This window comes from Bufo bufo, chromosome 1 (assembly GCF_905171765.1).
Source record: "Bufo bufo chromosome 1, aBufBuf1.1, whole genome shotgun sequence".
In the NCBI taxonomy this organism is placed as follows: Eukaryota; Metazoa; Chordata; class Amphibia; order Anura; family Bufonidae; genus Bufo; species Bufo bufo.
The window spans coordinates 805,262,416-805,323,363 of NC_053389.1; the positions used below are offsets into that span (position 1 = coordinate 805,262,416).

The 60,948-nt window shown below is 44.8% G+C and overlaps 1 protein-coding gene across 3 annotated transcripts; it reads right to left on the reverse strand.

Moving 5' to 3' along the window:
* Positions 1–25,566: 25,566 nt before the first annotated feature.
* LOC120986526 (calpain-5-like) lies at positions 25,567–60,368 on the reverse strand. 3 transcript variants are annotated; one of them, XM_040415154.1, is made up of 17 exons: positions 60,159–60,368; positions 59,163–59,609; positions 57,731–57,865; positions 56,247–56,461; positions 55,964–56,153; positions 54,696–54,889; positions 54,533–54,610; positions 53,949–54,144; positions 53,677–53,799; positions 53,395–53,591; positions 52,982–53,103; positions 52,779–52,912; positions 51,116–51,488; positions 50,690–50,792; positions 49,992–50,327; positions 38,813–38,924; positions 25,567–26,857 (listed from the first exon to the last, which is right to left on the reverse strand). In XM_040415154.1, the coding sequence occupies exons 2-13, from the start codon at positions 59,316–59,318 to the stop codon at positions 51,318–51,320; spliced, it is 1,911 nt and encodes a 636-aa protein (XP_040271088.1). In that variant the 5' UTR covers positions 59,319–59,609; positions 60,159–60,368; the 3' UTR covers positions 25,567–26,857; positions 38,813–38,924; positions 49,992–50,327; positions 50,690–50,792; positions 51,116–51,317. The 3 variants fall into 3 exon arrangements, with proteins under 3 accessions (XP_040271088.1, XP_040271086.1, XP_040271085.1); XM_040415152.1 differs by lacking the exon at positions 50,690–50,792 and having other exon boundaries at positions 60,244–60,368; XM_040415151.1 differs by lacking the exon at positions 50,690–50,792.
* Positions 60,369–60,948: the final 580 nt, after the last annotated feature.

The window sequence follows — 60,948 nt, forward strand, 5'->3', positions numbered from 1 at the left end:
TTTTTTTTTTTTTTTTTCTTACAAAGTCTCATATTCCACTAACTTGTGACAAAAAATAAAAAGTTCTATGAACTCACTATGCCCATCAGCGAATACCTTGGGGTCTCTCTTTCCAAAATGGGGTCACTTGTGGGGTAGTTATACTGCCCTGGCATTCTAGGGGCCCAAATGTGTGGTAAGGAGTTTGAAATCAAAGTCTGTAAAAAATGACCCTTTACATATACCCATGCTGGGTGAGATAAATATCTTGGTCAAATGACAACTTTGTATAAAAAAATGGGAAAAGTTGTCTTTTGCAAGATATTTCTCTCACCCAAGCATGGGTATATATAAAATGACACCCCAAAACACATTCCCCACCTTCTCCTGAGTACGGAGATACCAGATGTGTGACACTTTTTTGCAGCCTAGGTGGGCAAAGGGGCCCATATTCCAAAGAGCACCTTTCGGATTTCACAGGTCATTTTTTACTGAATTTGATTTCAAACTCCTTACCACACATTTGGGCCCCTAGAATGCCAGGGCAGTATAACTACCCCACAAGTGACCCCATTTGGAAGAAGAGACCCCAGGGTATTCGCTGATGGGCATAGTGAGTTCATGGAAATTTTTTTTTTTGTCACAAGTTAGTGGAATAGGAGACTTTGTATGAAAAATCATCATTTTCCACTAACTTGTGACAAAAAATAAAAATTCTAGGAACTTGCCATGCCCCTCACGAATACCTTGGGGTGTCTTCTTTCCAAAATGGGGTCACTTGTGGGGTAGTTATACTGCCCTGGCATTTTCCAGGGGCCCTAATGTCTGGTAAGTAGGTAAATGACCTGTGAAATCTGAAAGGTGCTCTTTGGAATGTGGGCCCCTTTGCCCACCTAGGCTGCAAAAAAGTGTCACACATCTGGTATCTCCGTACTCAGGAGAAGGTGGGGAATGTGTTTTGGGGTGTCATTTTACATATACCCATGCTGGGTGAGAGAAATATCTTGGCAAAAGACAACTTTTCCCATTTTTTTTATACAAAGTTGTCATTTGACCAAGATATTTATCTCACCCAGCATGGGTATATGTAAAATGACACCCAAAACATATTCCCCAACTTCTGCTGAATACGGAGATACCACATGTGTGACACTTTTTTGCAGCCTAGGTGGGCAAAGGGGCCCAAATTCCTTTTAGGAGGGCATTTTTAGACATTTGGATACCAGACTTCTTCTCACGCTTTGGGGGCCCCTAAAATGCCAGGGCAGTATAAATACCCCACATGTGACCCCCATTTTGGAAAGATGACACCCCAAGGTATTCAATGAGGGGCATGGCGAGTTCATTGAAAAAAAAAAAAAATTGGCACAAGTTAGCGGAAATTGATTTTTGGATTTTGTTCTCACAAAGTCTCCCTTTCCGCTAACTTTGGACAAAAAATTTCAATCTTTCATGGACTCAATATGCCTCCTCAGCGAATACCTCTTTCCAAAATGGTGTTATTTGTGGGTGTTGTACTGCCCTGGCATTTGAGGGTCTCCGCAGTCATTACATGTATGGCCAGCATTAGGAGTTTCTGCTATTCTCCTTATATTGAGCATACAGGTAATGAGATTTTTTTTTTCCGTTCAGCCTCTGGGCTGAAAGAAAAAATGAACGGCACAGATTTCTTCATTCGCATCGATCAATGTGGATGAAAAAATCTCTGCCAAAAAAAGAAAAAGGAGGGAAAGGCGTCTGCCAGGACTAGGAGCTCCGCCCAACATCCATACCCACTTAGCTCGTATGCCCTGGCAAAACCAGATTTCTCCATTCACATCAATCGATGTGGATGAATAAATCATTGCCGGGATTTTTTTTTTTATATATACAAAGTGTTTGCCAAAGTATATGAACACCGCCACCTCCTCAGCTCATATGCCTCGGCAAACATATCTTTTACTGCAGAGGAGAAATCTCGTCTTGCAGCGCCGCATACACCGACTTGCGTGTAATCTGACAGCAGCGCAATGCTTCTGTCCGAATGCACATCAGTGCTGCAGCTGGTCGATCGGTTGGTCCACCTGGAAGGTAAAAAAAAAAAAAAAAAAAGAAAAAACCAGGCCGCAAAGCAAAAACTTTATTAACTTTAGAACAGAACATATTAACTTTTTTAAACTTTTTTAACTTTTTTACTTTCCGGTAATTTTTTTTTTGTTTAGTTTTTTTTTACCTTTATAGAACAAACCTCTCCTTCCCCATGGGACAATGTGCAAAGCGCAAATCGCCCAAAGATGTGGCGAAGTACGTTATGCACTTTATCCCAGGTGAAAGGAGAGGTTTGCAGCAGCTGAGAGTAAAAGGGCCCTAATAGCCCTGTGTGCCTGTCCTGTGAGATGCAATCCCTATGCTAGGTGTACCTGTGTGTGGTACTTCTGGAAACACTCTCCATAGCATAGGGCAGGGTGGTCAGCACAGTCAGGACAGAAATAGCGGGTGTCACGCCTTATTCCACTCCTGCTACAGACACAACATCTTTTTCGGGGTGACGGTTGGGTTGAGGTACCAGGAACGACACTGGGGAAATGTCGCTCGTGTAGACGGCTAACTACACTGGGGGATGGGCCACGGAACTCCTGGGTAAAGGAGGTTCTCGATGATCTCTTCCTGGAATTTGAGGAAAGATCGTGTTCTCCAGCCTTACTGTAGAGAACAAAACTATTGTACAGCGCCAATTGAATTAAATATACAGACACCTTCTTATACCAGCGTCTGGTTCTGCGGGGAAACTAAATACGGAGACAACATCTGGTCATTGAAGTCCACCCCTCCCATGAGCGCATTATAGTCGTGGACACAGAGGGGCTTTTCAATGACACGGGTTGCTCGCTCAATTTGGATTGTCGTGTCTGCGTGAATGGAGGAGAGCATGTAAACGTCACGCTTGTCTCTCCATTTCAACCGCGAGCAGTTCTTCGTTACACAAGGCAGCCCTCTCCCCCCTTGCAAGACGGGTGGTTACAAGCCGTTGGGGGAAGCCCACGCGACTAGTTCGCGCGGGTGCCACAGGCGCAAATCCGTTCTAGAAACAAATGCCTAAAGAGGGCCACACTTGTGTAAAAATTGTCCACATAAAGATGGTACCCCTTGCCGAATAAGGGTGACACCAAGTCCCAGACTGTCTTCCCACTGCTCCCCAGGTAGTCAGGGCAACCGACCGGCTCCAGGGTCTGATCTTTTCCCTCATAGACACGAAATTTGTGGGTATAGCCTGTGGCCCTTTCACAGAGCTTATACAATTTGACCCTTACCGGGCACGCTTGCTTGGGATGTACTGTTTGAAGCCAAGGCGCCCGGTAAAATGTATTAGGGACTCGTCTACGCAGATGTTTTGCTCGGGGGATACAAATCTGCAAATTTCTGGTTGAAATGGTCTATGAGGGGCCGAATTTTGTGGAGCCGGTCAAAAGCTGGGTGGCCTCTGGGACGGGGTGGTGTTGTCGCTAAAATGCAGGAAACGGAGGATGGCCTCAAATCGTGCCCTGGACATAGCAGCAGAGAACATGGGCATGTGATGAATCGGGTGCGTTGACCAATAAGACCCGCAATTCATGCTTTTTTGTCAGGCCCATGTTGAGGAGAAGGCCCAAAAAAATTTTAATTTCGGAAACTTGGACTGTTTCCACCGGAAAGGCTGGCATAAAAGCTTCCCGGGTTGGCGGATATAAATTGTGTGGCATACTGGTTGGTCTCTGCCACGACTAAGTCCAAGAGCTCCGCAGTCAAGAACAGCTCAAAAAATCCCAGGGCCGAACCGATTTGAGCCGTCTCAACCCGAACTCCAGACTGGGCGGTGAAAGGGGGGGAACTACAGGTGCGGCTGAAGTTGGTGACTGCCATCAGGGTTTGCCAGCACCTCAGGGATTCTAGGGGGCTCTACGGGCCTGTCTGCGCGGTGGCTGCGACGGGGTAACTAGTGCACGTGCCACCGTACCAGCTTCAACTGCCCTTCTGGTGCTCGCCACGTCACCATGTTGTACGCAGTGCTGGTACTAGGTCCAGGGAGGGCTGCGCTGCTGGTGTATGCCTCACCACGTGATCCGGCAGCGACAGCCCCACTCTGCTGCTCTTGAAGCGGATCCTGCATAACCTGTGGTCTAGCGACACGGGGCCGGGTACGCCTGGTGCTGCCATTGGACCTCCACCTCCTCGTCCGAACTTTGGGTCAGAGAGCCACTGCTTTCCACAGGTTCATATTCTGACCCGCTAGATTCATCAGATGAGGGTTTCCACTCCTCCTCCGACTGGGTCAGAATCCTGTAGGCCTCTCAGAAGAATACCCCTTTTGACATTTTGGACTACTAATTTAGGGGTATTCCCTGAGACTACCCAAGAAAAAAAGCAAGCCTGTCTTACAAAGGGGAGGCTAGCGAAGTACCGGAGGCCGCTGCGGTTGATAAAAAATATCAAAACTGATTTTTTTATCGCCGCAGTGCGTGTAAAATGAATGTGCAGTGATCAAAAAATATATTTTTTTTGTCACTGCGGTGGGGCGGGCGTGGGTGAACGCACGTGTGGGCGACCGATCAGGCCTGATCGGGCAAACACTGCGTTTTGGGTGGAGGGCGAACTAAAGTGACACTAATACTATTATAGATCTGACCGTGATCAGTTTTGATCACTTACAGATACTATAAAAGTACAAATGCTGATTAGCGATACGCTATTCAGCGAATAAAAGTGACTGCGGTGCGGTGGGGTGGGCGCTAACTGACGCTAACTACCTAACCAAGGGGCCTAAACTATCCCTAAAACCTAACAGCCAATACTAGTGAAAAAAAAAAAAGTGACAGTTTACACTGATCACTTTTTTTCCTTTCACTGGTGATTGACAGGGGCGATCAAAGGGGTGATCAAAGGGTTAATTGGGGTGCAGGGGGGGTGATCAGGGGCTACAGTGAAGTGTTTGGTGTACTCACAGTGATGTCTGCTTCTCTGCTGGATCCAACCGACGAAAAGGACCAGCAGAGGAGCAGAGAAGCCATATAACAGATCATATTTACTAATATGATCTGTTATATGGCTTGTGATTGGATTTTTAAAAAATCGCCAGCCTGCCAGCCAATGATCGTTGCTGGCAGGCTGGTGACGAACTTGTTCTTTAACTTTTGCCGGCCCGCGATGCGCATGCGCGGGCCGGCTTGGAGCGAAATCTCGCGTCTCGCGAGATGACGCGTATATGCGTGACTGTGCGCAGCGCTGCCACCTCCGGAACGCGAATCTGCGTACAGCGGTCCGGAGGTGGTTAAAAGGCCAGATATACTGTCACGACCGCTATCCCAGAAGCAGTCGTGTCGCACCAGACGGAGGGGAAGTGGGACCCTTATCTATGGATGGGAAATAGAATGGCCACCCCTGACTAACCCTAAGCTGGCACCTGTCTGCCCTGATACCCTAGACGGGGTGTGAACCCGTGCGGCGAGCAGTATGCCTAAACCCTCAGTCACCCTAACAAGACTAGACTGGGGAAAGGCCGATGGGAGCACTAGTCACCATCACTCACGTCTAGGAGAACAACAGGGGAAGACAGCAACAAACAAACAATCTACAATAGAGATAGACTTATCCAGTCACGAGCAGAGAAGGCGATCCCAAACACGACAGTCCACGCCGGACAAGAGCTCCACAGCAATACCGTCAAACGATCTCCTTCAAAGGTCAGAATAGCACTGGAAGAAAGGACTATATCTGGCAATGACTGCAAGTGAAACTGAAACTAATATAGTAGCTGGGAGTGGCAGACAGGACTCACCTGAGAAGGATGCCTACAAACTCCCAGTCAGGACAAAAAGGTTCACAAGGCAAAACCCGGATGACATACCCTGAACCACGGAGCAAACTCACAAGCTATCGCGAGTAGCAAGTCGCTGCGACCTTCTCCTCCCAGACCTGTCTGGATCAGTCACAGTTGTGACACCAGCCTTACAGGGGGGTGATCAATGACAGGGGGGTGATCAGGGAGTGTATATTGGGTTATCACCCCCCTGTCATTGATCCCCCCCTGTAAGTGTGTCCGTATGTGTTTTGCGGATCCGATCCATGGATCCGCAAAACACAACGGACCTCTGAATGGAGCCAGCCTTACAGGGGGGGTGATCAATGACAGGGGGGTGATCAGGGAGTCTATATGGGCTATATGTCATTGATCACCCCCCTGTAAGGCTCCATTCAGACGTCCGTATGTGTTTTGTAGATCCGCGGATCCATGGATCGGATCCGCAAAACACATACGGACGTCTGAATGGAGCCTTACAGGGGGTGATCAATGACAGGGGGGTGATCAATGACAGGGGGGTGATCAGGGAGTCTAATATGGGGTGATCAGGGGTTAATAAGGGGTTAATAAGTGACAGGGGGGGGGTGTAGTGTAGTCGTGTTTGGTGCTACTTATTACAGAGCTGCCTGTGTCCTCTGGTGGTCGATCCAAGCAAAAGGGACCACCAGAGGACCAGGTAGCAGGTATATTAGACGCTGTTATCAAAACAGAGTCTAATATACCTGTTAGGGGTTAAAAAAAATCGCATCTACAGCCTGCCATCGAACGATCGCCGCTGGCAGGCTGCAGATCAGCTAGTTTACCTCCGGTTCCTGTGAACGCGCGCAGCCTGTGTGTGCGCGTTCACAGGAAATCTCGCGTCTCGCGAGAGGACGCGCCGGCGCGTCCACTCAGAATAACAGGGCCCGCCGCAAAGACCAATCCTGCATACGGCGGTCCTGTAGTGGTTAATAGGGTCCCTTGACAAAAGAAAGCAGTATCTTGGCCTGGCAGGCCTACTCACAGGTGTGTATCAGTTCCACTTTGTACATCAGAGGCACATCCCGGTTCTGCTTGCAAACTGGCCCTGACACGGGGGTCAACATACGGATGGCCCACAAAATGGTATTTGGTGGCAGCTGCAGCATGAAGGGACCCCTTATAGGTATGGGCCCCATAGGCCTAGGGGTATATGCCGCAGGAGGCCTTAATGCAATAAAAGGATCGCCGTCCCTGGGTGCGACCACAGCAGGAGGCCCTGGGGGCTCAGGGGTTACTGATTGAACGCGGCGACTCTTGGCATAGGTGAGTTTTCTTGGGGCCGCAATAGCGGCTGCAGCTACAGTAGAGGGCCGGCTGGTAGGGATAGACACCTTTACCTCTGGCTCAGAGACGTCTGAGTCCTTATTTGCACCCTGTCTTTCCAGCGGCAGAGACGGCATCCTTGAGGCGGCAAGCTGGCGCAGACCTCGCAATTGAAGTTCAAGTCGGATGATCTGGTCGTCCAAACCTTCAAGCTCTGCGTCGCTGCTTGGATCCTCTGTCGTCACCGCAGGTGCAGGTAAGGGATCCGGCTTGGCTTGCGCGGCTGCTGCAGGTCCTGGTGCCGCATCTGCACTCCTTCCTTTTCTGATATTGTCCCATGCTGCAAGGAACCGCTCCAAATTTTCGAGTTCCTTCATAGTCTTTTCCCGGCGGGGAAGCTCAGTCGATGGGTAGGGGCTTACCCACTTCTCCACCACGGTCGGTGTTGCCAGAACACATTAGGACCGATGAAAGAGCCCCGCTCCTGGAAGGTGGTATGGGCCGGCTCTGGGGAACGCTCCGGTTCGCAGCTCAAAGCTGGCAAATTCCTCGTCCTCTTCCCAATCCTCCGATTTCAGCTTGGGACGGGTCGCGGCTGTTGCGTAGGGGCCTCGCAGGCCCTCGGCAGGGGTGAGCTCTACCTCCTCTCCTCGCGGAGGTTATGTAAATGTTCAGGGAGGTAGCTCCGTTTGACGGATCGGCGGTTCACGTATAGATCCCTGCCGGTAGTGTAGTCTCTAATGTCACCACTACCCCAATTCTCCTTTCCAGGCGGGGTTGCGTAGGGCGTGCCAATCATATACGGTTTTTCGCTAACTCTTCAAATAAATTTTCGTGCACGTGGTCCGTTTAATCGCGGCCTCCCGCACCTCCGCCATAAGTGCCGACCATTGCATAGAGGGCCTGAAGAAGTCTTTCCACGAGCCAAAATAGGGCTCAAGTTGTGCCCCTGGCGACAGGCAGGTGGGTCTCTCTCCGGTCCCGGAGAGTAGGCCGGTGGAGCGTCCTCTTGCTCCATATTAGTAGGATCCATTTTTAATCCAGCAGGGTGCTGACATCCCTTCAGAGCAGTCTTTTTACTGGTCAACACTGCCACTGTCCCACAGGAGGTGGAGAACAACGTGGCCCAATTGACCCTTGTGTAGTGCCCACATTTACCTAGTGGGACACTACAGAAGGTAGGTCTTGTAGATTCTGTGGAGCCCGGGCTGGTCGCACAGAAGCCAGGCAGTGGGAGTGACAGTCAGAAACCCAGTGCAAAACCTGGCCCAAGTACCAATAGATTACTGGACCATGTAGACAAAGCCAAGTCTGTCGGAGGAGGAGACTAGCTGAAACAGGCAGGACATCTTTGTACAAGAGTCCCACTTAGTAGGGATACAGTAATGGATAACCAAGGCCTGATGCAGGAAGTTCCCTGCCAAGCCAGATTCAGGAAGGCCTATCTGGTAAACCAAATCTCACCGCATAACAGGGACATGGGAAGTGTCAGCTTCAGAGAAAACTTTACTTTGTCTAGGGTCATCTCCAATCCACCCTAGGTGCTGAAGTTTCCCGCCAGGTTCTCACATAGTGACCTGACTACAATATAAGCACAAATCACTGCTGCATAAGTTTGACTTTGTCCAAGAAAGTCAAGGTGCCAACCTGAGAACTCTCCTCTTACATGCAGACTCCTTGAGATGCTCGTTGATTCGGAGACACAGCAACTTGAGATGACAGTGCAGGAGCAGTAGTCAAAGCATCCAAACAGGCTGAGATGGTTCCTCCTGGTGACCACGCTGACTAGTTTGCTCCTTAAATACTTCTAGTAGTCCCATCTTAGGTGGGTCAGTGGGATCCATGGCCTGAGCAAACTGTTACGAAGTGGATTTGGATCTGCTGTGCCACTTCAACAGATTTGGCTTGGGGCTACTCCTAAGGGAATTATCTAAATGCTTCTCCCCTTCCCCCCTCCCCATGGATCTGGAATTTGCTGCAGAGGAACCACCAGGGCCGTTACCTCTTGGAGTAGTCTCTATTCTGTGATGGCTGACATATGGAAGTCAAGAGACACGGGTGCGGAACACCAAGGTATGAGGCAAATCTGCAGTCAGGGATAGGCCAAGGTCAGAGGCAGTCCAGGGTCTGGGCGTGCAGTCCGAGGTCTGGGCATGCAGAGTACTTGCAATCAGATAAACAGTCCAAGGTCAGGACAGGCAGCTCAGGGTCAGTACGGAGATCAAGCAGAGGTCAAGTCAGGCAATGATGAGTCAGATCCAGGGAAACAGGTGGAAGTCGGTACACAAGTACACCAACGTATAACAGTTTTCAGCCTTATTTATTCAGGGGTGTAACTATAGGGGTGCAGATGGGGCTCCTCAGGGGACCAAAATTACATATGGTATGTGGGATCCTGTTACAAATTGGGACCCTGAAGCTTCAGGTTATACAGCTTCTGAATGATGACTACAGATCATGGGTCTGCACACCCTCCTCCCTGGCACCATTCCTCATCTTCAGGACCTCTCCTTACCCTCATCATCTTTAGCACCCCTCACTTTCCTCAGTACCCTCCTCATCCTCAGCACACCTATTCATCTTCAGCACATCTCCTCATCCTCAACACCCTCTCTTCATCCTTGGTACACTCTTCATCCTTGGCACCCCTCATCGCCACCTGTTCTCCTACCCCTCCTCATTCTCGGCACCCCTCCTCATCCTCGCCACTCTCTTTTCATCCGCGGCACACCTCCTCATCCTCAACACCCTCTCTTCATCCTTGGTACCCTCTTCATCCTTGGCACCCCTCCTCGCCACCTATTCTCCTACCCCTCCTCATCCTGAGGACCCTTCCTCATTCTTGTCACCCCTACACATCATTGCCATCCTTCTTATTCTTACCCTTTCTTATCCTTGTACCCTCCTCATCTTCAGCACTCCTCCTGTTCTCAACACCCATCCTCATCCTCTGCCCCCTCCTCATCCTTGCCACCCTTCCTCGTCCTCAGATCACCTCCTCATCCTCTTCACTTCTTCTTATCCGTGCTACCATCCTCATTCCAACTCTCCTCCCCATCCTTGCCACCCCATCTTATCTTGGTACCCTCTTCATCCTTGGCACCCTTCTCCTCCACATGCTCATAACCCCTCTGCATCCTCAGCACCCCTTCTCATCCTTGTCACCTCTCCTCGTCACCTGTTCTCAGCACCCCTCCTTATTCTCACCACCCCTCTTCATCCTCAGCACTCCTCCTTATCCTGCACCCCTCTTCATCCTCAGCACTCCTCCTTATCCTGCCACCCCTCTTCACCCTCAGCACCCCTCCTCATCCTCATCTTCTATTCTTAGCACCCCTCCTCGTCCTCTGCGCCCCTCCTCATCCTTGCCACCCCTCCTCATCTTCAGAACTCCCCTCGTCCTTACCACTGCTCCTCGTCCTCATCACCCCCCCCCTCGTTCTTGACACCTCTCCTCGTCCTCAGCACCCCCTCGTCCTTGGTACTCCTCCTCATCCTTCCCACCCTTTCTTACCCTTGCACCCTCCTCATCTTCAGCACCCCTCCTCGTCCTCGGCTCCCATTCTTATTCTTGGCACTCCTCCTCATCGCTTGTTCTCAGCACCCCTTCTCATCCTCTGCCCCCCTCCTCATCCTCTGCAACCCTCCCCCTCCACATGCTCATCCCCCCTCCTAATCCTCAGCACCCCTCCGCATCCTTGCCACCCCTCCTCGTCTTCAGCATCCATCCTCATCCTCATGCTTGTCACCTGTTTTTAGCACCCCATCTTATCCTCTGTGACCCCCCCTCAACCTTGCCACCCCTCCTCATCCTCAGCACCCCCTCATCCTTGTCACCCCTCCTCGTCCTCAGCACCCCCTCATCCTTGCCTCAGCACCCCCCCTTTTTCTTCGTCCTTTCTACCCCTCCTTGTCCTCAGCACCCCCTCATCCTTGCCACCCTTTCTTATCCTTGCATCCTCCTCATCTTCAGCACACCTCCTCATCCTCTGCCCCCCTCCTCATCCTCTGCCCCTCCTTATCCTCTACAATCCTCCTTATCCTTGCTACCCTCCTCATTCTCAGCACCCCTCCCCATCCTTTGCCGCCCCTTCTTATCCTTGATTATCCTCCTCATCCTCTGCACCCTCCTCCTCCACATGCTCATCACCCCTCCTTGTCCTCTGCACCCTCCTCCTCCACATGCTCATCACCCCTCCTTGTCCTCTGCACCCTCCTCCTCCACATGCTCATCCCCCTCCTTGTCCTCTGCACCCTCCTCCTCCACATGCTCATCAACCCTCCACGCCTTCAGCACCCCCTTGTCCTTGTCACCCCTCCTCGCCTCAGCACCCCCCTGGTCCTTGTCACCCCTCCTCGTCCTCAGCACCCCCCTGGTCCTTGTCACCCCTCCTCGTCCTCAGCACCCCTCGTTTTTTCCACCCCTCCACGCCTTCAGCACCCTCGTCTTGTCACCCCTCGTCTTGTCTCCTCGTTCTCGGCACCCCCCTCGTCCTTGTCACCCCTCCTCGTCCTCAGCACCCCACTGGTCCTTGTCACCCCTCCTCGTCCTCAGCACCCCCTTGTCCTTGTCACCCCTCCTCGTTCTCGGCACCCCCTCGTCCTTGTCACCCCCTCCTCACCACTCATCCTTATCCTTACTCCCGGTGTCTGGTAATGATATGTTACCACACAGCGTCTATGAGACTAATGATGTGAAATAATGAACTTGATAAAGAGGGAGCAGGAGGGGGAGGGGGGGCGGGTGTGAGAGCAAAGTTAAATAGAGGGAAAGTGATAAAAGAAAGATGCAAAAAATAGCAGAGAGCGTGGTGAGAGCGGCACGGTCACACAGTCATACACTGGCGCTGTATCAGCTCCCATCCACAGATGCACAGCCTATAGAGATTGCGCCGTCAGGCTATACATGGACTGCAGGTGGACACTGCATTATCACACTGCACCCAGAATTAGCAAAATCAGCACTGCTTCATCAGTACAACCGCACACACATGTCACAGATCCTTTCTAACACAAACTGCCTGTCCCATGATGATCTATGAAAGTCAAAGGTGACCCTCTGGGGGCACTGTGGATGTCACTGTTATGGGGCACTGGGGATGTCACTGTTATGGGGACACAGTGGATGTCACTGTTAGTGGGGCACTGTGGATGTCACTGTTATGGGGGCGCTGTGGATGTCACTGTTATGGGGGCACTGTGGCTGTCACTGTTATGGGGGCACTGTGGCTGTCACTGTTATGGGGCACTGTGGCTGTCACTGTTATGGGGACACAGTGGATGTCACTGTTATGGGGCTCTGTGGCTGTCACTGTTATGGGGACACTGTGGATGTCGCTGTTATGGGGCACTGTGGATGTCACTGTTATGGGGGCGCTGTGGATGTCACTGTTATGGGGCACTGTGGTTGTTACTGCTATGGGGGCACTGTGGATGTCACTGTTATCGGGGCACTGTGGCTTTCACTGTTATGGGGCACTGTTGATGTCACTGTTATGGGGCACTGTGGCTGTCACTGTTATGGGGGCACTGTGGATGTCACTGTTATGGGGGAACTGCATGTCACTGTTATGGGGACACTGTGGATATCACTGTTATAGGGGCACTGTGGATGTTACTGTTATGGGGGCACGGTCGATATCACTGTTACGGGGCACTGTAGCTTTCACTGTTATGGGGGCACTGTGGATGTCACTGTTATGGGGGCGCTGTGGATGTTACTGTTATGGGGGCACTGTGGATGTTACTGTTATGGGGGCACTGTAGCTTTCACTGTTATGGGGGCACTGTGACTGTCACTGTTATGGGGCATTATGGCTGTCACTGTTATGGGGGCACTGTGGATGTCACTGTTATGGGGGCGCTGTGGATGTTACTGTTATGGGGGCACTGTGGATGTTACTGTTATGGGGGCACTGTAGCTTTCACTGTTATGGGGGCACTGTGACTGTCACTGTTATGGGGCATTATGGCTGTCACTGTTATGGGGGCACTGTGGATGTCACTGTTATGGGGGCACTGTAGGTGTCACTGTTATGGGGGCACTGTGGATGTCACTGTTAGGGGGGCACTGTGGGTGTTACTGTTATGGGGGCACTGTGGCTGTTACTGTTATGGGGCGCTGTGGCTGTCACTGTTATGGAGGCTCTGTGGATGTCACTGTTATGGGGGCACTGTAGCTTTCACTGTTATGGGGGCACTGTGACTGTCACTGTTATGGTGGCGCTGTGGATGCTACTGTTATGGTAGCACTGTGGCTGTCACTTTTATGGCGGCGCTGTGGCTGTCACTGTTATGGGGGCACTGTGGATGTCACTGTTATGGGGCATTATGGCTGTCACTGTTATGGGGGCACTGTGGGTGTCACTGTTATGGGGGCACTGTGGCTGTCACTGTTATGGGGCACTGTGGATGTCACTGTTATGGGGGCACTGTGGATGTCACTGTTATGGGGGCACTGTGGCTATCACTGTTATGGGGGCACTGTGGCTGTCACTATTATGGGGACACTGTGGATGTTACTGTTATGGGGGCACTGTGGATATAACTGTTATGGGGGAACTGTGGCTATCACTGTTATGGAGGCGCTGTGGATGTCACTGTTATGGGGGCACTGTGGATGTCACTGTTATGGGGGGCGCTGTGGATGTCACTGTTATGGGGCACTGTGGTTGTTACTGTTATGGGGGCACTGTGGATGTCACTGTTATCGGGGCACTGTGGCTTTCACTGTTATGGGGGCACTGTGGCTGTCACTGTTATGGGGGCACTGTGGATGTCACTGTTATGGGGGCACTGTGGCTGTCACTGTTATGGGGGCACTGTGGATGTTACTGTTATGGGGCACTGCATGTCACTGTTATGGGGACACTGTGGATATCACTGTTATAGGGGCACTGTGGATGTTACTGTTATGGGGACACGGTCGATATCACTGTTACGGGGCACTGTAGCTTTCACTGTTATGGGGGCACTGTGGCTGTCACTGTTATGGGGGCGTTGTGGATGTTACTGTTATGGGGGCATTGTGGCTGTCACTGTTATGGGTGCACTGTGGCTGTCACTGTTATGGGGCACTGTGGATGTCACTGTTATGGGGGCACTGTGGCTGTCATTGTTATGGGGGCACTGTGGCTGTCACTATTATGGGGACATCGTGGATGTTACTGTTATGGGGGCACTGTGGATATCACTGTTATGGTAGCACTGTGGATGTCACTGTTATGGGGGCACTGTGGATGTCACTGTTATGGGGGCACTGTGGGTGTCACTGTTATGGGGCACTGTGGGTGTCACTGTTATGGGGGCACTGTGGGTGTCACTGTTATGGGGGCACTGTGGGTGTCACTGTTATGGGGGCACTGTGGCTGTCACTGTTATGGGGCACTGTGGATGTCACTGTTATGGGGCACTGTGGATGTCACTGTTATGGGGGCACTGTGGATGTTACTGTTATGGGGGCGCAGTGGCTGTCACTGTTATGGGGGCGCTGTGGATGTTACTATTATAGGGGCACTGTGGATGTCACTGTTATGGGGGCACTGTAGCTTTCACTGTTATGGGGGCACTGTGACTCTCACTGTTATGGTGGTGCTGTGGATGTTACTGTTATGGGGGCACTGTGGCTGTCACTTTTATGGGGGCGCTGTGGCTGTCACTGTTATGGGGGCGCTGTGGATGTCACTGTTATGGGGGCACTGTGGATATAACTGTTATGGGGGCACTGTGGCTGTCACTGTTATGGGGCATTATGGCTGTCACGGTTATGGGGGCACTGTGGCTGTCACTGTTATGGGGCTATGTGGATGTCACTGTTATGGGGGCACTGTGGATGTCACTGTTATGGGGGCACTGTGGCTGTCACTGTTATGGGGGCACTGTGGCTGTCACTATTATGGGGACACTGTGGATGTTACTGTTATGGGGGCACTGTGGATATAACTGTTATGGGGGCACTGTGGCTGTCACTGTTATGGAGGCACTGTGGATGTCGCTGTTATGGGGGCACTGTGGATGTCACTGTTATGGGGCACTGTGGGTGTCACTGTTATGGGGGCACTGTGGCTGTCACTGTTATGGGGGCATTGTGGCTGTCACTGTTATGGGGGCACTGTGGGTGTCACTGTTATGGGGGCATTGTGGCTGTCACTGTTATGGGTGCACTGTGGCTGTCACTGTTATGGGGCACTGTGGATGTCACTGTTATGGGGGCACTGTGGCTGTCATTGTTATGGGGGCACTGTGGCTGTCACTATTATGGGGACATCGTGGATGTTACTGTTATGGGGGCACTGTGGATGTCACTGTTATGGTAGCACTGTGGCTGTCACTGTTACGGGGCATTATGGCTGTCACTGTTATGGGGGCACTGTGGCTGTCACTGTTATGGGGGCACTGTGGCTGCCACTGTTATGGGGCTATGTGGATGTCACTGTTATGGGGGCACTGTGGATGTCACTGTTATGGGGGCACTGTGGCTGTCACTGTTATGGGGGCACTGTGGCTGTCACTGTTATGGGGGCACTGTGGCTGTCACTATTATGGGGACACTGTGGATGTTACTGTTATGGGGGCACTGTGGATGTCACTGTTATGGGGGCACTGTGGCTGTCACTGTTATGGAGGCACTGTGGATGTCGCTGTTATGGGGGGCACTGTGGATGTCACTGTTATGGGGCACTGTGGGTGTCACTGTTATGGGGGCACTGTGGCTGTCACTGTTATGGGGGCATTGTGGCTGTCACTGTTATGGGGGCACTGTGGGTGTCACTGTTACGGGGCATTATGGCTGTCACTGTTATGGGGGCACTGTGGCTGTCACTGTTATGGGGGCACTGTGGCTGCCACTGTTATGGGGCTATGTGGATGTCACTGTTATAGGGGCACTGTGGATGTCACTGTTATGGGGGCACTGTGGCTGTCACTGTTATGGGGGCACTGTGGCTGTCACTGTTATGGGGGCACTGTGGCTGTCACTGTTATGGGGGCACTGTGGCTGTCACTGTTATGGGGACACTGTGGATGTTACTGTTATGGGGGCACTGTGGATATAACTGTTATGGGGGCACTGTGGCTGTCACTGTTATGGGGGCACTGTGGATGTCGCTGTTATGGGGGCACTGTGGATGTCACTGTTATGGGGCACTGTGGGTGTCACTGTTATGGGGGCACTGTGGCTGTCACTGTTATGGGGCACTGTGGCTGTCACTGTTATGGGGGCATTGTGGCTGTCACTGTTATGGGGCACTGTGGGTGTCACTGTTATGGAGGCATTGTGGCTGTCACTGTTATGGGTGCACTGTGGCTGTCACTGTTATGGGGCACTGTGGATGTCACTGTTATGGGGGCACTGTGGCTGTCATTGTTATGGGGGCACTGTGGCTGTCACTATTATGGGGACATCGTGGATGTTACTGTTATGGGGGCACTGTGGATATCACTGTTATGGTAGCACTGTGGCTGTCACTGTTATGGAGGCACTGTGGATGTCACTGTTATGGGGGCACTGTGGATGTCACTGTTATGGGGGCACTGTGGAAGCCACTGTTATGGGGGCACTGTGGCTTTCACTGTTATGGGGCACTGTGGCTTTCACTGTTATGGGGGCGTTATGGCTGTCACTGTTATGGGGGCACTGTGACTGTCACTGGTATGGGGCACTGTGGATGTCACTGTTATGGGGCACTGTTGAGGTCACTGTTATGATGGCACTGTGGATGTCACTGTTATGGGTGCACTGTGTATGTCACTGTTATGGGTGTGCTGTGGATGTCACTGTTATGGGGGCACTGTGGATGTCACTGTTATGGGGGCACTGTGGCTGTCACTGTTATGGGGGCACTGTCGCTGTCACTGTTATGGGGGCATTGTGGCTGTCACTGTTATGGGGGCACTGTGGCTGTCACTCTTATGGGGGCACTGTGGCTGTCACTGTTATGGGGCACTGTGGATGTCACTGTTATGGGGGCACTGTGGATGTCACTGTTATGCGGGCACTGTGGCTGTCACTGTTATGGGGGCACTGTGGATGTCACTGTTATGAGGACACTGTGGATGTCACTGTTATGGTGGCGCTGTGGATGTTACTGTTATGGGGGCACTGTGGCTGTCACTTTTATGGGGGCGCTGTGGCTGTCACTGTTATGGGGGCGCTGTGGATGTCACTGTTTTGGGGCATTATGGCTGTCACTGTTATGGGGGCACTGTGGATGTCACTGTTATGGTAGCACTGTGGCTGTCACTGTTACGGGGCATTATGGCTGTCACTGTTATGGGGGCACTGTGGCTGTCACTGTTATGGGGGCACTGTGGCTGCCACTGTTATGGGGCTATGTGGATGTCACTGTTATAGGGGCACTGTGGATGTCACTGTTATGGGGGCACTGTGGCTGTCACTGTTATGGGGGCACTGTGGCTGTCACTGTTATGGGGGCACTGTGGCTGTCACTATTATGGGGACACTGTGGATGTTACTGTTATGGGGGCACTGTGGATATAACTGTTATGGGGGCACTGTGGCTGTCACTGTTATGGAGGCACTGTGGATGTCGCTGTTATGGGGGCACTGTGGATGTCACTGTTATGGGGCACTGTGGGTGTCACTGTTATGGGGGCACTGTGGCTGTCACTGTTATGGGGGCACTGTGGCTGTCACTGTTATGGGGGCACTGTGGGTGTCACTGTTACGGGGCATTATGGCTGTCACTGTTATGGGGGCACTGTGGCTGTCACTGTTATGGGGGCACTGTGGCTGCCACTGTTATGGGGCTATGTGGATGTCACTGTTATGGGGGCACTGTGGATGTCACTGTTATGGGGGCACTGTGGCTGTCACTGTTATGGGGGCACTGTGGCTGTCACTATTATGGGGACACTGTGGATGTTACTGTTATGGGGGCACTGTGGATATAACTGTTATGGGGGCACTGTGGCTGTCACTGTTATGGAGGCACTGTGGATGTCGCTGTTATGGGGGCACTGTGGATGTCACTGTTATGGGGCACTGTGGGTGTCACTGTTATGGGGGCACTGTGGCTGTCACTGTTATGGGGGCATTGTGGCTGTCACTGTTATGGGGGCACTGTGGGTGTCACTGTTATGGAGGCATTGTGGCTGTCACTGTTATGGGTGCACTGTGGCTGTCACTGTTATGGAGGCATTGTGGCTGTCATTGTTATGGGGGCACTGTGGCTGTCACTATTATGGGGACATCGTGGATGTTACTGTTATGGGGGCACTGTGGATATCACTGTTATGGTAGCACTGTGGCTGTCACTGTTATGGAGGCACTGTGGATGTCACTGTTATGGGGGCACTGTGGATGTCACTGTTATGGGGGCACTGTGGAAGCCACTGTTATGGGGGCACTGTGGCTTTCACTGTTATGGGGCACTGTGGCTTTCACTGTTATGGGGGCGTTATGGCTGTCACTGTTATGGGGGCACTGTGACTGTCACTGGTATGGGGCACTGTGGATATCACTGTTATGGGGCACTGTGGATGTCACTGTTATGGGGCACAGTGGATGTCACTGTTATGGGGCACTGTTGAGGTCACTGTTATGATGGCACTGTGGATGTCACTGTTATGGGTGCACTGTGTATGTCACTGTTATGGGTGTGCTGTGGATGTCACTGTTATGGGGGCACTGTGGATGTCACTGTTATGGGGGCACTGTGGCTGTCACTGTTATGGGGGCACTGTGGCTGTCACTGTTATGGGGGCATTGTGGCTGTCACTGTTATGGGGGCACTGTGGATGTCACTGTTATGCGGGCACTGTGGCTGTCACTGTTATGGGGGCACTGTGGATGTCACTGTTATGAGGACACTGTGGATGTCACTGTTATGGTGGCGCTGTGGATGTTACTGTTATGGGGGCACTGTGGCTGTCACTTTTATGGGGGCACTGTGGCTGTCACTGTTATGGGGCTATGTGGATGTCACTGTTATGGGGGCACTGTGGATGTCACTGTTATGGGGGCACTGTGGCTGTCACTGTTATGGGGGCACTGTGGCTGTCACTATTATGGGGACACTGTGGATGTTACTGTTATGGGGGCACTGTGGATATAACTGTTATGGGGGCACTGTGGCTGTCACTGTTATGGAGGCACTGTGGATGTTGCTGTTATGGGGGCACTGTGGATGTCACTGTTATGGGGCACTGTGGGTGTCACTGTTATGGGGGCACTGTGGCTGTCACTGTTATGGGGGCATTGTGGCTGTCACTGTTATGGGGGCACTGTGGGTGTCACTGTTATGGGGACATTGTGGCTGTCACTGTTATGGGTGCACTGTGGCTGTCACTGTTATGGGGCACTGTGGATGTCACTGTTATGGGGGCACTGTGGCTGTCATTGTTATGGGGGCACTGTGGCTGTCACTATTATGGGGACATCGTGGATGTTACTGTTATGGGGGCACTGTGGATATAACTGTTATGGGGGCACTGTGGCTGTCACTGTTATGGATGCACTGTGGATGTCACTGTTATGGGGGCACTGTGGAAGCCACTGTTATGGGGGCACTGTGGCTTTCACTGTTATGGAGCACTGTGGATGTCACTGTTATGGGGGCGTTGTGGCTGTCACTGTTATGGGGGCACTGTGGCTGTCACTGCTATGGGGCACTGTGGATGTTACTGTTATGGGGGCACTGTGGATATCACTGTTATGGGGCACTGTGGATGTCACTGCTATGGGGCACTGTGGATGTCACTGCTATGGGGCACTGTTGAGGTCACTGTTATGATGGCACTGTGGATGTCACTGTTATGGGTGCACTGTGTATGTCACTGTTATGGGTGTGCTGTGGATGTCACTGTTATGGGGGCACTGTGGATATCACTGTTATGGTAGCACTGTGGCTGTCACTGTTATGGAGGCACTGTGGATGTCACTGTTATGGGGGCACTGTGGATGTCACTATTATGGGGGCACTGTGGCTTTCACTATTATGGGGGCGTTGTGGCTGTCACTGGTATGGGGCATTGTTGATATCACTGTTATGGGTGCGCTGTGGATGTCACTGTTATGGGGGCACTGTGGAGGTCACTGTTATGGGGGCACTGTGGATGTCACTGTTATGGGGCACTGTGTATGTCACTGTTATGGGGGCACTGTGGCTGTCACTGTTATGGGAGCACTGTGGATATCACTGTTATGGGGCACTGTGGCTATCACTGTTATGGAGGCGCTGTGGATGTTACTGTTATGGGGGCACTGTGGATGTCACTGTTATGGGGGCACTGTAGCTTTCACTGTTATGGGTGCGCTGTGGATGTCACTGTTATGGGGGCACTGTGGATGTCACTGTTATGGGGCACTGTGTATGTCACTGTTATGGGGGCACTGTGGATGTCACTGTTATGGGGCACTGTGGCTATCACTGTTATGGAGGCGCTGTGGATGTTACTGTTATGGAGGCGCTGTGGCTGTCACTTTTATGGGGGCACTGTGGCTGTCACTGTTATGGGGCACAGTGGATGTCACTGTTATGGGGCACTATGGCTGTCACTGTTATGGGGCACTGTGGGTGTCACTGTTATGGGGGCACTGTGGCTGTCACTGTTATGGGGCACTGTGGATGTCACTGTTATGGGGGCACTGTGGATGTCACTGTTATGCGGCCACTGTGGCTGTCACTGTTATGGGGGCACAGTGGCTGTCACTATTATGGGGACACTGTGGATGTTACTGTTATGGGGCACTGAGGATATCACTGTTATTGGGGCACTGTTGCTGTCACTGTTATGGAGGCGCTGTGGATGTCACTGTTATGGGGGCACTGTGGATGTCACTGTTATGGGGGCACTGTGGCTGTCACTGTTATGGGGGCACTGTGGCTGTCACTGTTATGGGGGCACTGTGGCTGTCACTGTTATGGGGCCACTGTGGCTGTGACTGTTATGGGGCACTGTGGCTGTGACTGTTAAGGGGGCACTGTGGGTGTCACTGTTATGGGGCACTGTGGCTGTCACTGTTATGGGGGCGCTGTGGCTGTAACTTATGGAGGTACTGTGGATATCACTGTTATGGGGGCACTGTGGCTGTCACTGTTATGGGGGCGCTGTGGATGTTAATGTTATGGGGGCACTGTGGCTGTCACTTTTAGGGGGGGGGCGCTGTGGCTGTCACTGTTATGGGGGCACTGTGGGTGTCAGTCACTCTTATGGGGGCACTGTAGCTGTCACTGTTATGGGGCACTGTGGATGTCACTGTTATGGGGGCACTGTGGATATCACTGTTATGGGGCACTGTGGATGTCACTAATATGGGGGCACTGTGGATGTCACTGTTATGGGGGCACTGTGGCTGTCACTGTTATGGGGGCACTGTGGCTGTCACTGTTATGAAGGCGCTGTGGATGTTACTGTTATGGGGGCACTGTGGCTGCCATTGTTATGGGGGAATTGTGGATGTCACTTTATGGGGCACTATGGATGTCACTTTTATGGAGCACTGTGGACGTTACTGTTATGGGGGCACTGTGGATGTCACTGTTATGGGGGCACTGTAGCTTTCACTGTTATGGGGGCACTGTGGATGTTACTGTTATGGGGGCACTTTGGCTGTCACTGTTATTGGGGTGCTGTGGCTTTCAGAATTGATCTCCTGGGTGTACGGTGAGCAGAGAGCAGTGTTTTCTGGGTCACTGGAAGGAAACGAGGAGGGGGAGTATATGAGGTTTGTGGTCAGCACAGCTCGTGTCCTGTGTAGGGTCTGCACTGAGCCGGATGTCTGGAGGTGGCTGGTAATGTGCCACACCAGCTGTTCACACCAGCTCCACCAGGTGGCAGACAAGTCAACTAATGCTTCCAGCAGTTGCCAGCCTTCAATTACAGGGAGCATGCTGGGGGGTAATAATAGTGGATATAAAATGGGGGTCCTGTGTATAAGGTGTCACAGGCATGGCGGTGATCTACAGCATCTGTGAACAGTTTTTCATTACTATTTTTTTATTTATTAAGGGCTCTTTCACACTTGCGTTGTTGTCTTCCGGCATAGAGTTCCGTCGTCGGGGCTCTATGCCGGAAGAATCCTGATCAGGATTATCCTAATGCATTCTGAATGGAGAGAAATCCGTTCAGGATGCATCAGGATGTCTTCAGTTCCGGTACGGAACGTTTTTTGGCCGGAGAAAATACCGCAGCATGCTGCGCTTTTTGCTCCGGCCAAAAATCCGGAACACTTGCCGCAAGGCCGGATCCGGAATTAATGCCTATTGGAAGGCATTGATCCGGATCCGGCCTTAAGCTAAACGTCGTTTCGGCGCATTGCCGGAGCCGACATTTAGCTTTTTCAGAGTGGTTACCATGGCTGCCGGGACGCTAAAGTCCTGACAGCCATGGTAAGTGTAGTGGGGAGCGGGGGAGCAGTGTACTTACCGTCCGTGCGGCTCCCCGGGCGCTCCAGAGTGACGTCAGGGCGCCCCAAGCGCATGGATCACGTGATCGCATGGATCACGTCATCCATGCGCATGGGGCGCTCTGACGTCATTCTGGAGCGCCCCGGGAGCCGCACGGACTGTAAGTATACCGCTCCCCCGCTCCCCGCTCCTACTATGGCAACCAGGACTTTAATAGCGTCCTGGGTGCCATAGTAACACTGAAAGCATTTGGAAGACGGTTCCGTCTTCAAATGCTTTCAGTACACTTGCGTTTTTCCGGATCCGGAGTGTAATTCCGGCAAGTGGAGTACACGCCGGATCCGGACAACGCAAGTGTGAAAGAGGCCTTAAGTGTCTAAAACTGGCAGAAAGATGATAATCAAGAAAATGTTTTGCAAATGTAATATTTTACGGCCATTTATGACAAGGAAGGTTTAACCCCTTCAGGACTCCTAGAATTTTTTTGACTTTGCCTCCTGGCATTCTTTAATTGATGTAGTTGTATGAGCTAGAGTGTGTGCAGCCTGTAGCGTGGTTTTAGGCGCCATTTGGCGGTATAATTTATGTGGAAGTACGGTAGAGGGTACAGGTACGGGAAAGCAGAGCGGTAATATGGCCGTGTGCGTGAGGACTATCATTTACCCTGTGAGAATCACAAATGGAACACCATAAGAATTCTCCCCCCGGAGTGCCCCTTTATATGATCACATATTGGGAGCCCATCTGCCACCATAAGGCAACATCAGATCAGTCCTGCGGTGGTGCCCTCTCCTCCGGGCCCTTCATAGATGAGAGCCCGCTGTAGTGTCCGCGGATTACAGAACTGGACATGTGGGGGGGAGGGGGCGGAGGCCATGATGGAGGCAGCCTATGAAACAAAAGGACCGATGATGGAGGTACCACTATGTGTCCACCGTGTGGCGCTGTTACAGCTCCTATGTAGGTACGGAGTGGCAGTATTATTCAGGCATGTTAGGATAAGACAGTATTATTGTATGGCACATATGAAGGCACTGTGGCAATAAATGACGAAGCAATGTATGGTAGTATTATTATCAAATTGACACTATATAGCACTATTATATGCTCACTGTAAAGTACTATTATATAGGCACTATATGGCACTGTTATAATGCACTGTGTGATAATATTATTATCTAGCTACTGTATAGCAGTATTATGTGCTCATCGTATAGTACTATTATATAGGCACTATATGGCACTGTGCGATATTAATAATATTATATAGCTACTGTATGGCAGTGTTATGTGTTCACTCCACAGCACTTTCATATAGGCACCATAAGGTACTGTACGATATATGGCTACTATATAGCACTGTGATGTGTACCCTAGAAAGTACTATTGTCTAGGCACCACATGGTACTGTTATAAAGCACTATAGCGGTCATTTACTAACAGATACACGCCACTTTTTAATGTATATCTGTCGCACAATGTGGCGCAAAGGTTATATTTTTAGACAAGTATAAAGTCCGTCTAAGTTACGTAGAGATATGTGGCCCCTACATATCTAGATAAACCGCCAGCGCAGAAGGGATGAAGACCGGCACCTAAATCGTCGGTTTCATAAATGCCTTCCCATATGACTATTATATAGCATTGTTATGTGTTCCCTATACAGTAGTATTGTATAGGCCCTATATGGGACTGTTATAAAGCACTGTGTGATATTATCATATGGCTACAATATAGCACTGTTATATATTCCCTATAGAGTACTATAATATAGGCCCTATATGGCACTGTTATATATTCCCTATAGAGTACTATAATATAGGCCCTATATGGCACTGTTATATATTCCCTATAGAGTACTATTATATAGGCCCTATATGGCACTGTTATATATTCCCTATAGAGTACTATTATCTAGGCCCTATATGGCACTGTTATATATTCCCTATAGAGTACTATTATATGGGCCCTATATGGCACTGTTATATATTCCCTATAGAGTACTATTATATAGGCCCTATATGGCACTGTTATATATTCCCTATAGAGTACTATTATATAGGCCCTATATGGCACTGTTATATATTCCCTATAGAGTACTATTATGTAGGCCCTATATGGCACTGTTATATATTCCCTATAGAGTACTATTATGTAGGCCCTATATGGCACTGTTATATATTCCCTATAGAGTACTATTATATAGGCCCTATATGGCACTGTTATATATTCCCTATAGAGTACTATTATATAGGCCCTATATGGCACTGTTATATATTCCCTATAGAGTACTATTATGTAGGCTCTATATAGCACTGTTATAAAGCACTGTATGATTTATTATTATATAGTCACTATATAACACGGTTATATGTTCACTCTATAGTACTACTAAATAAGCACCACATGGCACTGTTATAAAGCACAGTATTATATGACTATTATTATTATTATTTTATTATTATCTATAATGGAACACCATAATAATCTCCTACCTCCCCCGCTTCCTCCGTGTACCCCCTGTGATATGACCTGCCCTCTCTGGCTAGGGCATTGGGGTTTACTTTCATGCATATTTTGCTTCAGACACTTTAAAGGCTATGTACACCCTCAGGGGCAATTGTTTTTTTATGATTGCATTTTATTTTTTTTGGGCTAAAAAACATTTTTTTCGATTGGTCTTTATTTAAAAAGATATATATATATTCAGCCATTCTGTCACAAAGGGTTAACTGTTTGTCTAGCTGTGTGACTCCTACTTTTACTTTCCATCTAATAACCCTTATTGCTAAAAGGTCATAGACACTTATTTAATCCACATTCCTATGAGCTATAATGAATGTAAATAAGGTCAGAGATCAGAAATGAGAAGCTGTCAGCTGAGCTGCCTGATGGAACAGAGTGAAAATTCAGAGCCTGCTACTAGAGAATGTCAAGGCTGTACAGAGAAAATGGCTCAAAATTGTTCATAAAGACCATTTGAAAAAATTATTTTTAGCTCAAAATTAGTACAAAATGCTAAAAAAAAATGCCTCCAAAGGTGTACATAACTTTTAAACCCAAGTTGACCAAAAATTAATAGGTGGGTCATTTAAAAATAATATTTTATTAGTTTGACAAGTAAATACAATGAGGGTGCGGTAGAAAAACCAAAAAGTTCCATGCTGGGCCTACTTAGCCAGCCTTCACCACTAAACCCTCCATAACATCAGGGTATTTCTGATCCATCACTAATTGGCATCTTCATCTCCCTGGCAAAGGCAGAGGTGCCAGTGGTGGTGTGCATTGATATTGGTCATAAGTCCTTCTACTGAATTGAAGCGATGCCACTGGATCTCCACTACAGCGTGAAGCTTTAGTGGTGTCACCCGTCCAACATTTTCACTATTACTTAAACAATGGGACAAACCTATGCAGGCCACTCTTTAATAACTGTATTTGGTCCCACCATTGAAACTAGTCCTAGTCTGGCCTGGAACAGTCCATCAGGCCTTGAAGTAGATGACCATTTGATCCAGTTCACAGTTGCATAGACTCACCAAAGAACGAAACAAGATGGCCATTTCCAAACAGTGCTTGACAAGATCTTTATCTGAATCCCACATTTTGCCAAACTTGTAATGTAAGAACTGCCACCCCTCATGGTCCCATATATGCTTCCGCTATAGATAAACTTTAGGTTCCAGATAGTCTTTCACGGGTATGTACAAAGGTCTTATACAATTTTTTTCATGAGATCAAGGAATGCTTATACTTTAGTTCAGTATTTTTGAGATGAGGATTCCAACCTGTCCCACTATGATACATGGGATTGATAGTAATGAAGGGAGAATCTGGTGGCCTTGGAGAATTTAGTCTAGAGGAATGTTGAGAAGCAGAGTCTTCAGAAGAACGGGATGTACCCTTGAATAACCAGGGGCGTGATTGTGCATGGTAATATGGTACGGTGGATGTATCTGTAGATTCATATGAGAACATCTCAGGGTGATTTTGGTTTATGGTTGGTGCATTCTGCAAGATTTTTCCATGATGTGCCTTTGGGTATTGCTTGTTTCGATGGTGTATATTACTATAGATTTGCTGTGGTGTTGGCAAGACTTCATGTGCGGCATAGTTCCTTGGGGGCAGGAAACTAAGAGGTGAAGGATTTATGAGAGAAAGTTCTTCAGAAGGCCAATGACTGTTCACGGTAGGGTTTCTTGGGGGTAGATCTTCAGCAGGTGCTTGGCTTGTTAGATGTGGAAGCAGGAGATGAGTCCTGGCGGGTAGTGGAGTGTCACTCTGAAGATCAGTATCATGAGGAGGTTCATATGCAAGGTTCCTGGAGGGTAAGGTTCTTCTGTAGGGGACCTGTGATCTCTGTCTTCTGGTCCATACTTGTTGCCTTGGCCCTCTAACACTGAAGACCCTACTGTGGAAATATAAAATAAATTATTGTATGTAAATAGGTGGAACTGCCATCTATCACCTATGAAAAGCATATCCTAAAGAAATAAAAAATCATTTTTTAAGATATTGCCCTATAAGGTAACCCTTCAGCTGTTTGTGGTATTGAAATGTTTTTTAATATCTGAAAATGTACAAATTGTAAAATTTAAAAAGCCCAGTGAGAATAAGAAGGAATGAAATGTGTGATAAATTTGCTAAATTTGAATCTGTTACATAAAAACATATGATCATTAATAAAGTAAATAATCAGAAAGCATAATATAAAACGTTGCCGAAAATGGAAAATTCAACGATTTTAATTATGTACACTAGCAAAAAAAGAGTCTCTGCCAGCAAGATTAACCCTATCAAACTATGTACATTATCCAGTAGGATTGATCATGCTGATTAAAACAATGTATCCTGAATGGCTGCTGAGAAATGTGTACTTTTATTTTATGGAAATTAGGCAGTTGGAGCACCAAGGGGCAGAAATAGCTCTTGGAGCAACGGTAGTGCTACGCCCCCTCGGTGCTTAAAGGGGTTTTAAGAGAGTTTCTAACTGATGACCTAGCAGAAAAGTTTAAGACACTTTATACTAGCGATTCACGGTCACTAGCGGTCAGGCTCCTTCCCGCTCCAAACTGTAGGAAATAAAGCAATTGTGACCAGCGTCTTCTCTTTTTGAAAGTCTATTTCGATAAACACACCAGACAAGGCAACGTTTCGGCTTATACCAAGCCTTTCTTAAGCCATGGCTTGCAAAAAGAGAAGACGCTGGTCACAATAGATTGGAGGCTTGGGCAGAGAAGTGGCAGATGAGGTTTAACACTGGCAAATGTAAGGTTATGCACATGGGAAGGAATAATGCAAGTCACCCGTACATACTAAATGGTAAAACACTCGGTAACACTGACATGGAAAAGGATCTAGGAATTTAGCAAACTAAGCTGCAAAAACCAGTGTCAGGCAGCTGCTGCCAAGGCCAATAAGATAATGGGTTGCATCAAAAGGGGCATAGATGCCCGTGATGAGAACATAGTCCTACCACTTTACACATCACTAGTCAGACCACACATGGAGTACTGTGTACAGTTCTGGGATCCTGTGCAGAAGGCAGACATAGCAGAGCTGGAGAGGGTCCAGAGGAGGGCAACTAAAGTAATAACTGGAATGGGGCAACTACAGTACCCTAAAAGATTATCAAAATTAGGGTTATTCACTTTAAAAAAAGACGACTGAGGGGAGATCTAATTCCTATGTATAAATATATCAGGGGTCAGTACAGAGATCTATCCCATCATCTATTTATCCCCAGGACTGTGACTGTGATGAGGGGACATCCTCTCCGTCTGGAGGAAAGAAGGTTTGTACACAAACATAGAAAAGGGTTCTTTATGGTAAGAGCAGTGAGACTATGGAGCTCTCTGCCTGAGGAGGTTGTGATGGTGAGTACAATAAAGGAATTCAAGAGGGGCCTGGATGTATTTCTGGAGCTTAATAATATTACAGGCTATGGCTACTAGAGAGGGGTCGTTGATCCAGGGAGTTATTCTGATGCCTGATTGGAGTCGGGAAGGAATTTTTTATTCCCCTAAAGTGGGGAAAATTGGCTTCTACCTCAGTTTTTTTTTTTGCCTTCCTCTGGATCAACTTGCAGGATAACAGGCCGAACTGGATGGACAGATGTCTTTTTTTGGCCTTATGTACTATGTTACTGTTACAATTGCTTTATTTCTTATCCGCTGGGTAGGTCATCAGTATCTGAACGGTAAGGGGATTACTATGTGGAAGAAATTACTGTGGGGGGGCAAATAACTATATGGGGGCAGTGTGGGGGATGTTGCTATTGGGAAGGCACTGTAGGGGCATTTCTATTGCGGGGACATATTAGGGGACATTATTTTTGGGGACACTATACAGGGATTATTACCTAGAGCACAATATTGGATGTTACTATTACTGGGGGCACTGTAGGGGGCATTATAATTGCTTTAGACACCATAGGGACCTTTGGGGTAATTTATGAAACTGGTGTAAAGTAGAACTGGCTTAGTTGCCCATAGCAGCCAATCAGACTCCACCTATTATTTTTAACAGCTCCTTTGTAAATCCAGTTCTACTTTACACCGGTTTGATGACTGACCCCAATTATGCCTGCTGGGGTCGCTATTTTTTCCACAGTATAGTACCTGGGGCATTGGGGAGCACAACAGCCACAGTATTGGGAGTGGCAGCAGGATGACATCGTTCAGACACCAGCATGGGGAGGTTGATGGAAAAATTTAGAAATCTAGCGTGTCTGTGTAACAAGCTCTGTAGAGACGAGATGCGGCTGAAAGAATTAGTCATGGTGGTCTGGGTCAAACGGAGGAGAAGATGAAAGAGAAGGTCTACATGACAGGAGATGTCACTGGATGTAAGAGGAATGTGGTGCTGTATTCTCCTCCATGTCTTTTTTATTATAATTACAGTTGCAAGAAAAAGTATGTGAACCCTTTGGATTGATATGGATTTCTGCACAAATTGGTCATAAAATGTGATCTGATCTTCATCTAAATCACAACAATAGACAATCACAGTCTGCTTAAACTAATAACACACAAAGAATTAAATGTTACCATGTTTTTATTGAACACAACATGTAAACATTCACAGTGCAGGTGGAAAAAGTATGTGAACCCCTAGACTAATGACATCTCCAAGAGCTAATTGGAGTGAGGTGTCAGCCAACTGGAGTCCAGTCAATGAGATGAGATTGGAGGTGTTGGTTAAAAGCAGTTCTGGGTTTGCTTTTCACAAGAAGCATTGCCTGATGTGAATGATGCCTCGCACAAAATAGCTCTCAGAAGACCTACGATTAAGAATTGTTTACTTGCATAAAGCTGGAAAGGGTTATAAAAGTATCTCCAAAAGCCTTGCTGTTCATCAGTCCACGGTAAGACACATTGTCTATAAATGGAGAAAGTTCAGCACTGCTGCTACTCTCCCGAGGAGTGGCCGACCTGTAAAGATGACTGCAAGAGCACAGCGCAGACTGCTCAATGAGATAAAGAAGAATCCTAGAGTGTCAGCTCTGGCATATGCTAACATCCCTGTTAGCGAATCTACGATATGTAAAACATTAAACAAGAATGGATTTCATGGGAGGATACCACAGAGGAAGCCACTGCTGTCCAAAAAAAACATTGCTGCACGTTTACAGTTTGCACAAGAGCACCTGGATGTTCCACAGCAGTACTGGCAAAATATTCTGTGGACAGATGAAACCAAAGTTTAGTTGTTTGGAAGAAACACACAACACTATGTGTGGAGAAAAAGAGACACAGCACACCAACATCAAAACCTCATCCCAACTGTGAAGTATGGTGGTGGGGGCATCATGGTTTGGGGCTGCTTTGCTGCGTCAGGGCCTGGACCGATTGCTATCATCGATTGAAAAATGAATTCCAAAGTTTATCAAAACATTTTGCAGGAGAACTTAAGGCCATCTGTCCACCAGCTGAAGCTCAACAGAAGATGGGTGTTGCAACAGGACAACGACCCAAAGCATAGAAGTAAATCAACAACAGAATGGCTTAAACAGAAGAAAATACGCCTTCTGGAGTGGCCCAGTCAGAGTCCTGACCTCAACCCGATTGAGGTGCTGTGGCATGACCTCAAGAAAGCGATTTACACCAGACATCCCAAGAATATTGCTGAACTGAAACAGTTCTGTAAAGAGGAATGGTCAAGAATTACTCCTGACCGTTGTGCACGTCTGATCTGCAACTACAGGAAACGTTTGGTTGAAGTTATTGCTGCCAAAGGAGGTTCAACCAGTTATTAAATCCAAGGGTTCACATACTTTTTCCACCTGCACTGTGAATGTTTACATGGTGTGTCCAATAAAAACATGGTAACATTTAATTCTTTGTGTGTTATTAGTTTAAGCAGACTGTGATTGTCTATTGTTGTGACTTAGATGAAGATCAGATCACATTTTATGACCAATTTGTGCAGAAATCCATATCATTCCAAAGGGTTCACATACTTTTTCTTGCAACTGTATATGTATTTTAAATTTGAGACTAAAAATGTAATTTGGCTCCTACATTTTTCCATTTAGGAGCCAAGTTGGGGTAATTTGGGGTATTTTTTTTTAGTCTAGAGTGCTGTGTGCTGCTGTGCCCTAGATTAATGTGATGTCATATGGCCTAGGAAGAGACTGTGGCGCGCACAAAGCACTGCAGCCTCTTTATCCCAAAAAAAATAAAAAAAATAATAATGGAGGGAGGGGCCCGTGTTGGGTAGACAGCCCCGGGCCTATCATGCACTTAATCTGCCCCTGGGTATGACAATACCTTTCCTCTCAGGGTGGTGTTCTGCTCATTCTCCTAGACCCTGCCCTGTAGATGTAATGACAGCACGGTGGCGTGTCTTAAGGCATGATTTTTACAGCAGGGCTTCAAGCAGGCTTGGATTGGTGATGTTCGATCTCAGAGGGGAAGAAGAGGCAGAGAGCTACAGACACTCCTCATGAGCCCCAGCATGTAAATACAAGGAGTGGGTCACAGATTAAATTACGCTGTAATGTAAGCTGTACTCAGAACTTCATCATCTGCCTTGTAAGGTTGAATGTTGGTGTTATTTATGTTTTTGCGAAACCAGAAAACACCTTTAACTGTGGAACAATCAGTTAACAGAAATATTCGGTAAACCACACAATGACCTAAACAGTCCAGACATAGCTGTACATCCGTCAGAGAGAGACTGATGTGTGTGAGAGAGAGATGTGTGTGCGAGAGAGATGTGTGTGAGAGAGAGATGTGTGTGAGAGAGAGATGTGTGTGTGTGAGAGAGAGATGTGTGTGAGAGAGAGAGAGACTGATGTGTGTGAGAGAGAGATGTGTGTGAGAGAGAGAGAGATGTGTGTGCGAGAGAGATGTGTGTGAGAGATGTGTGTGTGTGTGAGAGAGATGTGTGTGAGAGAGAGAGAGATGTGTGTGAGAGAGAGATGTGTGTGAGAGAGAGATGTGTGTGAGAGATGTGTGTGTGTGAGAGAGAAATGGGTGTGTGTGTGTGTGTGTGTGAGAGAGAGAGAGATGTGTGTGAGAGATGTGTGTGTGTGAGAGAGAAATGGGTGTGTGTGTGTGTGTGTGAGAGAGAAAGAGATGTGTGTGAGAGAGAGAGAAAGATGTGTGTGTGTGAGAGAGAAATGGGTGTGAGAGAGAAATGGGTGTGTGTGTGTGTGAGAGAGATGTGTGTGTGAGAGAGAGATGTGTGTGTGAGAGAGATGTGTGTGAGAGATGTGTGTGAGAGATGTGTGTGTGTGTGAGAGAGAGATGTGTGTGAGAGAGAGAGAAAGATGTGTGGGAGAGAGAGATGTGTGTGTGAGAGAGAGATGTGTGTGTGAGAGAGATGTGTGTGAGAGAGAGAGAAAGATGTGTGTGTGTGTGTGTGAGAGAGAGATGTGTGGGAGAGAGAGATGTGTGTGTGAGAGAGAGAGATGTGTGTGTGAGAGAGATGTGTGTGAGAGAGAGAGAAAGATGTGTGTGTGTGTGAGAGAGAGATGTGTGTGAGAGAGAGAGAGATGTGTGTGAGAGAGAGATGTGTGTGAGAGAGAGATGTGTGTGAGTGAGAGAGAAATGGGTGTGTGTGTGTGTGTGTGTGAGTGAGAGAGAGAGAGATGTGTGTGAGAGATGTGTGTGTGTGAGAGAGAAATGGGTGTGTGTGTGTGTGTGTGAGAGAGAAAGAGATGTGTGTGAGAGAGAGAGAAAGATGTGTGTGTGTGAGAGAGAAATGGGTGTGAGAGAGAAATGGGTGTGTGTGTGTGAGAGAGATGTGTGTGAGAGAGAGAGAAAGATGTGTGTGTGTGAGAGAGATGTGTGTGTGAGAGAGAGATGTGTGTGTGAGAGAGATGTGTGTGAGAGATGTGTGTGAGAGATGTGTGTGTGTGTGAGAGAGAGATGTGTGTGAGAGAGAGAGAAAGATGTGTGGGAGAGAGAGATGTGTGTGTGAGAGAGAGAGAGATGTGTGTGTGAGAGAGATGTGTGAGAGAGAGAGAAAGATGTGTGTGTGTGTGAGAGAGAGATGTGTGTGAGAGATGTGTGTGTGTGAGAGAGAAATGTGTGTGTGTGTGTGTGTGTGAGAGAGAGAGATGTGTGTGTGAGAGAGAGATGTGTGTGTGAGAGAGAGATGTGTGTGTGAGAGAGAAATGTGTGTGTGAGAGAGAAATGTGTGTGAGAGAGAGATGTGTGTGTGAGAGAGAAATGTGTGTGTGTGAGAGAGAAATGTGTGTGTGTGTGTGTGTGTGAGAGAGAGAGAGATGTGTGTGAGAGAGAGATGTGTGTGAGAGAGAGATGTGCGTTTGAGAAAGAGATGTGTGTGAGAGAGAGATGTGCGTTTGAGAGAGAGATGTGTGTGTGTGAGAGAGAGAGATGTGTGTGTGAGAGAGAGATGTGTGTGAGAGAGAGATGTGTGTGAGAGAGAGATGTGTGTGAGAGAGAGATGTGTGTGAGAGAGAGATGTGCGTTTGAGAAAGAGATGTGTGTGAGAGAGAGATGTGCGTTTGAGAGAGAGATGTGTGTGTGTGAGAGAGAGAGATGTGTGTGTGAGAGAGAGATGTGTGTGAGAGAGAGATGTGTGTGAGAGAGAGATGTGCGTGAGAGAGAGATGTGCATTTGAGAGAGAGATGTGTGTGAGAGAGAGATGTGTGTGAGAGAGAGAAATGTGTGTGAGAGAGAGATGTGTGTGAGAGAGAGAAATGTGTGTGTGAGAGAGAGAGAGAGATGTGTGTGAGAGATGTGTGCGTGTGTGAAAGAGAGAGAGACAGAGAGAGATGTGTGTGTGTGTGTGTGTGTGTGTGTGTGAGAAAGAGAGACAGAGAGAGAAAGGTGTGTGTGTGAGAGAGAGATGTGTGAGAGGGAGAGATGTGTGAGAGGGAGAGAGAGACATAAAAGAGATTTGAGAGAGACAGAGAGAGATGTGTGTGTGAGATAGAGATGTGCGAGAGAGAGGAAGAAAGATGTAAGACAGCGATGTGAGAGAGGTGTGTGTAAGAGAGAGGGAAAGACGTGTGTGTGAGTGAGAGATGTGTTAGAGGGAAAGAGAGAGATGTGTGTAAGGGGGAGAAAGATGTGAGAGGGAGAAAGAGAGGTGTGTGTGTGTGTGGTGTGTGAGAGAGGGGGAGATGTGTGAGAGATATTGGAACCACCTACAGAACAGCAGCCCCAACTCATACCACCATAAAGCCCTACTGGCCAACAAGGACCACTCCAAACCATGTGGGCTGCAACAACTGATCTCCACCCTGTCCATCCAAAGCTCCCATACACACGGCCTAACAAAACGCCAAATAAAGGATGTAATGAACAATTCTAAAGGAAACTATGTCAGAGAATGGAGAAATGACATAGCAAACTCCAAAAAAACTCACCGTCTACCAATCACTGCAGAGAGAATACAAACTGGCCCCATACCTGGAGATACTACAAGAGCCCAAAGACAGACAAGTCCTGAGCCTGTACAGACTGAGCGCCCACAGCCTGGAAATGGAACCTGGGCGGCACAGACAGACCTACAAGCCCAAGGAGAGTAGACTGTGCCAGCAGTGTGACCGGGGGCCCTGGAGGATGAGGGCCACTTTCTGCTCTACAATGCCCCAAGTACTCAGCGCTGAGGGACACTCACTTCCAGAGACTCTCCACTCTCATCCCAGACTTCACCTCTATGGAAGAGAAGAGGAGACTCCACATTGTGCTGGGAGGAGAGGAGCCGATGGTGAGAATAGCTGCACAATATGTCACAGGATGTCACCAACTGAGAGGAAAATCTCGTGGTGATCACAGCACTCTATCTATAACTGACTGGTTTGGGTGCACTTTTATGTAGAAAAGGGTCGGCACTGCTGGAATAGAATAGATTATTCATCACAGCGTGTATACAGGTGGCAGGACAAGTCCGGGACAGCCATCCCTTTTTCGTTTACAAGAGATCGCAGAACGGGATCTGCATCTTCCAGTACAGGCAGCGACACCTCGGGAGCAACGTCAATTCATTTTTTAGGCAAGCGCCGCGGCAAAAGAAGAGCAACACCAGGAGAGCCGGCCGCCATCATAGGAGAAGCAGACGCACCGAGACTGACGAGATCGCAGGTACTGCCGAGAACTTAGTTGTTAATCTTTCAAGTAAAACTGTGAGTCCTGCGCAATTGAATTTACTAAAGAAGGGACTGTCCTTTAGCCCCACAGGGACGCTGGACACCTTTTCTCTGGACATTGATTTGCAGCGGTTTTTCCGTAATATACGTCTTAAAGTACACTTTACTAAAAATGTTGATGTAGATGACATGGGGGGCGGTCATGTTAGCTCTGAGGAGCCGTCAGGTTCTTTAACATTGCAACAATTTTCATTGAGAGTTAAAAGTCATTTTGCACCTCCGAAAATATACCATCCAGTGGAAACCTTTGCTAATTTAGTTCAACGGGATGTTAATTCTCTATTGCAACAGTGTAAACAAGGTTCTTTACAGATACGTAATAATTTAACAGCTGAAGAGAAGCATGCACTGAATGGTATATTAGAGGATAAGTCACTTATATTCAAACCAGCTGACAAGGGGGGTGCCCTTGTGATTCTGGATAGGGAGTATTACATCACAGAGATTTTAGGTCAACTGAGTGATAATGAGACATATAAGATTTTACAATCTGATCCGGTTTTTTCAATTAAAGGTGTATTACAGAGGATAGTGACTGAGGCGAGAGAGGATGGCATCATAGATAATAAATTAAGTGAATTTTTGATAAATCAGCATCCTATTACACCGGTGTTTTACACCCTTCCGAAAATTCACAAGTCCATGACCAGACCACCGGGACGCCCTATTGTGGCCTCCTCTGATTCAATCCTCTCTCCCCCAGCCATTTTTCTGGAGAAAGTGCTCACACCTTTGACCATGTTATCTCCTTCCTACCTACGAGACACAGGACATTTCTTGAGTGAAATACGTCCCCTTCATCTAGATAGAGACTGCATACTGGTCACTTTTGATGTATGCAGCCTCTATACTTCCATTACTCACGAAAAGGGTTTAGAGGCAGCATCCAGACTATTGAATACCAGTCATTATACATCAGCACAGAAGGATTTTTTTCTGACACTTTTAAAACTAGTGTTGGAGGAAAATTACTTCTTATTTCAAGACACCTTTTTTCAACAGCGCCGCGGGACCGCGATGGGATCGAACGTCGCGCCGCCGTACGCAAACAGTTATATGTCATCGTTTGAAAGTGAATTTGTTTATTCCAATTCTTTATATTTAAAGCATTGCATATTTTGGCGTCGATTTATAGATGACGTGTTTTGCGTATGGCGAGGCGACGTTCGATCCCTCATGGAATTTAATAGTCATCTTAACTCCATTTGGAGTGAGCTTCAATTTACCATACACTTTGATTTTCAACAAATATCCTTTCTTGATACATGGGTAAAGCGCAAGGATGATGGTACAGTGTACACTGATTTACATATCAAGGATACAGATCGAAATAGTCTACTTACCTACACTAGTAGCCATCCCCCAGCAATCAAGAAGGCGATTCCTTTTTCACAGTACCAGAGGGTTAAAAGGATCGTGACTGATCCTGACACCTGTGAAATTAGGTTGCAAGAGATGACGAAAAAGTTCCTCAACAGAGGCTATCCCCTACACTTATTACAATCTCAAAAGCAGAAGTTAGATCAACCGCAGGGACAGAAGATTATCAAACCACCACGTATCCCATTAATAGTGAAGTACCATCCTTGGACACAGAGAATAAGGGGCATAATTAATAAGCATTGGCACATTATGTCTAGATCATATCCTCATATGGAGATATTTCAAAATTCTCCAATGATGTGTTTCAAAAGAGCGGACAATATCCGTGACAAAATTATTAGAGCAGACATAGGCACTAACAAACCTATAGTCAGACAAACCACACTGACTACTCCGCGTCAGGGCACATTTCCGTGTTTAAATTGTAACAACTGTTCAAGTGTCATTAGAGGTTCTACACTGACCCACCCTCATTCTGGAGAACAAATTCCCATTAAAGGCATGTTCACATGTGACAGCAAAAATGTCATTTATATTTTGAAATGCCCCTGCGGTTTGGTCTATGTAGGGGAAACCTCAATGCGGATTAAAGATAGATTAAGCAAGCATAAGTCCACTATCCGCACTGAGAATTTGTTGTTACCCCTACCGCATCATTTCCATGAGAAGCGTCATGCGATATCGCAGTTGCGGTTTCAAGTGATTGAGAGTGTATCTTTACCTCGCCGAGGCGGCGATAGGAATAGTTTGCTTTTAAAGCGTGAGGCTTATTGGATCCACCGGTTACAAACTGTGGATCCAAGGGGGCTCAACCGCGAGTACAATATTTCCAGTTTCACCTAGTTCTTGACTATATTACTCTTATTATAAGAATTTAGATTATAATAATATACATTTCATTTGTCTCTTTCAGCGGACTTGATTCCTGAATTGTTATCAATTGTTCCATTGTTTCATCAATGTATCCACATTGAATTTTTTTTTTTTTTTGGTTTATTGCATCTTTCATTACTTCACCTGTGTCAGCCCTGAGGTGGGTGGAGCTACATAGTATGATGTCATTTTCCTTTTGTCTTGTTACTCCTCCCTCTCTCTGTGTATAAAAGAGATGTGATAGGAGTTTATTGTATAGTCTGAAGAAAGCACGTGTTGTGCTGAAACGCGTCACTATATGTCCTTAATATGTGACTGAATAAACGCAACATTCATCATCATCGCGAGTGCTGGTCCTTCCTTCTTTATTGGTTTGGGTGCACGTCTCGGTATGTTCCTAGCTCCACCTCTTACGTATAAATCTTCAACAATTTAGACAGCACTCCAAATTTAGTTAATTGATTTTTATTTTGTTTTAGCCGGACATAGTGGTCCTTTTTTCATAGTGGTCCTTTTTTTCAGACTGAAGCAACTGAGAGGAACATAAGGGACCCCGGACTGCTAAATCCCCAACATGGACTCACCCCCCCAGTTTTATCATCCCTCAACCCTGAATATGTCCCCCGGATTTACCCATTACCCCATATCATCCCAAAGACAGCCCTGAAGTAAGCCAAAATGGAGAAAGAAAACCTTGAAATGCATTCCAGTGCTCAGAGGAGGTGCGAGTAGAAACTCTGAAGATAAACTACTGAAAAGACAAGCTTATACACTCAACAGCAGACATCGTCCAGAAAGAGAAAGGCTTCCATCCCTGCACCAGTCTAAAGGGCAGAATCCGGATATGCCCACCATACTACATCCAGCAGTGGAAACCTGTAGTAACATAAACTGTGAGTACCGAAACCTATAAAAAAGGTGCAGAGCTTAGTACGACGTTAGGGGCCACCCTGTGGTTGCAAAAAGCATATTTCTGGATGCTTATGGACTCAGCTAGAGAAGTGCAAAGTAAGGAAAATTGCTTCAAAAAAACATCATGGCCTACCAACTGTTATTGCAGCCGTGTAACCTGTGAAACCGGTGGAAACTGCACATGGTGTAAGAACTGCCAGTCCATGCATGCTGAGAGCAGTGACTAATGTACCTGAACTTGATTCTTTAGTAAATAACTGTTCTCCTGCAAAACTGCCTCATCATTGCCTCTACACCGCAGGGTATCCTGCCTTACACCTTCCAGATCATCACCACAAAGGGCACCACAAGCTAGCATCAGGCAGGAGAATCCTCAGGATGTGCCCCAAAGGGAAGAAATGTCCGTCCTTCCCATCACTGCACAGTCCCGGGGTGCGTCAGAGTGAGTAACAATACAACCATTCTTGCCACTAAGACTCCCATCCTCTCCTGCTGGGTCATTGCAGATAGATGTGAGATAGGTTCCATGAAAATATATCACGTTCCCTAATCCATATTATAGGATCATACCTGGTATGCTTCCTCATCCAGCAGATATGACATATGAGAACAAAGGAGCCAAGGACGAAGAATCCACCGACCACTGATGTCCCCAAAATCGCATATCTGAGGTTGTGCACATCTGAGAGAAAGATAAAAAAGCAAGCAGTTATATTCTTGTATATCGTATGCAGTATTATAGTAGTTATATTCTTGTACATAGGAGCATTATTATAGTAGTTATATTCTTGTACATAGAGGGCAGTATTATAGTAGTTATATTCTTGTACATAGGAGGAAGTATTATAGTAGTTATATTCTTGTACATAGGAGCAGTATTATAGTAGTTATATTCTTGTACATAGGAGGCAGTATTATAGTAGTTATATTCTTGTACATAGGAGCAGTATTATAGTAGTTATATTCTTGTACATAGGAGCAGTATTATAGTAGTTATATTCTTGTACATAGGAGGCAGTATTATAGTAGTTATATTCTTGTACATAGGAGCAGTATTATAGTAGTTATATTCTTGTACATAGGAGCAGTATTATAGTAGTTATATTCTTGTACATAGGAGCAGTATTATAGTAGTTATATTCTTGTACACAGGAGCAGTATTATAGTAGTTATATTCTTGTACATAGGAGGCAGTATTATAGTAGTTATATTCTTGTACATAGGAGACATTATTATAGTAGTTATATTCTTGTATATAGAAGGCAGTATTATAGTAGTTATATTCTTGTACATAGGAGCAGTATTATAGTAGTTATATTCTTGTACATAAGAGCAGTATTATAGTAGTTATATTCTTGTACATAGGAGGCAGTATTATAGTAGTTATATTCTTGTACATAGGAGCAGTATTATAGTAGTTATATTTTTGTACATAGGAGGCAGTATTATAGTAGTTATATTCTTGTACATAGGAGGCAGTATTATAGTAGTTATATTCTTGTACATAGGAGCATTATTATAGTAGTTATATTCCTGTACATAGGAGACAGTATTATAGTAGTTATATTCTTGTACAGAGGAGCAGTATTATAGTAGTTATATTCTTGTACATAGGAGCAGTATTATAGTAGTTATATTCTTGTACATAGGAGCAGTATTATAGTAGTTATATTCTTGTACATAGGAGGGAGTATTATGGTAGTTATATTCTTGTACATAGGAGCAGTATTATAGTAGTTATATTCTTGTACATAGGAGGGAGTATTATAGTAGTTATAATCTTGTACATAGGAGCAGTATTATAGTAGTTATATTCTTGTACATAAGATCAGTATTATAGTAGTTATATTCTTGTACATAGGAGACATTATTATAGTAGTTATATTCTTGTATATAGAAGGCAGTATTATAGTAGTTATATTCTTGTACATAGGAGGCAGTATTATAGTAGTTATATTCTTGTACATAGGAGGCAGTATTATAGTAGTTATATTCTTGTACATAGGAGCAGTATTATAGTAGTTATATTCTTGTACATAGGAGCAGTATTATAGTAGTTATATTCTTGTACATAGGCAGTATTATAGTAGTTATATTCTTGTACATAGGCAGTATTATAGTAGTTATATTCTTGTACATAGGAGCAGTATTATAGTAGTTATATTCTTGTACATAGGAGAAGTATCATAGTAGTTATATTCTTGTACATAGGAGGCAGTATTATAGTAGTTATATTCTTGTACATAGGAGCAGTATTATAGTAGTTATATTCTTGTACATAGGAGGCAGTATTATAGTAGTAATATTCTTGTACATAAGAGCAGTATTATAGTAGTTATATTCTTGTACATAGGAGCAGTATTATAGTAGTATATTCTTGTACATAGGAGCAGTATTATAGTAGTTATATTCTTGTACATAGGAGGCAGTATTATAGTAGTTATATTCTTGTACATAGGAGCAGTATTATAGTAGTTATATTCTTGTACATAGGAGCAGTATTATAGTAGTAATATTCTTGTACATAGGAGGCAGTATTATAGTAGTTATATTCCTGTACATAGGAGGCAGTATTATAGTAGTTATATTCCTGTACATAGGAGACAGTATTATAGTAGTTATATTCTTGTACAGAGGAGCAGTATTATAGTAGTTATATTCTTGTACATAGGAGCAGTATTATAGTAGTTATATTCTTGTACATAGGAGCAGTATTATAGTAGTTATATTCTTGTACATAGGAGGGAGTATTATAGTAGTTATATTCTTGTACATAGGAGCAGTATTATAGTAGTTATATTCTTGTACATAGGAGGGAGTATTATAGTAGTTATAATCTTGTACATAGGAGCAGTATTATAGTAATTATATTCTTGTACATAAGATCAGTATTATAGTAGTTATATTCTTGTACATAGGAGACATTATTATAGTAGTTATATTCTTGTATATAGAAGGCAGTATTATAGTAGTTATATTCTTGTACATAGGAGGCAGTATTATAGTAGTTATATTCTTGTACATAGGAGGCAGTATTATAGTAGTTATATTCTTGTACATAGGAGCAGTATTATAGTAGTTATATTCTTGTACATAGGAGCAGTATTATAGTAGTTATATTCTTGTACATAGGCAGTATTATAGTAGTTATATTCTTGTACATAGGCAGTATTATAGTAGTTATATTCTTGTACATAGGAGCAGTATTATAGTAGTTATATTCTTGTACATAGGAGCAGTATCATAGTAGTTATATTCTTGTACATAGGAGGCAGTATTATAGTAGTTATATTCTTGTACATAGGAGCAGTATTATAGTAGTTATATTCTTGTACATAGGAGCAGTATTATAGTAGTTATATTCTTGTACATAGGAGCAGTATTATAGTAGTTATATTCTTGTACATAGGAGGGAGTATTATAGTAGTTATAATCTTGTACATAGGAGCAGTATTATAGTAGTTATATTCTTGTACATAAGATCAGTATTATAGTAGTTATATTCTTGTACATAGGAGACATTATTATAGTAGTTATATTCTTGTACATAGGAGCAGTATTATAGTAGTTATATTCTTGTACATAGGAGGCAGTATTATAGTAGTTATATTCTTGTACATAGGAGGCAGTATTATAGTAGTTATATTCTTGTACATAGGAGCAGTATTATAGTAGTTATATTCTTGTACATAGGAGCAGTATTATAGTAGTTATATTCTTGTACATAGGCAGTATTATAGTAGTTATATTCTTGTACATAGGCAGTATTATAGTAGTTATATTCTTGTACATAGGAGCAGTATTATAGTAGTTATATTCTTGTACATAGGAGCAGTATCATAGTAGTTATATTCTTGTACATAGGAGGCAGTATTATAGTAGTTATATTCTTGTACATAGGAGCAGTATTATAGTAGTTATATTCTTGTACATAGGAGGCAGTATTATAGTAGTAATATTCTTGTACATAAGAGCAGTATTATAGTAGTTATATTCTTGTACATAGGAGCAGTATTATAGTAGTATATTCTTGTACATAGGAGCAGTATTATAGTAGTTATATTCTTGTACATAGGAGGCAGTATTATAGTAGTTATATTCTTGTACATAGGAGCAGTATTATAGTAGTTATATTCTTGTACATAGGAGCAGTATTATAGTAGTAATATTCTTGTACATAGGAGCAGTATTATAGTAGTAATATTCTTGTGAATAGGAGCAGTATTATAGTAGTTATATTCTTGTACATAGGAGGCAGTATTATAGTAGTTATATTCTTGTACATAGGAGCAGTATTATAGCAGTTATATTCTTGTACATAGGAGCAGTATTATAGTAGTTATATTCTTGTACATAGGAGGCAGTATTATAGTAGTTATATTCTTGTACATAGGAGCAGTATTATAGTAGTTATATTCTTGTACATAGGAGAAGTATTATAGTAGTTATATTCTTGTACATAGGAGCAGTATTATAGTAGTTATATTCTTGTACATAGGAGCAGTATTATAGTAGTTATATTCTTGTACATAGGAGGCAGTATTATAGTAGTTATATTCTTGTACATAGGAGCAGTATTATAGTAGTTATATTCTTGTACATAGGAGGGAGTATTATAGTAGTTATAATCTTGTACATAGGAGCAGTATTATAGTAGTTATATTCTTGTACATAAGATCAGTATTATAGTAGTTATATTCTTGTACATAGGAGACATTATTATAGTAGTTATATTCTTGTATATAGAAGGCAGTATTATAGTAGTTATATTCTTGTACATAGGAGGCAGTATTATAGTAGTTATATTCTTGTACATAGGAGGCAGTATTATAGTAGTTATATTCTTGTACATAGGAGCAGTATTATAGTAGTTATATTCTTGTACATAGGCAGTATTATAGTAGTTATATTCTTGTACATAGGCAGTATTATAGTAGTTATATTCTTGTACATAGGAGCAGTATTATAGTAGTTATATTCTTGTACATAGGAGCAGTATCATAGTAGTTATATTCTTGTACATAGGAGGCAGTATTATAGTAGTTATATTCTTGTACATAGGAGCAGTATTATAGTAGTTATATTCTTGTACATAGGAGGCAGTATTATAGTAGTAATATTCTTGTACATAAGAGCAGTATTATAGTAGTTATATTCTTGTACATAGGAGCAGTATTATAGTAGTATATTCTTGTACATAGGAGCAGTATTATAGTAGTTATATTCTTGTACATAGGAGGCAGTATTATAGTAGTTATATTCTTGTACATAGGAGCAGTATTATAGTAGTTATATTCTTGTACATAGGAGCAGTATTATAGTAGTAATATTCTTGTACATAGGAGCAGTATTATAGTAGTAATATTCTTGTGAATAGGAGCAGTATTATAGTAGTTATATTCTTGTACATAGGAGGCAGTATTATAGTAGTTATATTCTTGTACATAGGAGCAGTATTATAGCAGTTATATTCTTGTACATAGGAGCAGTATTATAGTAGTTATATTCTTATACATAGGTGCAGTATTATAGTAGTTATATTCTTGTACATAGGAGGCAGTATTATAGTAGTTATATTCTTGTACATAGGAGCTGTCACGGGGTTCCGAAGGTGCACTCGGTCCCCCATTGCCCGCAGAACTGTTGCTTAGCTTTTGGAATGAGGTTCTGTGTTTGACCTCATTCCCAGGGCGGCTTTACTAGCTGGGTGGCTTCTTGCTCCTAAGTCTGCCTTGAGCGCCGAGCTGATCACTCGGTGCTCGACTGGTTGGTCTGTCGGTCATGTGACGCTGGCCACGTCACATGACCCTCACTCCCCACTATAAATACAGGCAGCCTGCTGGCTACAGGTTGCCTGTTAATTTCTAGGTTCCTGGTATTTGTTGGACTGCTGAATACTTACCTGATCCTGTTCCTTGACCATCCTTTTGCCTGATCCTCCTGTACTGCGCATCCGTCCTGGTATTGTGACCTCGGCTCCCACCTGACTACTCTCTTAGGACTCCTCTTGTACTTCTCTGCTCTCCTGGTATTTATGACCCCGGCTTCTCCTGACAATTCTCTGCTTGCTCCATTTGTACTTTGCAGCTTTCCTGGTATTGACTCGGTCCGTTCACTTCCTGTTGTTTGTCTGTCTGTCATCCCTGCACTTACTCCAAGTTAGGGATTGCCGTCCAGTTGTCCCCTGTCATTAGGACTCGCGAGGCAAGTAGGCAGGGCCAGGGGTAAGGGTGGAGCGCAGTGGTCACTTCCCTCCCCCCTGTGTGTGTGTGTACGCGACCGTTACAGATTAACAGGCCCAATAACCACTGTATTATGAATCCTCTGGTGACCCTGACTGACTATGTCTCTAATCTGACGCAGATGGTGCAGGAGTTAGGGGAAAAACTCAGCTCTTTTGAGTTAGGGCAAGGCTCTTCCACTCCTCGGGCCTCCAGTCCGCATTTTGAGCCCCAGATTAAGCTCCCAGAAACCTTTTCTGGAGACCGGAAGAAGTTTCTCTCTTTTAAGGAGAGTTGCAAACTTTACTTCCGTTTGCGCCCCGTGTCCTCTGGCCCCGAGAGTCAACGCGTGGGCATTATCATTTCCCGATTACAGGGTGATCCCCAGGACTGGGCGTTCTCTTTACCTGCTGGCGCCAGTTGTTTATATTCTGTGGAGGGGTTCTTTCAGGCCCTAGGTACCCTCTATGATGAACCAGACAGGGCTCTAGTAGCCGAGACGGCTCTAAAGGCACTGGTTCAGGGCAATTTACCAGCGGAGGATTATTGCACCCAATTCAGAAGGTGGTGTGTCCCCTCAGGATGGAACGAACCAGCCCTAAAGAGTCAGTTCAGGTCAGGTCTGTCTGATAAATTAAAGGATCTTCTGGTCAGTTATCAACTTCCAGAGACCTTAGAGGAGATGATGACCCTTGTTGTCCGACTTGACCGACGGGTTAGAGAGAGACGACAGGAACAACAGTTCTCTTCCCAGATGGTGGTCCAGCCAGAGGCCTATCCCAGAGACAATGCTGAGGTCTCCACCGAGGAACCCATGCAGGTTGGCATGACCCGAGGGAATCTTCGCCGCAGACGTGGAGAATGCTTTTACTGTGGAGATTCTGACCATTGGATCAACCAGTGTCCTAAGAAGGTCCTCTCTGTCAAGTCTCCTAAGGCAAGGCAACGTAAAGACCAGGTACACCCTGAATTTTCTAAATGTAAGCTTTCGGTACCCATTACGATTTCTCTGGGAGTAGATAAATGGGCGGGTAAGGCCTTTATTGATTCTGGCTCAGCGGCTAGCTTTATTGACTCTGAGTATGCTGTTAGATTGGGTATTCCTATGTTTGCCTTACCAACTCCTATCCATGTCATGGCTATTGATGCTACTCCTCTTATTGGTGGTACGGTGAGCTTATGTACCTCAGAGATTTCTCTAACCGTGGGTGTGTGCCACTCAGAGAGATCTTGGGTACCTGCCAGGGAGGTTCATGCTCCTAGACTTGTTCGTAAATTTCATTTAGAACACCCTGAAAAGCCATCGCCTGAAGTCTTGGGTCCGGTGGCCCCTCGTAAAAGGGGGGGTACTGTCACGGGGTTCCGAAGGTGCACTCGGTCCCCCATTGCCCGCAGAACTGTTGCTTAGCTTTTGGAATGAGGTTCTGTGTTTGACCTCATTCCCAGGGCGGCTTTACTAGCTGGGTGGCTCCTTGCTCCTAAGTCTGCCTTGAGCGCCGAGCTGATCACTCGGTGCTCGACTGGTTGGTCTGTCGGTCATGTGACGCTGGCCACGTCACATGACCCTCACTCCCCACTATAAATACAGGCAGCCTGCTGGCTACAGGTTGCCTGTTAATTTCTAGGTTCCTGGTATTTGTTGGACTGCTGAATACTTACCTGATCCTGTTCCTTGACCATCCTTTTGCCTGATCCTCCTGTACTGCGCATCCGTCCTGGTATTGTGACCTCGGCTCCCACCTGACTACTCTCTTAGGACTCCTCTTGTACTTCTCTGCTCTCCTGGTATTTATGACCCCGGCTTCTCCTGACAATTCTCTGCTTGCTCCATTTGTACTTTGCAGCTTTCCTGGTATTGACTCGGTCCGTTCACGTCTTGTTGTTTGTCTGTCTGTCATCCCTGCACTTACTCCAAGTTAGGGATTGCCGTCCAGTTGTCCCCTGTCATTAGGACTCGCGAGGCAAGTAGGCAGGGCCAGGGGTAAGGGTGGAGCGCAGTGGTCACTTCCCTCCCCCCTGTGTGTGTGTGTACGCGACCGTTACAGGAGCAGTATTATAGTAGTTATATTCTTGTACATAGGAGCAGTATTATAGTAGTTATATTCTTGTACATAGGAGCAGTATTATAGTAGTAATATTCTTGTGAATAGGAGCAGTATTATAGTAGTTATATTCTTGTACATAGGAGGCAGTATTATAGTAGTTATATTCTTGTACATAGGAGCAGTATTATAGCAGTTATATTCTTGTACATAGGAGCAGTATTATAGTAGTTATATTCTTGTACATAGGAGCAGTGTTATTGTAGTTATACTCTTGTACATAGGAGGCAGTATTATAGTAGTTATATTCTTGTACATAGGAGCAGTATTATAGTAGTTATATTCTTGTACATAGGAGCAGTATTATAGTAGTTATATTCTTGTACATAGGAGTAGTATTATAGTAGTTATATTCTTGTACATAGGAGCAGTATTATAGTAGTTATATTCTTGTACATAGGAAGCAGTATTATAGTAGTTATATTCTTGTACATAGGAGGCAGTATTATAATAGTTATATTCTTGTACATAGAAGGCAGTATTATAGTAGTTATATTCTTGTACATAGGAGGCAGTATTATAGTAGTTATATTCTTGTACATAGGAGCAGTATTATAGTAGTTATATTCTTGTACATAGGAGCAGTGTTATTGTAGTTATACTCTTGTACATAGAAGGCAGTATTATAGTAGTTATATTATTGTACATAGGAGCAGTATTATAGTAGTTATATTCTTGTACATAGGAGCAGTATTATAGTAGTTATATTCTTGTACATAGAAGGCAGTATTATAGTAGTTATAGTCTTGTACATAGAAGCAGTATTATAGTAGTTATATTCTTGTACATAGGAGGCAGTATTATAGTAGTTATATTCTTGTACATAGGAGGCAGTATTATAGTAGTTATATTCTTGTACACAGGAGCAGCATTATAGTAGTTATATTCTTGTACATAGGAGGCAGTATTATAGTAGTTATATTCTTGTACATAGAAGGCAGTATTATAGTAGTTATATTCTTGTACATAGGAGCAGTATTATAGTCGTTATATTCTAGTACATAGGAGCAGTATTATAGTAGTTATATTCTTGTACATAGTATTAGTATTATAGTAGTTATATTCTTGTACATAGGGGGCAGTATTATAGTAGTTATATTCTTGTACATAGGAGCAGTATTATAGTAGTTATATTCTTGTACATTGGAGGCAGTATTATAGTAGTTATATTCTTGTACATAGGAGCAGTATTATAGTAGTTATATACTTGTACATAGGAAGAAATGCACCAAACAGAAATGCTACTGACTATACTGGGAAGTCATACATGCAGGTATTAAAAGCTGAGACTTTCGCCAATATGAGTGTGTTTGGACACTCTGTTGCACCTGGTAACTTCCATCACATGGTCTGGCATAGGTGTGGCTCACGGCCTGGCCTCATTCACATTGTACTACCACAGTATTCATGCTGGGCCTTTGTGTGGAGGCTTGGCTGTGTGCTGAATTATATCACCCCCAGACCATGTTCACACCATAGTTAGAGTAGCGGCTAGGACCCTTTGCCATGCTGAGTGACCGTGACGTGGTGCATTGATGGGCTCCGATATCTTCCTGACTGGAACATATTGGCGAAAGTCTCAGCTTTTAATACCTGCATGTATGACTTCCCAGTATAGTCAGTAGCATTTCTGTTTGGTGCATTTCCTCTCTGTGTTTCATATGTTTATTTGCTACATTCTGTGTAGTTTGCTTCTTGTGGTGCATGTGGACCGCGTCGACATCCTCCATTGTATGCATATTTTGCTGGGGTTAGTCGATTATTGCGGTCCACATGCGGTGGGGCTGCTCCCCCAATAAATAGACACGCCACAGTGTCAGGGGCTGAGCAGCTCCTCCAGAATTGCCACTTCATTTCTGTGTTTTTTACTTGTACATAGGAGCAGTATTATAGTAGTTATATTCTTGTACATAGAAGGCAGTATTATAGTAGTTATATTCTTGTACATAGGAGCAGTATTATAGTAGTTATATTCTTGTACATAGGAGGCAGTATTATAGTAGTTATATTCTTGTACATAGGAGGCAGTATTATAGTAGTTATATTCTTGTACATAGAAGGCAGTATTATAGTAGTTATATTCTTGTACATAGGAGCAGTATTATAGTCGTTATATTCTAGTACATAGGAGCAGTATTATAGTAGTTATATTCTTGTACATAGTAGTAGTATTATAGTAGTTATATTCTTGTACATTGGGGGCAGTATTATAGTAGTTATATTCTTGTACATAGGAGCAGTATTATAGTAGTTATATTCTTGTACATTGGAGGCAGTATTATAGTAGTTATATTCTTGTACATAGGAGCAGTATTATAGTAGTTATATACTTGTACATAGGAGCAGTATTATAGTAGTTATATTCTTGTACATAGAAGGCAGTATTATAGTAGTTATATTCTTGTACATAGGAGGCAGTATTATAGTAGTTATATTCTTGTACATAGGAGGCAGTATTATAGTAGTTATATTCTTGTACATAGGAGCAGTATTATAGTAGTTATATTCTTGTACATAGAAGGCAGTATTATAGTAGTTATATTCTTGTACATAGGAGGCAGTATTATAGTAGTTATATTCTTGTACATAGAAGGCAGTATTATAGTAGTTATATTCTTGTACATAGGAGCAGTATTATAGTCGTTATATTCTAGTACATAGGAGCAGTATTATAGTAGTTATATTCTTGTACATAGTAGTAGTATTATAGTAGTTATATTCTTGTACATAGGGGGCAGTATTATAGTAGTTATATTCTTGTACATAGGAGCAGTATTATAGTAGTTATATTCTTGTACATTGGAGGCAGTATTATAGTAGTTATATTCTTGTACATAGGAGCAGTATTATAGTAGTTATATACTTGTACATAGGAGCAGTATTATAGTAGTTATATTCTTGTACATAGAAGGCAGTATTATAGTAGTTATATTCTTGTACATAGGAGGCAGTATTATAGTAGTTATATTCTTGTACACAGGAGCAGCATTATAGTAGTTATATTCTTGTACATAGGAGGCAGTATTATAGTAGTTATATTCTTGTACATAGGAGCAGTATTATAGTAGTTATATTCTTGTACATAGGAGGCAGTATTATAGTAGTTATATTCTTGTACATAGGAGCAGTATTATAGTAGTTATTTTCTTGTACATAGGAGCAGTATTATAGTGGTTATATTCTTGTACATAGGAGCAGTATTATAGCAGTTATATTCTTGTACATAGGAGCAGTATTATAGTAGTTATATTCTCGTACATAGGAGCAGTATTATAGTAGTTATATTCTTGTACATAGGAGCAGTATTATAGTAGTTATATTCTTGTACATAGGAGCAGTATTATAGTAGTTATATTCTTGGTATGAGATCAGTTTACTATCGCTAGATGATGCACTACCTTAGAGAGACAATCCTTATCATCTTACCTGTGTTTTCCTCTATGGTTATGCAGTTTTCCAGAATACTCCCAGATGGGAATGTGACAACTTCACAGCAGACATATATCTCCAGGGCTATTATCTCCATCATGTAGGTTTTGATATCCTTTATATGTAACTTCACCGCCTCCTGATAAGGAAATTTGGTGTAATTTCCCCAGTGTGGGTTTAGCACAGCCATGACACTGTATGTTCCGTTGGCATGCTCTTCCTTCCAGTGCAGTTGGGTCACCCATTCCTCTGGGATGTGAGGGGTGCAGAATACTAGGTACGAATCTGGTGGTCTTTTGGTGAAGTATAGATCAAGAAGGGATGATTGTTGTGCTGGTCAAAGAATAGAAGACAATATAATTTACTCCATTACCATAGTAACATTGGCCTGATGATCGGGGTGGTTATATATTTATTATATTTATACTTAGGGCTTATTCTGGTTGACAATAAAGAAGCAATTTAGCTGGGAATACAGCAACTGTGGCTGGCACTTAGGGATATAATGCTGGATATGTGGGTTTAGGGTTATATTTATGGCTCAAGCTGACTAAAATGGTGGAGGATCAATGAAGCTGGCTATGTAGTAACTGTGGCTGACTTGGGGGGTATCATGGCTTACATTGGGGTGATATACTGTGGCTGGCACTGTAATGTACACCGAAGTCATTGCTGCAAATCGAGAATAAACTCACAACAGATAAAGCAAGCTGCAGAGTTGAACATCTGCCCCGGCCAAGAACCATGACTTGTTTAGGGAGGTATGAAGACATAAAACATCTTTCTTCAAGTTCCATCCTACAATTCAGAGGTATAACGTAAAGCTCCTGGGTCTAAATCCACAAATTGTACTTGGTCACCCAACCATTATGGGCCATTTTTAGACCTGTGATCCTCATACGAGGCTGGACTCCTCAAACACCAGGTAAATCATAAACCCCCTAGGTATACGACTGCTAATTCCCCAGCAGAATAGGGGTCCAAAAAAAGACTGCACATACCTCCAGATTTGGCCGCCTTGATGAGAGTGACATCACTAGGTATGGTATCTAGTCTACTGAACTGACTGAGGTATAAAATAATACAAAATAACACATGAGAACAATTCGACAATTTCTTACCTGAACCTGCTCCACCTATGAAGTAGAGGACTATAAGGAACAGTCTCTTCATCTTCAGATGCAGTAGACAAAAGGTACTGAGAAATGGAAAGGAAGTGCTGATTGACAGTATTGTAGAACAGGAAAGAGGGGGAGAGGAAGACAAAGATAGAGCAAAAAAGTAGGTGGTAAGATAAAAAGACGAGAACAAGACATGAAAGAGTCAGAGTGCAGTCAAGTCTGAGCTGCTCGACGTCTCCACCATGATGTATCCTGCAGATGTCATGTCTTTCCTCTGTAGTCTCAGGACTGAACTTTGGTTGGATTCTCCAACAGGGCATGGGATTGACACACTACCCAGTAAATTGTCCCTGGTCCAGCGAGACAGCCAAACCTGAAATAGAAAAGTACAATTTGAAGTTTAGCAGTAGGTTCCTGGTCTATTAAACCTTAAAATCATGGAGGCAGCTATGGGGCCAAAGAAAAGGAAGGATCCCTGTTTAGGTAAACATGAAGACTATTTAAGACCCAGGATCATCTGTCCTGAGTGGCATGTACAGTACAGACCAAAAGTTTGGACACACCTTCTCATTCAAAGAGTTTTCTTTATTTTCATGACTATGAAAATTGTAGATTCACACTGAAGGCATCAAAACTATGAATTAACACATGTGGAATTATATACATAACAAACAAGTGTGAAACAACTGAAAATATGTCATATTCTAGGTTCTTCAAAGTAGCCACCTTTTGCTTTGATTACTGCTTTGCACACTCTTGGCATTCTCTTGATGAGCTTCAAGAGGTAGTCCCCTGAAATGGTTTTCACTTCACAGGTGTGCCCTGTCAGGTTTAATAAGTGGGATTTCTTGCCTTATAAATGGGGTTGGGACCATCAGTTGCGTTGAGGAGAAGTCAGGTGGATACACAGCTGATAGTCCTACTGAATAGACTGTTAGAATTTGTATTATGGCAAGAAAAAAGCAGCTAAGTAAAGAAAAACGAGTGGCCATCATTACTTTAAGAAATGAAGGTCAGTCAGTCAGCTGAAAAATTGGGAAAACTTTGAAAGTAAGGGCTATTTGACCATGAAGGAGAGTGATGGGGTGCTGCGCCAGATGACCTGGCCTCCACAGTCACCGGACCTGAACCCAGTCGAGATGGTTTGGGGTGAGCTGGACCTCAGAGTGAAGGCAAAAGGGCCAACAAGTGCTAAGCATCTCTGGGAACTCCTTCAAGACTGTTGGAAGACCATTTGAGGGGACTACCTCTTGAAGCTCATCAAGAGAATGCCAAGAGTGTGCAAAGCAGTAATCAAAGCAAAAGGTGGCTACTTCGAAGAACCTAGAATATGACATATTTTCAGTTGTTTCACACTTGTTTGTTATGTATATAATTCCACATGTGTTAATTCATAGTTTTGATGCCTTCATAGTCATGAAAATAAAGAAAACTCTTTGAATGAGAAGGTGTGTCCAAACTTTTGGTCTGTACTGTACATGGTCACACAGGTACCTTCTACTCTGTTGTAGACATCTGGACCATTAAAATGAGGCTCCTATCATTGGTCCATTTGCACTGGCGAATCCCCACCCTAAAGCTCGCCAATCTGGATATGGTGCAGAAGGGACTTTTCAGAGGACCTGACGTGAGTAAAAAATATAAAAGTAGGAAAGCAACCAACCTGCACAATTATAGGTCGCTTCTCATGTTTGCGGTAAAATACCGCTTTCAGGTCAAACTCTGGATTCTGTCCCTTGACTGTCCTTGAGGTCACTTTTTTGCCCTCGCAGTGAACCTTAGCATAGACAGCGGGGTCTACAAGAAACAACATTGGTCAGTATCTTTCGAAGAGTGTAAAATGTTACTATAGAAGTAATACTGTACCTCTGCTATTCCCTGGCACTGATAGTCCTGATGCTGCATGCACTGTGATAGTAGTGACCACTCGTGGAGTACCCACCAGGAAAGACATACAGGAAGGCTGAGGAGCATCTTGCTTGAGTTCCCTGTGAGCCAAAATTTATCAGTAGTTTTCACATATTTGCCCATGTTTGTTTATACCCTAGTAAATGGAATGTATTGGAGCCTTTTTATGGTTCTTTGTTACCGAAATGACCCAAAGAAACATACCATTTGCAGTCCTTGGTGACAGGGCAGTATATTTCCTACCCTGTCTCTTACAATCAATCGTATATTAAAAGAAAGGAAAAACCAGCCCTTATGTCCATTAGTGTTTAAAATGTTGATTCTTTAGTCAATGGTATCTACTGGAATATCTCTTGGGCTAAGTTGTTTACCTAAGGTGGCTTGCACAGTCTGTATACACCCTCAAGAAGAAGGACCCAGTCATCCCTGGATGAAAAGTGGTTGGGAGGATGAGATAGCGACCCTGTGGCAGCTCAGTGTGAACCAAGACACTGCGAGAGTTTATGTATGTTGAAGAAGTAATTTTTTGGGGAGTGACATGTAGGCGGTATTTGCGATTCATCTCCACCTGACAGAAGAAAGGGCAATGAATAATAAAGGGCAGAAGACTAAGATATAGTACAAGTAAAATATCTACTTTTACTGTCTGGCACCTTAAAAAGAAAGAATCCAATAGGCAGGTTCTCGCCGCCCCCTGCTGTACGCTGGGTTCTTCGGTCTTCCTGCTCCAGAGAGATGAGAACATTGTCCTGGTCTAACGTGACATCAAAGCAGAACTGTAACACAAGAGACTTAGTTAGAGCATTTGTTTCCTGTATATTACTAGTGTATTATATTATCTGTGCCACAGGCTTTCAGGCATTGAAATGTTCGGGGACGTGGCATGATTAGGTCAAAATGCCCCTCTAATTGTGATGTTTTATACCTGTGGGTTGTGTAAGTAGGTGGCCTTATTATTTGGACAGCCGCCACTCCTGTCTCTCAGGGGATCGGAATGCTGCTTCCAAGCTGAAAAGGCTGATTCTTCTTTCCATGTCTTCTGAGTGCTCAGAAGGTGAGTGTTGACTCGTCGGCAGAGAGTGATATCAGTGAAGTGAGAGCAGAAGTCAACCCAACTCATCCTAGAAAAGTAGGACCTATGTAAGCACCAACAGCCATGGCACTCTTCTGACATCATCACATGTGCAGAAGGGTACATACCATGAGCTGGAACCACCACAGAAGGCTTGAACTATGGGGTAGTTGCATTTATTTATATGTCCATGCCAAAGACCAGAGTTAGGTTGGTGGGGGCTCTGAACATAAAATTTGGGGTAACCTCCATCCCACCTCTTGAACTTATACCCCATTTGAGTCTATAGCAGCCATATAGAAAGTGGTTGCTCAGTTTACAGGTAGCCCCCTATAGGAGGTAGAGAGACAGCCAAGCCAGTGACACCATTAGACTTCAATGAAGAGAGCCACATGCATACATTGCCAAGGACAATTTGATCCTTAGTCAACACTTACCAGAATTCTCCATCATCGTTAACAGTGACCCCCAACTTTTCTCTCTCTCTTCGACTTACTTTCTTCCATTCATCCGACCTACAAAAAGACAAATCTGTGTCCCCATCAAGTGGCCTAAACTTCCAGCCCATATCTTTCCTTTGTGTCTCCATTCATCCCTTACTCATCACTCCAGGCTCCCTTCCACTCTCCGCTTCCCCAGGGATTTCGTAAACGAATGAGTCGCAATTTATGTGTCCGAAAAAGCGACAATAGTCCGGAGTGTAGGTTGATATTCCTAATGGCGGTGACACTGTAGGCATGGCCTGTTACGAGGCCACTGGAAAGGACCTCTTCAAAGGCTTGACTTGAACTTGGCTGGATCGAAAGAGAAATCGAAATTTGTTTGATCATAGAAATAATCAGGTGAAATTTCCTTGCTAAATTTCAAGGGCTTCTGGAACTTGGAAGCACTCAAATATTTGCCCAGATAACTGGGAATCATCACTGTCCCCTAAATGACCTGATTTGGCCCAATCATTGGGATTCACTATCTCTTCTTACCAATCTAAATTCTGTCCCATTAACAGAAACACTCATTATCTCCTCCCAATTCTTAACCAAATTTTGAAAACCCTTGTTATTGTATGTTCCATTAATTCTGGTTTGATTTGTAGGACTTTTCATGGCCTCCATGGCTAGATTCTGGCTGTGTCCTCAGGGTGCTAAATATCTCTGCTATAGGGAGTGCTAATAATCACCAACTTTCTGACCTCGTTATCAGGAACCATCATTATTTTTCCTTATCTGACTCAAATCTCTTTCTGATCAAGAAAGCTTATTATCTATGTCTAGACCCAATTCTGTCTTACCATCTACACCAGGGGCCAGCAACCTCCGGCACTCCAGGTGCTGTGAAACTACATCTTCCATCATGCACTCTTGCTTGGCTGCTCTCTAAACTCCCATACAAGTGGAAAGAGCATGCCGGGAGTTGTAGTTTTACAACAGCTGGAGTGCCGAAGGTTGCTTATCCCTGATCTACACTAACCTGGCCCCATTTTCAAGACCACTCTATATCTCACAGTCTAAAGAGTAAAGATTTTAGCTTAATGATTCATTACTATACCTTACGCATCTCAATTTTCAACCCAATTATTGGAAGTCTTTATTATCTTCAACTCACCTCTGTAGCCCCATTCTCCACCAAATCATGAAGAATGTTTAATATTTTTAAATAGTCCAGAATCGCTTGACCATTCCTTATAGCAAGCTATTTATTTCTGACCACAACATAGTCTAATGATCATCTCTTCTACTCTCCTCATCCATCTACATGACCCATATCTGGTCTAATCCTTGGAAGCACCCATTATCTCCCCTCAATATGGCCTAGTTTTGAATTAATCATAGTATCAGGTGGAAGGACAAAACTTTATAAACAATCTTTACCCGAATGGCCGCACAAATGAGAGATGCCCGAGAGTAGGCTTTCATCAAAGACTTAAATAACTTCTTTTTTTCCTCATCTGACCCATAATTCCCTTCACAAAGACTGATGGTCTCGGAAACTCCACCAGTAAAGTCAATGAGAGCTTCAGCCGTGCTGCCTCCATCTAGGGCTTCATAATTCCCAATAAGTCTACAAAAGGGCACAATATAACATGGCAGAAGAGGAAAAAGGTTTGATCAAGAAAGAAAAAAACAGACACCACAAGAGTAAAGTGTGACTTACTTTGCATAAGCCTTCTCAAGTAGCGAACACCAGAACACATTACCCTTCTGACCAGGCCTACAGAATATCAGCTCCCCTCCAGATGTGGGCAGACGGTCATCAATAACAACCTCTACCCAACGGCCAAAGCGCCAAAAGCGGAACCTGAAGATTCCACAATGTGGGGAACTTCCACCGGAGTTAGGCCAGTCTTGTTCTTCAGGAGAAGGTATAACCTGTGGTAGAAGACATGGTTAAAAAGGGTTTCATATCATCCACTTTCTGTATTCTGTTGCAGTTGATTTGACTCCCTTTGTATGTGTGCTGGGATATGTCGAGGAACTACCAATCACCAAGCCTGATAAATTAGCAGATAAATGTAATCCTAGGATAACTGAGAATATAGCCAAACTTAACTGGTGGATTAACCTTGAAAGAAAGATAGATATGAATAGGGGTGCAATCTCTAAACTTATGAAGATGTGGGTGGCTTGGATGGATGCCCCTGGTTTGGCTTCCAGGGAACTCCAGAGATATTGTTTGGGCCCAGAGTGATCTGCAGTTGAGGCTGGAACTAACTCCTGCACCATGATTGGGGCTGGAGCTCGGATCACTGGATGGTGCCTCCATGTCTACCCTGGTAGAGGTGAAGGGCCTTTTTGGAGGGGACACCTTCAATTATGCCTTGATCTTCTTAATGATACTAAGCTTCTCTTGGATTTCCCATACATTTGCTGTATTCCTACTTGGGGTGGTGAGGGTGAGAGTGGAACGAACAAGATCTTCTGTCAGACGCTTTGACGAAGTGGACTTTATGGACTGCTATAGATCAAGAGCATCTTTGTTCTGAAGGGGGAGGGGTACAGGTTTGGGATGTTCTTTGCAAAAAAATAGAAGCATTTTTTTAAAAGGGGCTTCAGATTGAAGAAAAAATAAAATAAAAAAAAGAGTACACCCACACGGTCCATATCCCCATGTACACCACATTGTATATCTTATAATTATATACAGAAGATGCCCAGATTATAACAGCAGGATCTATATCACTATATACAAGAGGTGTTCTGGATTGTATCTATGACATGTAGCAATCAAGCCCTGAGCAACATTCCTGGAACGTAGGCAGGGTGCAATTTTTAGGAAAAAATCCCACCCAACAAGTGCAAAGCTACTGAGTCACTAGATGTAACAGAAACAGGGGAAACCAGTTTCTCAAGACATTTGCAGCTCCCACACAGTGGATATCCAACATCTAGTAACTTTATGAAGGAGTTTCCATAGTAGATTAGAATAATTAAGGTTAGGGTTATCTAAGTTGATGTTTAAAAAAAAAAAGTACTGCTGCTCCTACTTCTCCACTGGTCTTTGTTGTCCTGACTGCACAGGTGACAGGTCCATAGAGTGCAAGTGGTCACCAGCCTCAGAGGTATATGGGCATATGGTTCTTGTGGAGGTTCGATGGGGTCCCTCCCAGATGGTCTACCTCAGAAATGGAGGTGACTTACCTTCTTCCAAATTGATGGATCACCAGCCAGACAAGAAACAGCTGCAACAAACCAGCAGTTACCCAGACTGCCCTGCTGCAAATCCCGTGGACTGATGCCGCCATCAGAGAACAGACGTGGTGACTGAACAAGCTCCTGTAAAAAAGACAGAAATCATTAGGCATAAATGTATCACGGAGATACTGTAAATTTCCTGGTTCTCCTGGATGTATTGACTTCCCTCTGCCAATTTATTGGCGTGGAATTGGGGACTGGAGGGCCACCATGTTTGCCAAGCCTTTGGGTCAGTAGATTGTCTTTACTACTAGAATTCCAGTAGTAAGGGGACTAGAGATGCATAGCAAATTTTGGAAAGTGTCACCACAGCTTGTTAAAGGCAACTCACATGGACGGCTTTTCCAAAAGCTGCGTTAGGACATGTGAATGTCATAGTGTGAGGGTCTCCACTAACTTATCACTAACTAATAGGAGTTCTTGTCTATGTATTATATGCAGGGTAGGACTGGACATTGAACCTACAGGGCAACTTTCCAGCTGGCCAATGTCCAGGGGCCACCTGAGCCCTCCCCATAGTAATGGTCTAAAGCTCCCACAGTTTAATGCTGGGGTCGTCAAGCACTTATGTACTTGGCCGGATTCACTCCTGACTTCTGGATTGAACTGTATTACCATCCTGAGGCAACTGGAATAGGAGGAAGGAACGTGGTATCTGGCACTGGCCACCACAGAGGGGCAGATTCTTGGGAGGTATTTGGTTCTGCTCTGGCATTATTTTGCAATGCACTGTGGTATTTGGTTTTGCTGGGGCAGTATATTGTGCTGCCCTGTGGAATTTTGTGTCACAATATGGTATTGTTGGCTCCCCCTATTTGTGCTGCCCCGGCTTCTGTCAATTTGGACCTGCTTAAAACATAGGCGACAATTTTAGTTTTCTTTCCAGGGCCACCGCTTTAAGTTTCTAGTTCCCCTGATTATATGGTCAGCCATTCATTTGACAGGTTGTGTCAAATATTATTGTCACATAGCATAAAGTGCCCTATAGCGGTGTGATTATCCTCACATAGTGGTGCAATAGAGTATAGTATTATCCATAAGGGAAAATCCTCAGAGTAGTGACATATAGTAGTATCAATAAAGGTTTTTCCATAGTGTAAGGTCCTGAAGTATTCATAGAAGAGCGGCCAATAGAACACATATACACATATCCATAAAGCAAAGCCCTCAGAGAAATGACATATATTGGTATTCATAGAGGAGTGCACACCATATAGAAGTATCAATAACCCTCAGAGTAGTGCCAACACAGTAGTGCTATATAATAGTTTCCATGAAGGATGCTTATATACAGTATATGTCATATAAAAGTGCCCATACAGTACAGCCCTCAGAGTTGTGTTATATAGTAGTATCTATAAAACAGTGCAAAACTTACCTGGGGACGTTTCCACTCTACAACTCTGGGAGGACTCCTGCTATAGTAAAGGGAATGGTCACTTGCTGGGAAACTGGGGTCCTCAAAGGGACGTCCTCGCTGCCGGCATTGTTTTTTGAGGTGGTCATAATGCTGGTCTTGGAAATTAACAACCATTGTGAGGAGTATCCACCAACATGCAGTTATGGAAATGTTCTACCAGGAACTTTCCTGGCCTGAGATGACTTTTTTTCCCTTAAGATAAATCCCTTGGCTTTTTGCAAAAATGGCAACAACACATGGATTTATTGTAGATTATCTTGACCATGCCAGTCTGGAGGTTCAATGTTTCTTCATTTTTGTATCCAAAGTATCAGATCTTGATGCTTTGTGCCAATCGTGGAGTTATCCGTGGGTGTAATGGCAAATAAAACTTGCTCAGCTCGTTTAGTTAAATATCTGCAACACCTATAATCAGGCCGAAAGACAGATGAGAAGACAGAAAGATGAGTAATATACTCAGACAAACAGAAAAGCAGAGCCTCACATACTGTAGATAAGTAGTTAACACAAAGACAGGCAGGAAGACATGTGAGTCCACCCAAAGAATGACCGAAAAACAGAAGAACAATCCACCAAAAGACAGAAAAGTAGCCCACCCAAGGACAGACCAAAAAACAGAAGAGTAGCCCTCTAAAAGACAAAGAAAGATGACTATTCCACCCAAACACAGAAAAAAAGAAATGAGAGTAGTCCACCCAGATATACACAGAAGAATAGATGAGTAGACCACCAAAGATGAAGGGAGAGAAACCCTAAGTTGGACAAAAAGACAAGTAGTCAGCGAAAGCTAAGAGAGAAGCCTGTAGTTCAGAGAAGGACAAGCAGTGTGAAGGCAACGACCAGGTGAGTTTTACAGCGTTTCTATTTGTTTTTCTGGAGCACGGGTGGATTTAGATACCAGGACAAAGGTTGAAACACAAATGTACAGGTATAAACGAGGAGAGAGGTACAGACCTGAGACAAGGCATACGGAAAGAGGAGACACCACACCAATGACAAAGGGTGGACAGTGAAATATCAAAAAGCAGCAGACACTTACTGCAACTTCATCTGATAGCACAAAGTAGTGAAGATACAAAGGGAGGTCATCCTGGTGATCGTGTCGAAGAAGGCACAAACATCAGGAATATAAGGAACTACCATGAAGGCAAGGAATGTAAGTGACACAAGAAGAGGAGCTGTCAGGTAGAAGAAGCAGGTTCAAGCACAGACCACACCCAACTGTGATTCACCTGCACTGAGTAGGCCTGTCTTGGATATGTTTACTGTAGTAAAATGCGACACATTGCTCCAACTGCATACTGTACTTCTCTAGATTACAACTCTGCAAAAATACTGAACAACTATAGGGGTCATTTATTATCGTTTTTACAACACTTTTGGCGCATTTATTTCACAGATTTTGCTGCAAAGGTGTTTTGCGCCAAAATCTACAGCTATTCCCCGCACACGCTACTTTTGCAAAGTGGTGAAAAAAGGGGGCGTGGCGTGGACGGGGAATTGGGCGTGCAGGCAGGCCCGTCTAACTCATAATTTTCCACGTCAGGTTTGGTGTGGAAAATTACTTTAATCTATGCCAGCAAAGGGAGCTGGTCTAGATTAAATCATGTTGCACGGCCAGCGGGTGCAAGTGCAAAGTTTTGCAGAGGCCGCGCCTCAACATAACTTTGGCGCATCCACCGGCAGCGCACAGGGATTAAGACCAGCATCTCAATCACCGGTGTAAAGAAATGTCCTCCTATGT

Bases quoted from the DNA above. Each gene is read 5' to 3' on its own strand.
- LOC120986526 (XM_040415152.1), bottom strand. From the start codon at position 59,318: ATGGTTGTTAATTTCCAAGACCAGCATTATGACCACCTCAAAAAACAA. The intron at 57,866-59,162 runs GTAAGTTTTGCA...TCTTTTTTACAG, and splicing joins TAGAGTGGAAACGTCCCCAG to GAGCTTGTTCAGTCACCACG. The intron at 53,592-53,676 runs GTGCCAGACAGT...TTCTTCTGTCAG, and splicing joins TTGGATTCTTTCTTTTTAAG to GTGGAGATGAATCGCAAATA.